The 60,948-nt window shown below is 45.9% G+C and overlaps 2 protein-coding genes and 1 long non-coding RNA gene across 6 annotated transcripts; all 3 read right to left on the reverse strand.

The window, feature by feature from the left end:
- Window positions 1-16,734: 16,734 nt before the first annotated feature.
- LOC311126200 lies at window positions 16,735-23,244 on the reverse strand. Its single transcript, XR_014612967.1, has 3 exons — window positions 17,429-23,244; window positions 17,150-17,215; window positions 16,735-17,027 (listed from the first exon to the last, which is right to left on the reverse strand). It is a non-coding gene; the product is annotated as an uncharacterized lncRNA (long non-coding RNA).
- Window positions 23,245-23,750: 506 nt separating this feature from the next.
- On the reverse strand, window positions 23,751-30,614 carry LOC311126171 (biotinidase-like). Of its 4 annotated transcripts, none has more exons than XM_084158489.1 (8): window positions 30,356-30,614; window positions 29,826-29,975; window positions 29,564-29,730; window positions 29,026-29,203; window positions 28,180-28,929; window positions 26,456-27,946; window positions 25,283-25,464; window positions 23,751-25,137 (listed from the first exon to the last, which is right to left on the reverse strand). In XM_084158489.1, exons 1-6 carry the CDS (start codon window positions 30,596-30,598, stop codon window positions 27,680-27,682), a joined length of 1,755 nt encoding a protein of 584 aa, XP_084014615.1. In that variant the 5' UTR covers window positions 30,599-30,614; the 3' UTR covers window positions 23,751-25,137; window positions 25,283-25,464; window positions 26,456-27,679. The 4 variants fall into 4 exon arrangements, with proteins under 4 accessions (XP_084014615.1, XP_084014614.1, XP_084014616.1 ...); XM_084158488.1 differs by having other exon boundaries at window positions 25,550-27,946; XM_084158490.1 differs by having other exon boundaries at window positions 25,283-27,946; window positions 28,180-28,926.
- A 3,130-nt stretch (window positions 30,615-33,744) lies between these two features.
- Window positions 33,745-58,400, reverse strand: LOC311116613 (SH3 domain-binding protein 5-like). Its single transcript, XM_084157434.1, has 9 exons — window positions 58,059-58,400; window positions 57,501-57,563; window positions 46,259-46,387; window positions 39,044-39,208; window positions 36,498-36,628; window positions 35,861-35,903; window positions 35,545-35,761; window positions 35,048-35,461; window positions 33,745-34,875 (listed from the first exon to the last, which is right to left on the reverse strand). The coding sequence occupies exons 1-9, from the start codon at window positions 58,137-58,139 to the stop codon at window positions 34,694-34,696; spliced, it is 1,425 nt and encodes a 474-aa protein (XP_084013560.1). The 5' UTR covers window positions 58,140-58,400; the 3' UTR covers window positions 33,745-34,693.
- Between the last annotated feature and the right edge of the window lie 2,548 nt (window positions 58,401-60,948).

Genomic DNA, 60,948 nt, shown 5'->3' on the forward strand with positions numbered 1-60,948 from the left:
TGCTGATTTTGTATGTTTGCCCACTGACAAAGACACGATCAGTCTATAATTTTAATGGTAGGTTTATTTGAACAGTGAGAGACAGAATAACAACAAAAAAATCCAGAAAAACGTATGTCAAAAATGTTATAAATTGATTTGCATTTTAATGAGGGAAATAAGTATTTGACCCCTCAGTAAAACATGACTTAGTACTTGGTGTCAAAACCCTTGTTGGCAATCACAGAGGTCAGACGTTTCTTGTAGTTGGCCACCAGGTTTGCACACATCTCAGGAGGGATTTTGTCCCACTCCTCTTTGCAGATCTTCTCCAAGTCATTAAGGTTTCGAGGCTGACGTTTGGCAACTCGAACCTTCAGCTTCCTCCACATATTTTCTATGGGATTAAGGTCTGGAGACTGGCTAGGCCACTCCAGGACCTTAATGTGCCTCTTCTTGAGCGACTCCTTTGTTGCCTTGGCCGTGTGTTTTGGGTCATTGTCATGCTGGAATACCCATCCACGACCCATTTTCAATGCCCTGGATGAGGGAAGGAGGTTCTCACCCAATATTTGACGGTACATGGCCCCGTCCATCGTCCCTTTGATGCGGTGAAGTTGTCCTGTCCCCTTAGCAGAAAAACACCCCCCGAAGCATAATGTTTCCACCTCCATGTTTGACGGTGGGGATGGTGTTCTTGGGGTCATAGGCAGCATTCCTCCTCCTCCAAACACGGCAAGTTGAGTTGATGCCAAAGAGCTCGATTTTGGTCTCATCTGAACACAAAACTTTCACCCAGTTCTCCTCTGAATCATTCAGATGTTCATTGGCAAACTTCAGAGGGGCCTGTATATGTGCTTTCTTGAGCAGGGGGACCTTGCGGGTGCCACAGGATTTCAGTCCTTCACGTCGTAGTGTGTTACCAATTGTTTTCTTGGTGACTATGGTCCCAGCTGCCTTGAGATCATTGACGAGATCCTCCCGTGTAGTTCTGGTCTGACTCCTCACCGTTCTCATGATCATTGCAACTCCACGAGGTGAGATCTTGCATGGAGCCCAAGGCCGTAGAGAAATTGACAGTTATTTTGTGTTTCTTCCATTTGCGAAAAATCACACCAACTGTTGTCACCTTCTCACCAAGCTGCTTGGCGATGGTCTTGTAGCCCAATCCAGTCTTGTGTAGGTCTACAATCTTGTCCCTGACATCCTCGGAGAGCTCTTTGGTCTTGGCCATGGTGGAGAGTTTGGAATCTGATTGATTGATTGCTTCTGTGGGCAGGTGTCTTTTATACATGTTACAAACTGAGATTAGGAGCACTCCCTTTAAGAGTGTGCTCCTATTCCCAGCTCGTTACCTGTATAAAAGACACCTGGGAGCCAGAAATCTTTCTGATTGAGAGGGGGTCAAATACTTATTTCCCTCATTAAAATGCAAATCAATTTATAACATTTTTGACATGCGTTCTTCTGGATTTTGTTGTTGTTATTCTGTCTATCACTGTTCAAATAAACCTACCATTAAAATTATAGACTGATCATTTCATTGTCAGTGGGCAATCGTACAAAATCAGCAGGGGATCAAATACTTTTTTCCCTCACTGTATGCACTCACTAACTGTAAGTCGCTCTGGATAAGAGCGTCTGCAAAATGATGTAAATCAAGTAAATCAATGTCCAGGCCCGTCTGAAGTTTGCTAGAGTGCATTTGGATGATCCAGAAGAGGATTGGGAGAATGTCATATGGTCAGATGAAACCAAAATATAACTTTTTGGTAAAAACTCAACTTGTCGTATTTGGAGGACAAAGAATGCTGAGTTGCATCCAAAGAACACCATACCTACTGTGAAGCATGGGGGTGGAAACATCATGCTTTGGGGCTGTTTTTCTGCAAAGGGACCAGGACGACTGATCCGTGTAAAGGAAAGAATGAATGGGGCCATGTATCGTGAGATTTTGAGTGAAAACCTCCTTCCATCAGCAAGGGCATTGAAGATGAAACGTGGCTGGGTCTTTCAGCATGACAATGATCCCAAACACACCGCCCGGGCAACGAAGGAGTGGCTTCGTAAGAAGCATTTCAAGGTCCTGGAGTGGCCTAGCCAGTCTCCAGATCTCAACCCCATAGAACATCTTTGGAGGGAGTTGAAAGTCCGTGTTGCCCAGCGACAGCCCCAAAACATCACTGCTCTAGAGGAGATCTGCATGGAGGAATGGGCCAAAATACCAGCAACAGTGTGTGAAAACCTTGTGAAGACTTACAGAAAACGTTTGACCTGTGTCATTGCCAACAAAGGGTATATAACAAAGTATTGAGAAACTTTTGTTATTGACCAAATACTTATTTTCCACCATAATTTGCTAATAAATTCATTAAAAATCCTACAATGTGATTTTCTGGATTTTCTTTCTCATTTTGTCTGTCATAGTTGACGTGTACCTATGATGAAAATTACAGGCCTCTCTCATCTTTTTAAGTGGGAGAAGTTGCACAATTGGTGGCTGACTAAATACTTTTTTCCCCCACTGTATCTATTTATTATGGCCATCGAGATGTTAGCTATTAAAATCAGATACAACAATAAAATCTAAGGATTAGAAATCCAGGGCTTAAAAACAAAAGTGTCATTGTACGCTGATGATTCATGTTTTCTTTTAAATCCACAACTTGAATCCCTCCACAGCCTCATAGAGGATCTAGATACATTTTCTAACCTCTCTGGATTACAACCAAATTATGATAAATGTACTATATTACGTATTGGATCACAAAAAAATTTAACATGTACATTATCATGTAGTTTACCAATAAAGTGTATTCCCACGCTTAATAAAGAGACGTGATCGTATACTAATAATAAATAATAATTGATTGGATATATATAGCACTTTTCTACCAACTGAGGTACTCAAAGCGCTTTACATAGTAGGGGGAAATTCACCTCATCCACCATCAATGTGTAGCACCCATCTCAGTGATGCACGGCGACCATTTTTGTGCTATAACTCTCACCACACATCAGCTATCAGATGGAGAGGTGAGGAGTGATATATGCCAATTAGGAATGAGGGGGATGATTAGGTGGCCATGATGGAATGTGGCCAGGTTGGGAATTTAGCCATGACACCGGGGTGAACACCCCTACTCTTACAATAAGCACCATGGGATTTTGAATGACCACAGAGAGTCAGGACACCCGTTTTAACGTCCCATCCAAATGACAGCACCCTACGCAGGACAATGTTCCCACATGTAATTAAGGTTTGAAATGATTATGTTTTAGTCAAATATTATATCTGTTTAGGCTTCATCCGCTCAAGAAAAAATTGGCCCACGGCTGAGTCTAGTTGATGATCCCTACTATAGTGCGTTACACACACACACACACAGTGTCAGAGAAATCAAACATCTCAGACGTGTTTTATTCTAACAGATACATAGTGTAGGACAGAGACAGAGAGCATAAATATAGAATATCTCTCTACCTGTACTCTCCCCATACACCATACAGGAGCAATACACCAACACTACAACTGCACTGAAACAGACTCTACACACTGTCTCCCTACCTACCACGCATAGACACACACACAAACGCACACAACACAGAGTAAATGCAAACAATCCCAGTCAGTCTCTGTGAGGGAGAAAACTGCAGTAACATGCTGTTCCTCTGACACACACACGTGCTGAGACCACAGCAACCTCTGCCCCTCACACACGCTGTGGGATGAGGGGAGCTCATGTAATTTCAGATTTTCCCCTGGAGTGAAAAAACACATTGTAATGTTACTGAAGTCCAGACTGAAGTTCATAGAAAGGCTCAGAGTTAGAGTTCAGGCTTAAAGGTCATGAGTCAAGGGTCAAGGTTAAGGCGCTGTTTGTCAGGAGGATGGTGGGGGTGGGGATTTGGGTTGTGGGGGCGGACCTGGAGGTCGTCTTGGGTTCGTCGTTCCCAGGATGCATTGGGTGTGTTATCGTCAGGGTCAGCTTACTCAGACATGCCTCCAACTTCTGCTTTGCGCTCTCTGCTCTGTCCCCTACACACTCACTCACTCACACACTCTCACACTGATTTTGTACGTTTGCCCACTGACAAAGACATGATCAGTCTATAATTTTAATGGTAGGTTTATTTGAACAGTGAGAGACAGAATAACAACAACAAAAATCCAGAAAAACGCATGTCAAAAATGTTATAAATTGATTTACATTTTAATGAGGGAAATAAGTATTTGACCCCCTCTCAATCAGAAAGATTTCTGGCTCCCAGGTGTCTTTTATACAGGTAACGAGCTGAGATTAGGAGCACACTCTTAAAGGGAGTGCTCCTAATCTCAGTTTTTTACCTGTATAAAATACACCTCTCCACAGAAGCAATCAATCAATCAGATTCCAAACTCTCCACCATGGCCAAGACCAAAGAGCTCTCCAAGGATGTCAGGGACAAGATTGTAGACCTACACAAGGCTGGAATGGGCTACAAGACCATCGCCAAGCAGCTTGGTGAGAAGGTGACAACAGTTGGTGCGATTATTCGCAAATGGAAGAAACACAAAAGAACTGTCAATCTCCCTCGGCCTGGGGCTCCATGCAAGTTCTCACCTCGTGGAGTTGCAATGAACATGAGAACGGTGAGGAATCAGCCCAGAACTACACGGAAGGATCTTGTCAATGATTTCAAGGCAGCTGGGACCATAGTCACCAAGAAAACAATTGGTAACGCACTACGCCGTGAAGGACTGAAATCCTGCAGCGCCCGCAAGGTCCCCCTGCTCAAGAAAGCACATATACAGGCTCATCTGAAGTTTGCCAATGAACATCTGAATGATTCAGAGGAGAACTGGGTGAAAGTGTTGTGGTCAGATGAGACCAAAATCAAGCTCTTTGCCATCAACTCAACTTGCCGTGTTTAGAGGAGGAGGAATGCTGCCTATGACCCCAAGAACACCATCCCCACCGTCAAACACAGAGGTGGAAACATTATGCTTTGGGGGTGTTTTTCTGCTAAGGGGACAGGACAACTTCACCGCATCAAAGTGACGATGGACGGGGCCATGTACCGTCAAATCTTGGGTGAGAACCTCCTTCCGTCAGCCAGGGCATTGAAAATGGGTCGTGAATGGGTATTCCAGCATGACAATGACCCAAAACACACGGCCAAGGCAACAAAGGAGTGGCTCAAGAATAAGCACATTAAGGTCCTGGAGTGGCCTAGCCAGTCTCCAGACCTTAATCCCATAGAAAATCTGTGGAGGGAGCTGAAGGTTCGAGTTGCCAAACATCAGCATCGAAACCTTAATGACTTGGAGAAGATCTGCAAAGAGGAGTGGGACAAAATCCCTCCTGAGATGTGTGCAAACCTGGTGGCCAACTACAAGAAACGTCTGACCTCTGTGATTGCCAACAAGGGTTTTGCACCAAGTACTAAGTCATGTTTTGCAGAGGGGTCAAATACTTATTTCCCTCATTAAAATGCAAATCAATTTATAACATTTTTGACATGCATTTTTCTGGATTTTTCTGTTGTTATTCTGTCTCTCACTGTTCAAATACACCTACCATTAAATGTATAGACTGATCATGTCTTTGTCAGTGTGCAAACGTACAAAATCAGCAGGGGATCAAATACTTTTTTCCCTCACTGTATGTCTTACTATACTTGTGAGGACTTTTTGGGGAGCAACAATTTGGGGACCCAGTATTTGTGTCCCGGACCTGGGACCCCAGCCCAAAATGGCCGCCCACCCGCGTTTAAATTAGCCCTATGTCCCTGGGCCGGGACACCCGTACGTACGCACCCAATTGAGGGTCTCTGGAATCTTAGCGCACCTCAGCGCCCTTCGCTTTCAACATGGCTCGCTGAGTCAACAGGTAGCGTGCTCCCCTTGTCAACCACAAAGGCCGGTTCAGGCCCTGCTTAGGACGGCCCAGTATTTTTATCCCAAATGGCCGCCTGGGCCCGAACTGGAATGCCCTTCCCAGCCCAGCCCAAAAAGGTTGCTGAAGGGATGGCTGTCTTTATGGGGTGAGAACCGGGCGTGTGAAGGACCCAGAACCCTTGAAATTCCTAATATCTGCACATGGGCAACATAACCTGACCCTCCCCGGGGTCTAGGCCATGGTTCTCTAGTTTTTAAAGTGCGCCTGTACTTGTCTAGTCAACCTGTAACAGAGTGGGTCTACTACGGGAGAGGCGGCAATATCGACATAAGCCCTGGCACCAGCAGGGTTTCGGTGCTGCCCCATCATCTGGGGTCAAATCCAAATGTAGGCGGTGTGCTGCGCCTATGTCAGATGGTGTGTTGTGTTGTGTTCTGGCGCTTAAAAGAGAAGTCGGACTAAGGGTTTGAGGGTTGGCTTTATTGACAGCTCTTGATCACAGGTCAAAAGGAAAAGGGACATCAAGGCTGGACGTCGTACAGATGGAAACAGCTCTGCCATACATTCTCAATGTATGATATAATAAATAACCATAAGATATAACATTACAATTTAAAAATAGACTTTAAGATCAATAGCAAATAGAATAAGGCACCAATGTTGAAATATGAATAGACCAAATAGATGAATGAATAGGAATTAGTGATATAAAATGACTTTCAATGTGACAAAAACATTTCACCATATAATAGAATACAGAACCAACAACAAAGCCCCTCAATACAATATGATTAAAAACTGGATTTTGTGTTTACTTGTGTTATCTTTGACTAATATTTAAATTTGTTTGAAATCATAGAAACAAATATGAACCATGTTCTCAATTAATATCATCAATATCAAAATCCTATGTTAAAAAGCATGTTCAAAGAAAAAGCCTTGAATGAGCCAAATGACTATTGAATCTAACACAGAACTGATTCATGAATTGACAAAAACCCAAACGCTTATTTCATACAGAATCTCCATACCTGGATCACAGGGCAAAAGGAAAGGGGTGATCAGGGCTGGATGTCGTACAGGCTATATATTTGCTGTGCCTCCCCTGTCAGAAGATGAAAACAAAACTGAACCTGAACCAACGGTAGCTAGCCACCGAACACTGAACACGAGCGAGGCGCTAACGTTAGCCTGCTAGCTGGCAAGCTAACTTCATCATATTATCTCAGGAAGACAAACTTCTAACATGAAATCCTGACAACACACAAAGACATCATTTATACAGTATGTGACTAATATTGTTACGAATAAAGTACAACGTTTTCAGAGGTTACAATGGCCATTTAGTGAGTTTTATACATTTAAAAAAGGGAGGGCGGGAGAGAACACAGTCTACCTCGTTCAGATGGAAACAGCTCTGAACGAGCTCGCACACGCAGCGCTGATGTCACACATAGAGCCCAACAAAATACCAGTACGAGATTCAACCAAAAACAAACACAGTACAGGACTGGACTAAGCACGCACCCCCGAGGGGCCTCCGTGTTAAGGGTCAGCGTGACGGATGTGTTGTTGCCTACCTTCACCACCTGGGGGGGGGGGCGGTATAGTATCTGAAGATTATGCCTTTGTTAAATGTTTTTCATGAAGAAATGGAATGTTGTTTGTGTTAGTAGCAAGAGGGAATGTTTTGGGTGTGACGCCAAATACAACAGACCGGAAGTGTCTTGTAGACAGGGGAGACTGGGGATTGGCCAGAAGAGGGAGCTTCATTGTTTATAAATAGGGGGGTTAAACGAAGAAGAAGACAGAACGAGCAGCCATGCGGAGGCGTCGTTCCCCGGGTGTCATGTCACCTGTCATTTATGCTGTAACCTTGTGATTTTAATAAAAGCCTCTAACACGATGCAGCATAGACGGACTCTTTGTTGACAGCAATAATGGCCACCATTCACCCGATACGACATAATGGCGCCCAACGTGGGGCTGGGTTTGCGTCTCTTCCTTGTTTCAGTCAACCGCCAGGCTAACTCGCTTTGAAGCATGGCCAAAAAAAGGGTGAGTGTTTCTTACCGCTTCGGAGTTTGTTAGATTGGATACGACTTGTGTACACTGGAGAGATGTACCAAATGACCTTGCCTCGGGTGGCGTTATTGTGGTCGACTAGAGTCTGCTAAAATTTATTCCATTGGAAATGGCAGATAATTGGGAGTTTTTAGAGCATTAAACGGTAGGATTTAAGTATTGAAGTGTACGATTAAGGCAGATATGCGCATTCTTTAGGGCACTGTACCGCTTTAAGACCCCGGGTGGGCCATTTTAGATGTTGGGCCGACAAATCCGTTCACACGATAGAATGGGTGGACGGTGGGTTTTTTCTTTTTAAAGAGAGCTCGGATTAAGGAGGTTTATCTGATTGTGATTATGATTTGACTTTCGTCCGACGGGGTGTTTGATTGGGTTTGATTTCTCGGTGTAATGCTCATTAGTCCCGGTAGCAAAAACGGTAGGATAAATATGTTAAAATTGATAGGACAGTGCAGGGTATGTTTCTGTGTAGTAGGCCGCAGTTAGCTAGAGGCTAAGGCTAATGTCAATGCTAAATGGGAGTGTGTTTCATGCTACATGGTACATCGTGGCTAAGGCTAATGCTAAATGCTAATTGTGTGGTGTGCTACATGCTAATGTATCCTTAGAGACTCCATTGCGATGGATTAAAGTCTCTTAAATTTGTCTCTGTGTGTAAGTCAGGTTATATGTTTTGTGAGCGCTGTTAAATGTTGTTTGACTATAAGGGGGAAACGGGAGTTACAGCTGGGCTGTTATTCTGTCTGTTTGGGGAGAGAGAGTAGAGAATCTTCCTTCCACGGTGAAAAGGTATTTTTGAATGGATGTGCGCATGTGCTTGATTTTACGGGGCTAAAACTACGACATGAGGTCGCGCTGAGCCTACAAACCAAAATGGTGGGTTAAGGTCATAGGTCCCATTTGGCGTTACCCTGCAAGGGGGAAAATAGACAGACAGAGGAGAAATTTTAACACGAATATTCTAGTTGTTACATCGGCGATGGTTAAAGATGAAACTTGTTTTGTGATCTATTGAATGTATACATTAAATATATGTTGGCGAAGTATAATGAATTAAATTAAAGACGGATTAAAATAAAAATGTTTTTTGAGCGATCTATTTAGTTCTGAGTTTAGTCTTAGAGTGAATAATGTAGAACGAACTAATATTGAATGGTTGGAAATACTCAGTGATTGCATTAACTGCTGAAATCTTGTCTGTTTCTATGTTTTTTTTGAAATATGAGAGGAACATGGAACGAGAGGAGAGAGAGAGAAGGGGCTGACGTGTGCGTCACGTGACAAGGTGTGACGAGGCAGAGGATCAGATATCAGGCTAGTTCACAAAATATGTGATGGTATGACGATTTCACATAGGCTTGGCAAATGATTCATTAAACATTGCATTTTTGAGGCTCTGTGCCTCACTGGGGTTTGATGGGAGTTGTGTTGGGAATCAAGGATTGACATTATTCTGTAAATTTAAGATAATTTGATGCTGATAGAGCAAGGGGTTATGGGAATTGGAGTATTGAAGGGTTAGAGGCTTTGTTTTTGGGGGATTGCTTTGAAGTTGACTAACTTCATTTACTTGCATTTGATGGGTTGTGGTAATATAGCCACCACTAATGGATAAGTTGGTGACATAGGATATAGGAATAAAAATTGGTTTTAATTATTCAGGATTTTTAATTGATTTTTTTTTGGAGTTGTTAGTTTTATATTAATAATTAGAGGGGGGGAAGCCTTAGGCTATACAGTCTAAAATAAGATAATTCATAATAAAGGAATATAAAAGAGTAGTTACAATGGGGAGAAAGGACAGCAAGGCTAGATGAAGGTGATTACACCGATTGATATAGGAAAAATAGTAATCCTTTAACTAAAGTAGTGTTAGAAAGTAGGGTTAGGAGAAACTAATGGCAGTACACCTGTCTCACATACGGATTCAGCAAAAAGTACAGCTTAGGGATGTTTATCCTCAGCTTTCAGTGATCATCTAGGAGGGTGATTGTTGCATCAGAGATGAAGATGAATAATAGATAGAGGACAAGCAGAAACGACGATGAAGATGAATCCAAAACTCCAGAAGGAAGAAAATTAGATGTCTGGAAGAGAAGAGTGAGGTTAAAGAAGACGAGGATGATGAAGATGAGAGTGATGATGAAGAGGTCATGCATGGGTGGATATGACTCTGTGATCAGAAGGAAGTTGGCAAGAGGAAAAAGAAGGATACACGAGATTTGATCTCTGATGGAAGTTGAAGATGAAGAAAGCGATGAAGATTTGGAGATTAAAGGTGCTTTATGTTCGAGAGGATTTTATCCTACAATGACTAGCAAAGAAGAAATAGAGATATAGACCGATGCTTATCATGCCTGGATAAAGCAAATAGTTTAGAAGTAACACAGCTGAAGATACAGAAGAGGAGAAACTGCTGAGAGGATCCCAAGAATTGGAGAAGAAGAAAGAACAGGACGAAGAAACTCTGAAAACTCAATCATACAACGGGTGGAGAAGATAAGTTTTGGTTATGAAGAATCAGAGTGAACCAAATCAACAATCACTGTTACAGCTTTAACTGAACAATATCAAATGCAATTGTACCAGCCAAGGGGGTACCAGTTGATTCATATCCAAAGCCAGTTTCTGGACAGACACAGAATTGACGAGAAGAAATAGAAGGAGGAGGAAGATTTCAGCTACACTTTCAGCAACTTTCAGAAGACTGTTATAATTGTGGGCAGATTGGGTACTTTACCTGTGATGAAAATGAGTCGGGAGAAAACAACAGAGGAAGATAAAGGAGCAAGTGAAGATCACCTGTTAGTGTCTAGAAGATCCGGAAGGGGGGTGCATTGCTGAGAGCATCGATTAGAGAAGAAGAGAAAATAGCTAACAGTTGAAACAACCGACCATTAGAAGTGATAGTGAATAGTGGAAAAACTTATCTGGGTTCAGCCTAAAGAGGTTAAACATCTCACTAATTGATAACGAATTAGGATACGGATTTGAGGTAGTAAAACAGTTAATTACTCTTAAGGTACTAATATTAGAAGATACTGTTATTGCAGTGTTGGGAAGAGATGCATTGTTTAAATTGAATTGTACAATAAGATGTACACTAGACGACTGTCTATTAGACAATCTGTCTGAAAAGTTAAAAGGGGTGACTGTTTATTCTGGGTGACATTCTTACACTAAGAGATTTCAGGCTAGGCTAAAATGTGTTTAGTTTGCCAAGTCTGTGTGTAATGAGTCAGAAGCAGGTGGGGAACTTTCCCAATCACATATTCAAAAAATTTGGTGGTAAGAGATTTTGTGAATAAATCAGGGGGAAAAGTTTTAAATGTTATGAGAGAAAAGATTGGATTAAAATAAGTTAGGAGTAGATTAGTCTTGAAGGAACTCTGAGACAGTAAGCTAAGTTTCAAAGTTAGTAGTAAGAGAGGGAACAATGGTGAATGACACTGTAGAGTAGGAAGATCAAGGTAATTATAGGTGTATTTTGTGTAATCAAAAATTTAAAGTCATGGATTAGAGAAAGGACTGAGATTTGGGGAAAAAGTGACACTAGTGGTGATAGATGGAAGTACAAGCAGAGACAACTTTTCTTTGGGGAAAACTAGGAGTAACTAAGGACATTAACACTTCAGTCTGTTATAACAACAGTGGGAAGCAATTTAACTCTTTCAACATTGACAGTTGGTAAAGCCATAAATATATCGCATTCGATTATAAGGGAACCAATACAGCACCAATGTTAGGGAAAAATACTTATTAGGGTTAGGATGGGGACGTTCCTCCCATATGGAGAGATAATTATGGAGAATAAGTATTGTTATCAGGACCAGGAGTAGAAGCTGTTGCACCTAGTCAAAGGAGGGATAGTTTGTACAACGATATGAAGTGGAAGAGGTTAGGAGTGACTGTTCACTTATTTGGCGTAATGTTACAGAGAAAGGTCAGGGAGAATATGTGTATTTATCTAGTACAAGCATTAAAATTTGTTCCGGTTAAGAATTATTGGTTAAAAGGCTATGTAATTCGTAAAGTGATGCCTATAATGGAAGATTTGAAATCTGTTGAAGCTTCCGCAGTCACCGAAGGAGTTCAGGAAGAGTAGATTACAGTAGTCACTCCAACAGTAGATAATACACATAGGATATCGGTAGCTTTGTCACTAGAAGTAATTAGGGTTGATACAGCAATTAAGTCAACTACTTTAATGGTAACTCTGGAAGGGATTAATGATACGATGGCACCAGCAAATGTAGGGAGTATGACATCGACGACCACTTTTCTGAAATTAAATGGGGAATTTTAGACTCATGGGTTATGTTACGGATGGAGAGTGCTGTCAATGATAGTACGAATAGGGTTAAAATAGGAGAGCAGATAGTAGTAGAGAGAATATAGATTCATCATGGAGGACAGGATGAGGTCTTTGATTTTAATGACAGACAAGGAGAGGTATCTGATCAGTACCGCTCGTTCTTCTGTTGTGGAAATTAGAGATAGATTAACTCATTCTGTAAGATCAGTGAGGAATCTTGAGGGTCCATGTCTGTTGAGAATTCCAGCACCAAACATGTTAGACGGTCGCGCAGCCTCTATCAGGTATGGGTCAGTCTTATGCTTTGTCATGACTGTGGTATCAGCAACAGTCATTGACAGATAAAATAATGTCGTTGTCAGAACAGTGGTTTAAGCCTAGGTTTAAGTGTTCTTGGTTAAATGAATTACCCTATGGGAATTTTTAAATGGGAAAGGAAAATCAGGTAACAACGGAACCCTGAAGTATTCAGGTGAAACATTGAGGGCTAAAAGTTGTTTTTGTTCTAATAAAACATATGAGGTAAAGGGTATGTTTATGGGAATATCAGATTGTGATGATTGTATGATGACTTTGGATAAGCATGAACATAAGGTTAGAGATGACAAATATGATGTCATTTTTGTGGACCAGTTAGTGGGAACAGCAGGACTTTGATGGTTGAAGGATTAGTTTTGCCTGACAATGTGATTATGGGGAATTTTAGAGATATTTAGAGGGTTTGGGGTGATAAAGCATATATATTCTTACATTATGGATGGACAGGATTTGGTTACATGTCAACGTTGAAGCTTCCATATGAGACTTTTACTATTAAAAGAGGAGTAGCACCGAACACAGATCAATTTGAAACTAGAGTTCAAAATAGGATGAAAAGGGACATGTCATAGGCTTCAAGCCTATCATTGAAGGATAAGTCTAAGGGAGAAGGGGGGACTTTATTCATGGTATGGTGTAACATTTGGGAAGATCATATTGATAAATATTAGTTATACTTTGAGTCCAGATAGTTCAGATAATATCACTGGGGTTATAGATGCATTGAAGGAAATAAGGGATGCATTTGGAAGACTTGGTTGCAAGATCAGTTAGGCCCAGTAGGAGCAGTGATGGGTCAGATTTTAGTTTCAGCTTTGATAATACTGTGATGTTTGTAATTTGTTACTGATCTTTGAGAAAGTTATGATATTGAGATAGGTTGGAGAGTGATGCCTGGAGACAACACTCAGATGCCGGTGTTGACTGTTCCTGATCTGGATAAAGATGGACAAGTGGAACTGATGGATAAATATCATTTTGATTATTTGATGATTTTTCAAAAAAAAAATCAATATTGGGGTGATGTTGGTATGATTTATGAATCAAAGGGGGGAATAGGTTTATGTGATTCATGCATCATTTATATATCATTGTTATATTCTTAGTTGATATTGATGTTTAATTTGAAAGTGTTTGTTTTGCAAAAGATACTGTTTGGTCGTTTCTTTTTCTTCCAGAAGCATTTGGGGGAACATGTGGAGATTGAAATACTCAAACAAAGACAATATGAAGGGACAATATGACTGGAGGAGATGAAACAAGGAGGGTGTGGCCGATTCCATCATCAACAATCCATTGGAAGAGGAGACTACAGGAAGATGAAGTGTAGTGGACTACATTCCAGTGTCTGCAATGAAATATAGACATGTGTAATACATAATTGTGTAATAGCCTCAGGGATTAATTTTTGTAGAATGATGTTTGATGTTATTGAATACATGTGAGGATCTTAGATGTTTTTGTTTATTTCGTGAATGTTTAGGGACAGAGAGGCTAGGAAGGGAGAGTTTCATTGTACGGTCCAATGGGTTGACCAGCCTTACAATGGATATTTATTGGATAGGATTTTGTTTGCAGGGGCTTACATGTGTATTTAATTGCATCATACTTTCAAGTGCATTTACATGGTTAATGAGGTTATCTGGAGTACCGAATGGTGGTTGCCTGGGGCAGAGGGACCGTGAGAGAATTTTACTGTCTTGATTGATGGATGGATATCTGAAAAGATGGCTGCCGGACAGTTTTTCGCTCTTACACTCCATAGAGATTTGTTCATAAAGATAGTAATGTATTCACACTTCATAAACAGTTATTTCATAGAAAGGTATTTACACTCTAGAGGAGAATGTTTTTGGTTTAATGTTAAAGATACTCAATAAGATAAATTGTTACTAGTCATAATCCTATTCTGTTTGTTTTCGAGACGTTTAGTTCGTCTCGAAGGGGGGAATATAGTATCTGAAGATTATGCCTTTGTTAAATGTTTTTCATGAAGAAATGGAATGTTGTTTGTGTTAGTAGCAAGACGAAATGTTTTGGGTGTGACGCCAAATACAACAGACCGGAAGTGTCTTGTAGACAGGGGAGACTGGGGATTGGCCAGAAGAGGGAGCTTCATTGTTTATAAATAGGGGGGTTAAACGAAGAAGAAGACAGAACGAGCAGCCATGCGGAGGCGTCGTTCCCCGGGTGTCATGTCACCTGTCATTTATGCTGTAACCTCGTGATTTTAATAAAAGCCTCTAACACGATGCAGCATAGACGGACTCTTTGTTGACAGCAATAATGGCCACCATTCACCCGATACGACAGCGGCCTGTCAGGAAGTCTAGGATCCAGTTGCAGAGGGAGGTGTTCAGTCCCAGGGACCTTAGCTTAGTGATGAGCTTGGAGGGCATTATGGTGTTTAACGCTGACCTGTAGTCTATGAACAGCATTCTCACATAGGTATTCCTTTTGTCCAGGTGGGAAAGGGCAGTGTGGAGTGCAATAAAGATTGCATCATCTGTGGATCGGTTTGGGCGGAATGCCAATTGGAGTGGGTCCAGGGTTTCTGGGATGATGGTGTTGTGAGCCATGACCAGTCTTTCAAAGCATTTCATGGCTACAGATGTGAGTGCTATAGAGCGGTAGTCATTTAGACAGGTTACCTTTGTGTTCTTGGGCACAGGGACTATGGTGGTCTGCTTGAAACATGTAGGTATTAAAGACTGGGTCAAGGAGAGGATGAAAATGTCAGTGAAGACACTTGCCAGCTGGTCAGCGGATGGTCTGAGTACACGTCCTGGTAATTAATCTGGCCCTGTGGCCTTGTGAATTTGAACCTGTTTAAAGGTCTTACTAACATTGGCTACTGAAAGCGTGATCGCACAGTCATCCGGAACAGTTGGTGCTCTCACGCATGGTTCAGTGTTGCCTCGAAGTGATCATAGAAGGCATTTCGCTCGTCTGGTAGACTTGCGTCACTGGGCAGCTCTCGGCTGGGTTTCCCTTTGTAATCAGGGATAGTTTGCATGCCCTGCCACATCCGACGAGCGTCAGAGCCAGCGTAGTAGGATTCGATCTTAGTCCTGTATTGACGTTTTGCCTGTTTGATGGTTCGTCGGCGGGCGTGGTGGAATTTCTTATAAGCGTCCGGATTAGTGTCCCACTCCTTGAACACGGCAGCTGTAGCCTTTAGCTCAGTGAGGATATTGCCTGTAATCCATGGCTTCTGGTTGGTATATGTACGTACTGTCACTGTGGGGACATTGTCGTCAATGCACTTATTAATGAAGCTGGTGACTGATGTGGTAAACTCCTCAATGCCATCGGAGGAATCCTGGAACATATTCCAGGCTGTGCTAGTGAAACAGTCCTGTAGCTTAGCATCCGCTTCATTGGACCATTACCGTATTGGTACTGGTACTGGTACTTGCTGTTTGAGTTTTTGCTTGTAAGGGCGAGGGAGAGCTTTGTACGCATCTCTGTGTGGGGAGTTGGCGTGGAACCCTGTATTATCGGCATATTCAACAGCGTTTAAGAAATATATTACCTTCAACAGTGTTATCTTGTGATCAAGCCATCAATGTTATGTGATTATTGGTGTCGTAAAAATGTTAGCTAACGGGTTAGCAATTAGCAATTAGCAATTTCAGTGGAAATACTACTATTATCAGCTTTTTGATAAGCGGTTTAGCAAAAAAATACATTATCGGCATACGGCCTCCAGTTATTGGCCACCTTACTATTTTGTTCAATTACAAGATATATCCGTTTAATTTTGTTCAAAAAAAGAGACACCAACCACGTACCCGAAGTGTTTACTAGATAGTTGACTAGTTGGCTAGCCTTCCGGTAAAAAATAATGACTTGCCTGTCAACTTTTCATTGCGTAGCCCGGTGCGCCCTCCTGTGGACTCTTAAAAAATTGTTCTTCACCAGCATATTCAGTGTTGTAACCAAATAATGTCTCATCATTTGTTTTACAGATTAATCTTATGTTTTGAGAAAGTAGATAACAGTTGAATACTAAAATATGAGTATTAATAATTTCCATCAAATAAAACTTTAATTTCAGTAATGTGCATTGACATAAACAATGAAAACACCGTTGGAGTTTGTGTTGCAGAGATGCACTTGGAAAGTAAAGGAAGAAATACACAAGATGGGTTCAATAAATATATATATTATATTTTAGACATTTTTTTTTTGTACAAATAAATAATTTCATATGAACACAAACAAAACAAACAATTAAATCTCGACCTCCATCCCTATATTGTCACAAAAATCACAATAAAAATCCAGCTCCACCGCTACCTCTTGATCCCACTGCACACACCTTAAGTGGAACCAGTGCCGGCAGAAGTCACAGCACACCCATGGCACCTCGGATCTACACTCCTGAGGGGAGCTTGCAGGCGGATCATGCTCCCCGCAGCGAGCACAGCAGGTGGTGTCTTCTTTTATAAAAAAATACAATAATAGTAAAAATAGATTAATATGGTTTTGCAAAATGTAGAAGTTCTTCAACAACAATAGTAATTGATACAACTGAGAGAGAGAAAAACTGATTATGAAGTACCTGAGAGTGGTGCCATGGGTGGCGTGACAGATGTGACCGGTGGAGCTTTTCTCTTCCTTTTCTGTGCTGCAGTTTGAGAAAAAGTAGTGTTAGACTGAGCATGTTTCATCAAAACCCTTTTCAACTTTTTTACATCAATACCTCTGGAGGAAGCTGCATAGGTTTTGGAGGAGGTGGAGATGACTTGAGGGCTGGTGCTATGGACTGTAGATATGTATTTACATTGCTGTTTTATAAAACAGATAACAGTAATTATTTTGTAATTTAACATGTGTTTACCTGTGGAGGTGGCTGTATTCAAATTGCAGGGGGCAGGGACACCAGACGAGGCTGCTATGGTGGTGTGACCAGGGGAGACGGAGGAGGCAGTTGGTCCAGAGGAGGCCGTGTTGGTGGTGACAGACGGGGGGGGGGGGGGGTGTGCATCGTGGTGGTGGTGGACAAAACCGCCGACGATGGCTTGGAGGAGCTGGTGTTTGTAATGGTAGGGTTGAGGGGCCGACGATGGTGTGGCCGAGAGAGTAGGCACGTAGCCTTCTTCTGCAGCTGGGGACTCCGGCGGCTCCTACAGGTGTTGCACACTGGGAGGCACTGGCAGTGGTGATGCAGCTGTCAGGAGCTGTTCCAGAAGGGGGTCCAGCAGAGGCAATGGCGTCAATGGTCACATCCATGGCAGCCCTCTCCTGTGCCCTCTGTGTTCTGAGGGCTGCCCAACCTTCTTTCTCCTCTGCCTCGGCCCTCTCCTTCTCACCCCTCTCCTGCCACTGGCGCGTGTATTCCTGTCACGGGAATTTTGTTGAAGTCAACTACTTCTTAAATCTGTGAATAATTCCCAAAAGGTTGTAAATCTCTTAGTTTAAATAAATTAAACAAAGACTCAATCGTGCAATGGTCAGCATATTTATTCATGAGAGCGCTCTGAAACAAAATGGACGTACAATATTTTATATGCACACGTCAGAGGAAAAATCCCACCCCTCTTTAGGCGGGCTGTAGTTTTCCACTGGAAAACTGCTCTCCTGACCATCAGGTCACACACACACACACACACATACACACACACACACACACGCACTCGTCCAAGCCTAACGGTTCTCTCCTCCCTAAATTGGGAGGCCTCTTTATCTTGGTTTCTCAGTTGTCTGTAGACAGTTCTCCTTGTCCTTTGTTGTCTGGTCTAACTCCTATTCAAATTGCTAAATAGTAACACAATGTCATAATCTTTACTGGTCCTACACACATTATTAGATTATAGTCTCAGGATTCTAACACATTTCATAAAGTGGAGTGTAATAACTAGTCATTACCAAATTATTCTATCAATCCACCCTTTGACTAAATATTACACACATACTCCCAAATTATATCTTGTTATAAAAATGAATCACACACATTGAAGCATATAAGTTTGATTTGCATATAAAATGAATCACTAGTACAAAACACACTATAATAACACAATTTGCCTGGCATTCTACCAAATTTTACTTTCCATAACCATAACACTTCTTGTTTAGATTTTCACTATAACTTTCATTGAAAAGATAGTATACTTAAACATAAAAATTTTTCTCATTTAATACAGATTCATCAGGATTGAAATGTTCTGCATCTTCCACTAGAGCAGGAGGATATAGGTCTTCGTTCCATCGGTCTGAGTTTGGGACGGGTCCACACCTCACCATCTGCAGGGATACTGCCTTTTCCAAAGACCTTAACACAAGACCTCGCACACATGGGATTAAACAGCATCCACATAACACCAAACTGAACATTCCCACCAGAACTGCCCCCACCACTGTTGCCACAATCTGTTTCCATTTTCCAAACATATTATCAAACCAACCAGTTAATGAGTTGTCAATGCCAGAGTTCTCAGCCAGTTCCTTTGCCAGTGTGGTGAGTCCCTGGAGGGCCTTAGTCACTGACCCATCAGGTGCTGTATTATTGGGGTTGAAAGTACAGCACATAGATCCAAACAAAACACAAACCCTGCCCCGTTCAGCCAAAAGCATATCCAAAGCTATCCTATTCTGCCATGCCATTAAACTAGTTGCCGCTGTCTGCTCATCCAATCCCTTTATTGCATCACGAGTGTGATTAACAAACCTCTGTTGGTTATAGTAGATGTAGTTTATCCAATCCACATTCTTATTAATTGTTGACCACCAGAAAATACTTGATTCAAAACCAGCTGCAATCTGATTCCTAGCTTTGAATTCTTCTGGAACCCCTCGAGGTACTCCTATCCCATCGATATACACCCTCTCATCAAAGGATCCTGGGAGGAGGTCTCGCCTTCTACGTGACAACCCACCAGTTTTTTACATGTTGGATCGTTTGATGAGAGTGAAAGGCATTACCAGCTGGGCCAACGCACAGGTTCCGGTCCAATTCGCATGTAGATTAGGCCATAATCTGTTACCACCACACAACCACCAGATGTCAGCACGGGCCTGATTTTGGTTCCTAAAATCCTCTGGCTGCAACAAAGAGGAGAGATTGGTCATGGTCTCTTTAGTTGTGACATTCTCAATGTGGGAGCAGGAGCTAAGATGCCCTACCCTACTTATCTGGGGTTATCCTAATCGTGATCAACACTATTGGTAGGCATTGTACCCAATTTCTTCCCTTCACTCCGTGATAACTCTATAAAATCAATTTCCAATTGCTGGACTGGATAGTTTGCCAGGGGATATTCCCCCTGGGGTGCTTTCTCTACCTTGGTGATTATTCTGTGCACAGATGACACATCTGGAACAAAACATATTTTTTTTGTAATTCGTTATACCCTAGGCCACAAAGTGTTTCCTAAGTGTCTCCTAACCTGTCCCTGCTCTACCAAAGTTTAAAAGTGTTTCCTAACCTGTTCCTGCTCTACCAAAGTAACCTGTTCCTGCTCTACCAAAGTTGTTCCTAACCTGCTCTACCATCCCCCCTATTGACACATTACTTTACCCATGTGTCAATATTTCCGCATATCAAAACAGTGACTTTAATCATTTTAATAATTTATCCTTATGCCAGACATTATCTCGTAGGATTGCCCCTTTCTTTACAGTATGAAAATGTATGTACTCACCAACTGCAAGTCGCTCCGGATAAGAGCACCTGCCAAATGGACAAAATGCAAAATGTAATCAAGAACATAGGAAATATCTGTTTCCCCGTATATTGTTCCTGTCACCCTTCTTAATGTCATATTTCACTCATTTGCCAATATAATCCCTTACTTCGTATAAGTAAGCAGTGATATTTTATTCCAGGCATCTATTTTAAAAAATGTTTGATACGTTGTCTCCTACTGTCCCTTAACATATACTGTAGGAGATTTCCCTCCATCCTGGGAAAAAACGAAAAACGAAAAACTCCCCCCTCAGAACTCATCGGATAACTCAATTTTTCATTAAATTCACTAAACCTATAAATAACAAACCCATAACCACCTTCCGGTAATCTACTGATTTAAACCGGTTGCATTAATTTATTAAAATATAAACCAATTGTTTAATAAATCCAGAACCTTCAAAAAAAATGTACTACGCTATCAGCCTAATAGTAAAAACGATCTCCCATTGTTCAACTTGAACTGTCTGCATAACTCACTGTTGTATAAACAAACTATTCAGACTTCCGCTTCACATTATCCTCTGCTTCGTTTACTAAATCCTGGCATTAGTAAATTCTATCCACACACCACCAAAAACGAATAGCTAATTTGCGTACACATAACTAGAAAGCATGAATTGAATACCATTCTTGCTTAAACAATGCAATTCAGCATTTCTCATCACCCAATTTCTATTACTTTTTTCACACAGGAAATCCTCTACCATCTCTACCCTCATTTAAATGGCTCTCCAATTCAATTTCCGACGATACCTATCCGTGGATGTACTGTGCTGATCTCCATTCACAATGTTGACCCAATCAGTGATCCTCTTACCCTTAGATACCCACTGGCCCATTTCTTTCCAGTCCTCTGCTGGCTCCTTTGCTAGAGACACATGTGGGCTCCATCTCTCCCTGAACAGTCTCTGACTTTGGGGCCCTAGTTCCACTTCCACTGCTGCGTGGGTGCTAAGTCAATAGTAGCCAATTCAAACACCTCACAACTTGGATCAGTGGGCTCCTCAGTCTCTTCCTCACTAGAATCTACTCCCAGCAGAACTGACAAAAAAAACAAAAACAGACTGTGATTTCCAGGACACTGCCCCTTTGTTTCTGGCTCACTATCTCCCCGAGAGTTGGCATGACTGAACTCCCTTTAGGTCTCTCTTAATGAGTGTTGCTGTGCCCCAGCCAATCAGGGTCTTTTTAATGGTTCTGCTTATCTCTGGTCTCATTCCACTGAGGAACGCTATCTTTAGTTGCTGATGGTAGGGCGTATCACTCCCCTGTCTCTGGTCTGGCTCGGGTATGCCACTGTTTGCGTTAAACACATCTTTAAGCCTCTCTAAGTACTGGCTGACTGTCTCACTATCCTCTTGTTTACACTCATGTACTTTAGAGAAGTCTGCATGACGATGGTAATGTTCTCTGAGGCTATTACACAATTCAGTTATTTTCCCAACATACTCTCCGTGATCGGCCCATGGCAAAAGTGCCCTCTGGGCATCCCCTGAAACCCATTGCCCTCTAACGGCAGCCCAAACCTTACTATTCCTGTTTTGGGGTGGGTCATTCCTTCTACCGCTCGGGCCACGTTCCTCTGTGTTCATGGCCTGTATACATCTAAGGTTGCTGGGGCCCCTTCATTCCCTGCCAATAGATTAGGTAAGGCTACAGTGGGTACTGGCCCCCTCCTACTCTCTCATCTCCTGACTCATACTGACTCCCTCCTGAGCTCAGCTCCTAACTGGACTTTTGTTGTGGGGTTCAAGTCTCCTCAGGGACCTGGGTCTTCCACCCTTCGGTCCCTTGACCCCCCTATTGTACCCTAGTACTCTAGTTACTTTCTTAGCCTTCTCTTTCCGTCTCTCTCTCTCTCTTTCTAATTTCTGCAATGACCAATTGGGTTGCTGCTGATGTTCCAAAAATGTCCTTAGAACCTCAACTGTACTATCTTCCTTTGCCTTAACTCCAAAACGGCAGCCTGCTGTGGCACCGTTCCCCTCACCACCACTACTTCATTGTCTGGATTTTCCCTCCAGGCCTGATCTGCCTTAGACCTTCCTTTCTGACTTTCTTTTTCTGTCTCTCATCCTCCTCTCTCTTTTGAGGCTCCGAGAGCCACACCTTGGCTGTATCTAGCCCTTCCACTCGCTCTCTCTCTCTTCTCCCTTTACACACCTTATGCATCTGTTTAAGCATGGATTCGAGTTTATCTGTGTCCAGACGTCCCTCAAAACCATACCTGTTCACATAATGGAGGTTTCTCCTATCCCTGGACTTCATAAATCTTGTAATAATTCACTCAATAATTATTCTCCTTTGGACTTATTATTAGGTGCGACTTTTGAGCAAAAATTATGATCAACTTTTGTAATTAACCATTTAAATTATTCAACCCGTGTTTGAATAGAGTGTTTTAAGACCCCAGTTTCATGAAACGGATGGGACAACCATTCTTTCTCACGCGACCTATTTTAGTCCCTTTCTTTGGAATTTATTCTTAGATGTGACTTTTGAGCAAATATTAAGTCTCACAGAAGATTATTGGTTAACACTATTGGTAACTTGGAGATTGTACTTAGACAAATTACGGCACCAGTTTCATGACTTGGAGTTTGTACTAAGACAAATTACGGCTCCAGTTTCATGGAACGGATAGAGTTACTGCTAATCTACAGTTGTTTATGACTTAAAATATTTTATTTCTCACACATACTATTTTAAATTCCCTTTACTTTATATTTATTGGCGATCCCAGACCGTCTCACTATCACACTCTCCTCCCTTGAAGTTTCACCCCCATTTATCAATTTATCTAGAAAACTTGCGCGTGGTTTTCTCTAGATAAACGTCTAAAAAACGCTAAAGTTGACTCCCTTCTTGTATACTTTTGACAATCCTTGATTGTCTCAACACAAGGCTAGTTTATGTTTGGTAATGGCCTCTCTACCCGGAGTCTATTTCGGACCCCCCCCCCCCCCCCCCCCTTTTTTTTTTTGATCTTACACCTTTGGGTTTTCTCTAGATAAATGTCTAAAAACGGGCTACCGGGATGTCGATCCCTTTGTGGATTATTGACGGAACCTCACTACAGCAAATTTAAACTCCATAAATCCTTACTGCAGGTTACAGTTCAATTCCCCCAAAATCCAATGAATAAAGATTACTCACCTTATTTTTGCAGCTCAATTTTGGTTGGATATCGTCACCGTTTCTGTCGTTTCCAGGTTGTCACCGGCCTGTATTTGAACCTCCAATTTCGGAGGACAGGTCTTTGTCTATACGGATGTATCATTCGCCAGTGCACGGTTTTTGGTGTCCCCCGGAACGACAGAGGACGGGTATTGACATCCGGCTCGAAAGGACCAAGCTGTCACGAGAATTTTGTTATCTCAATGGTTGAAGTCAACTACTTCTTAAATCTGTGAATAATTCCCAAAAGGTTGTAAATCTCTTAGTTTAAATAAATTAAACTAAGACTCAATCCTGCAATAGTCAGCATTTTTATTCATGAGAGCGCTCTGAAACAAAATGGTCGTACAATATTTTTATACACACACGTCAGAGGAACAATCCCACCCCTCTTTAGGCGGGCTGTAGTTTTCCACTGGAAAACTGCTCTCCTGACCATCAGGTCACACACACACACACATACACACAAACACACATGCACTCTTCCAAGCCTAACGGTTTCTCTCCTCCCTAAATTGGGAGGCCTCTTTATCTTGGTTTCTCAGTTGTCTGTAGACAGTTCTCCTTGTCCTTTGTTGTCTGGTCTAACTCCTATTCAAATTGCTAAATAGTAACACAATGTCATAATATTTACTGGTCCTACACACATTATTAGATTATAGTCTCAGGATTCTAAAACATTTCATAAAGTGGAGTGTAATAATTAGTCATTACCAAATTATTCTATAAATTCCTCCCCGGTGAGGCATGTGGCGACCACAGGGAGTCTTCTGTATCGATCTAGCTGATACTTAAGGACAGTAAGGATGTGCCCCAGGTCCTTCGCTATCAGCCCCCTCTCTATTAGGGGGTGCTCTTCTAGAGCTAGGGCTGGGACTGGAGCAGGGGCTTGGACTGGAGCAGGGGCTGAGGGTCCTCCTGTGGTCACTGGGGAGGAGGTGCTGATGGACGGCACAGTGCTGCTGGTTCCAGGAGAGGCGGTGGTGGGACCCGGAAGGGACCGAGACGGCATTAAACGGGACCATGTGGGAAGAGGCCACACTTCTTAAACCCTTCCACCACATAGCGCATGTCCTTGCGGAATACTCTGGCAAATTCTTTAAAGGGCCAAAGTATGCCACGTCCCGCGGCTGCAGGACATGGGTGCAGTGTGGTGGAAGACAAAGAAGTATAACCCCTTCCCTTAGTGCCGCCGCGAGCACCTCTGGGTCCATGTGGCTCTTCGAAGAGGAGAAAGAGAGGGCGCTCCTTCGCTGCATGCTTAATGAAGTGCTAAAACCACTTGCTGAACAGGTCCCTGTCAATGTAACCACTGTTTGACCGTCCATACAAGGCTTGGGGGGGGGGGGGGGGCTCCCAGTGTGTAGTGGCCACCGCGAAACACTTGGGGTAGATGATAAATGGGGGGACATCCTCCCCAGCTGCGTTGAAGCAGGCCAGCTCCTTGGTCCCCAGACTCATCACAGTTATAGATTTGTCTGGGTTTCTCCCTCAACCCACTCTCCTCCAAGTGCTTCTCATAAGAAGTGAAGAAGGTGTCCATCATCGGACGTGTGGCACACTCAGCTCTCCCCCTGTCCAGGGTGTCCGGCCTCCTCATGCTCAGGTTCTTGTGCCTCCTCCTGAACATTTCCCACCACCTCTTCCCCAGTGGTTGGATTGTTTCCCCTGGGTGCCGAAACCTACAATAGAAGACAATATGTTATTGTCCATCCAGGATGAAAATGTTTGTTTTGGGATCACCTTACACATCCACATTTACATCACACACATTGAGAACAGTCAGTACAGCATTCTACATACATAAACACATAGAACACCAAATACCTGCGTATTTTGTTGACGTATTTCATCAGCCTCTGTCTAGTAAAGGGGAACCCATGGCTGGCGCAGTAGATACAGTACTGCACCAGATAATCTTCAAGCAATGTGGGTGGTCCACTGCGACAACCATGGGTCACCCGGCCGCTCAGCCTGTCCACCAGGGTCTGCCGAGGTACACCATGCACCTTGGTAGATAAGAAAATAAAACTGTTACTAGCAGATAAAATTCACATACATGTGGTAATCTCCTAAAAACCAAAGATGCCTAACCTTGGCAGCCTGGCGGATAGCCATCCCTGCCCTGCAGTCCTCCATGGCATGGAACATGTCCACCTCACTCCACTGCTTCCTCTTCAATCAATCAATCAATTTTATTTTATATAGCCCTTCTTACATCAGCTAATATCTCGAAGTGCTGTACAGAAACCCAGCCTAAAACCCCAAACAGCTAGTAATGCAGGTGTAGACTTTCTCCATGCTGTGGTGGTAAATACATGTAGCTAAATAACTTGGCATACTATATACATTTTAGAAAGATAACTCAATCTGAATATGTATAAACATTTACATTTCAAAGCTAAGGCATTGAAAAGTGATGAACGTTTTCACAATAACTGAAAGTGTACCCACGTTTTTTGTTTAATGTTATCTGTAATGAAATTTAGTGTCCCAATTAGTTGAATATTGATGCATACATTGTAACAGACTAAATACTGCCTATATGTAGCTGTTGTAAAATTAAACATAGCCAAAGTGTCAAAAAGTTAATGGTTCAAAGTTCAAAATTAAATTTTGCAGATTGTGTAAAACGCCCCCGTCAAAGGACTCCAATTCTGAAAAGGTCAAGCTTGACAACATTCAGCTGTTTTCGTGATATGTATTATCTAATGCTTACAATTTATTTCCTTTTTGCTTACTTAGCAGTTCTATCAACATTTAGCAACTAAGCTAGCAACATTAGAAAATCTGTTAGCTATATTTCAGAGGTAAAAAGTTGGATATTAAATTAGGTGTGGTCTGTCGCGCAGTCGAATTTTACAATATACAGCATGTCCCACAAAATGTGTATGTATATAACTTTTTTGAAAACTCTAAAAACCTAACTTAACTTACAAAAATTGCAATGAAAATCGGTGGTCAGCTAGCTAGAAGGGTGTCTTTAGTCGCAAAACTTACCGTTATTTTCCAGTCCGTTTAAATGTTGAACTCGAGGTGATTTAGTCCTCCAACCGCTAGAGAATGTCCGAAGTTAGGGGGTGTCCGATGTTGGGAGAAAATTAGCTAAGGTGATCTAGAGGTTTTTTTCCTCTAGTTGCACAGGTGACATGCTGGTAGAAATGAGGTAGAACGGATTTCAGTCTTCCTGCATTAAAATCACCGGCCACTAGGAGCGCCTATGTGTCCTGTTGTATTCAACTATATTATAGGGAAACCCCCTAGAGTAGATTGATGCACTGGTGCGTAATAAAAAATCCCCATCAAAATCCGTCAGTTTAAACTAGAGATCTTTTTTTGCATGGGCTGAGTCTCAATCCTCCACATCCACATATGGCGGCCTTCGGCATCTGAGGTGGAAGGTGGCGGAGCTACTCAGTGTTTTTCAGACCATGAGACATCCTGAAAATCGGTCGTCCAAACGGTTTGGCGTAAAAAACTATTACCACTCTATGGAAAGGGTAGACTTTAAAAAAAAAAAAATATTTAACCCCTTTTTTGGGTAGGCACAAAACTACCTCCATACTTCCATTCATTTTTTTAAACCGGTACCGGTTACCTACAGACAAGTTCAGAGAACACCTGTGTTTTATTCTAGGACCCCCACAAGTGTCACGGGACTTGTCTGTAGGTAACCGGTACCGGTTTTAAAAAATGAATGGAAGTATGGAGGTAGTTTTGTGCCTACCCAAAAAAGGGGTTAAATATGTTTGTTTTTTTAATTAAATTAAATAACAATAAATATATATATAGCTTTCTTATATCACCTAGATATTGGACAGACTTCAAAACCTTATTCCTTATGATTTATTTTTTACTGTCTTTTTTTTGCCATTCATGAATGTTATTCAATGTGTTTCTATGGGCTATATTAGTAAAGGCCAAATTCAATATTTTATCAAATAATATTTTCTATATTAATTTTTTTAATCTAAAGGGGTCCTAAAATTCAAAATAAAAAAACTGGACCTAGCTTCCCCCCACCCCCCCCCCCCCCCCCCCCCCCCCCTCCCCCCCCCCCCCCCCCCCCCCCCCCCCCCATTCGGCTTGGACTTACAGAGGTTATAGGGAACAGTGATGATGTAGTGCACTTTAAAGGGAGAAGGGTGTCATTTTAAATGACAGAAACTTATTTTCTTTATTTTCTCTCTCTCTCTCTCTCTCTCTCTCTCTCTCTCTCACACCCTAGTCCTGGTCGTATACCCTGCCGTAGAGACATGCGGTCACCAGCCCGACGGTCATCCCTGAGTGTTCCATGGCCACTCGACCATCTGTGGTCTTCTCGATCAGGTCGGGTCGATCTACAACCATGCCGCTACCTAGCATAGACGGGTAAACGTAACGCGTTCCGAACTTCCCCTCCAACCGGAAGTCCACTCTAGACTCTGCCTCCTCCACTCCTTTTCCACAGGAGCTGACCTCCGACCCCGAGCAGCGGACCAACGCACACACCTGGAGGGTGAGGGGTTAATCATTAATCATTAATGCCATGAGACGACTAGGTGAAAAATCTGTTTCAATTCCAGTCAATTCAGAAAGTAAACCAAATTCAGAATTTTCCTCATTAAGAAGCATTGAAGAAAATTGGAATTGGAATTTCAGTGTACTTCCTGACTGGAATTTAAATGGAATTGACCCTAACCCTGGTTGTAATGCATGCATGTAATGTAAATGTTTCTCCCTACCTGCAAGGCGAAGCGTCCATAAACCGTATGATTGCCAGCGAACGCCCCTAGAGCATAGAGCTCCGTATTGCCACCCTGTGGGGACCGTCGGTACTGCAGGTGGCAGCATAGGGGACCGTCACACACAGTCAGCTGACCCTCTGAACCACGCAGCAGGACGAAGGAGAACGGGTCACACATCATAGAGGAGATTAAGTGAGAGGTGGAAGGGGAGGGATTGGGAGAGAGGGTAGGAAGAGAGGCAGAGAGAGGTTCACCCTCACCCTCTGCTCCTGTCTCCCCCTGCCCCTGCCCCTTTGCCTCACCCTCTCCTCCTGTCTCCCCCTGCCCCTTTGCCTCACCCTCTTCTCCTGTCTCCCCCTGCCCCTTTGCCTCACCCTCTTCTCCTATCTGCCCCTTTGCCTCACCCTCTTCTCCTATCTGCCCCTTTGCCTCACCCTCTCCTCCTGTCTCCCCCTGCCCCTTTGCCTGCTTCTGTGTTGCCAGCCAGTCACTGTCCAGTACAGGTATCCTCAACACCAGCAGCTTCCCATCCTCTGGCTCCCCAGGGGGGTGGAAGGCGTGGTGGTAGATGGAAGTACTAGGGGTGAAGATGCCGCTGCCCGTCATGGCCTTGCTGTCATGCCTGAGGTTAGCCGCCAGCAGAGTGACGTTAGCTCCCAGACTGACCGCTCTCTGGAACTGAACCGCTGTTAGTAGAGGAAGCGTATTTATCCAGGCTGTGGGGTAGACCATCTGTCTGATACCCTCCTGGGGGGGAGGGGGGAGAGAGAGAGACATGAACAGACTTTTGATGAATTAATTTGGATCCATAATGAAACATTGTGGGAAAAGGTGTGTGTGTACCTGCTCCAGTAGCCTGACAGTAGGGTCGTGAAACAGGATGTCGAAGCAGGTGAACACCCCAAACCGTCCGGCGAACGGCGTGTCAAAGGTCACCACCTCTAGTCTGGGCGGGGTATTGAATTCCTTCTCGAAGAACAGGTTTTGTTTGTGGTAGCGAGCCGCCAGGGAACCATCAGACCTGCAGTGAATGGGAAAAGAAAATGAATGTTCATCTATATAACCCAAATCCTTTTGTAAAAGTAATACAATTATTAATTAAACGTTTAAATTTTTCAAGACTTATAGAGAATGGTTGATGGCTGATGGTTGGGTGTGCTTTGGATTAAAGTATCTTCTTAACAATAAAGGAAAAACATCATTCCAAGTCACTCCTGTATAACTCTAAAAAGCTTTTGGAAATCAATACAAATGCAATATCATGTAATTGCCCTATTCCAAGAGAAGTTCGGAATACCTGAAGCTCTCCCTGTATAATGCATTCTTTTCTCACAGGATCAAGAAACGTGTTTAAAACAGAAACAGCACAGGTACTACCAACCTGAAGACTACATTAGTGTTGAACTGCCAGCGCCCATCGGGGGGGCAGGGGGGGTGAGAGGGGTCAAGGTGGGGGTGAGAGGTCAGAGGGCAGGGCTGGAGGTCAGGCATGTTGGCCACCAGGTAGAGTTGGTGACGTCGAGCCATGCAGCTCAAACTCTGGAGGACCTGAGAGAGAACAGGGCAGAACACACACATTAACACAGACATTTGATGACATTAGATATGGATCCACAGTGGTAAGTAAAGGTGTGTGTTTATACCTCAGTGTGATTGTGTCTGTCAGGCTGTGTACAGGGGTTCCAGTCCTCAGTCAGTGGGTCAGGGATGGTCTCTAGGTAACCAGAGATGGACAGACGACTGAAGTTGAACCCATGGATACCGTCCTCTGGAAATACTATGATCTGAGCCCCCTGGAAGAGAGTCGGAGAGAGTATCTATGTTTGCTTTGGCAATGTATAACACTTTCCATGACAATAAAGCCTTTTGAATTAGAAAGAGAGAGAGAGAGAGAGACAGAGTGATAGATAGAGAGGGATGTGGAGGTTGTTTCTCTGTGCGTGTTGTGATGAAACAGTAACAGGCAATAGAAAGGGGTAAGAGAGCTGTAAAGCTATTAACTCCAGCACTTCAGATTAAGGTGTATCCTCCTTGTCAAAGGCAAGTCTAACCCAGTCTTGGAGAGCTTATCTGCAGGGTGTGCGGGCTTAGTTCCAGCCCTGCACTAACACATCTAGTTCTGTTAATTGAGAGAGAAGACCATCTCCCAGTCCCTCCCACAGGTGTACCTTACCTGTTCCGCCGCCCGTGCGGCCTGCTCCTCATAGACCTTCAGGTTCCTCATCATGTGCTTGAGCGCTGCGTCCCGAGACAGAGGCACGTGCGGCTCCGGGTTCAGAATCACCCGGTGCTCATAGACCGCGGCCACGTAGGATGGGTCGGGAGTCCCCTCTGTCTTGTCCCCAGCCCGGGTTAACGTTACCGGGGACAGATAGAGAACATACACCACCACTGCCAGGAGGACACGGAGGGACATGGTGGAATGACCAGTGCCCGGGAACTTCTGACTTCTTATAGACCGATGTGTACAACGAGTTCAATGGTCACTCAGTCCAAAGTTCTCAACATTCGTTGAACAAATACTACCTTGAGGCTGGTAATCTCTCATCGGTAGGGTTACAGCAGTACACTCACATCTGACACACAGAATAACACATGCATATTCACTCACGCACGCACACAAACTCAGGGTCACAGCTGGCATAACGCACACACAGGCTAATGGCCACACACCCACGCAGTACATATACACAACCACATAATTACAGTGCCTTGCAAAAGTATTCATCCCCTTGGCGTTTTTCCTATTTTGTTGCATTACAACCAGTAATTTAAATGGATTTTTATTTGGATTTCATGTAATGGACATACACAAAATAGTCCAAATTGGTGAAGTGAAATGAAAAAAATAACTTGAAAAAATATGAATAACGGAAAAGTGGTGCGTGCATATGTATTCACCCCTTTTGCTATGAAGCCCCATTAATCAGAGAGGCAACAAAGAGACCAAAGATAACCCTGAAGGAGCTGCAAAGCTCCACAGCGGAGATTGGAGTATCTGTCCATAGGACCACTTTAAGCTGTACACTCCACAGAGCTGGGCTTTACGGAAGTGTGGCCAGAAAAAAACCATTGCTTAAAGAAAAAAATAAGCAAACACGTTTGGTGTTCGCCAAAAGCCACGTGGGAGACTCCCCAAACATATGGAAGAAGGTACTCTGGTCAGATGAGACTAAAATTGAGCTTTTTGGCCATCAAGGAAAACGCTATGTCTGGCGCAAACCCAACACCTATCATCACCCCGAGAACACCATCATGCTGTGGGGATGTTTTTCATCGGCAGGGACAGGGAAACTGGTCAGAATTGAAGGAATGATGGATGGCGCTAAATACAGGGAAATTCTTGAGGGAAACCTGTTTCTGTCTTCCAGAGATTTGAGACTGGGACGGAGGTTCACCTTCCAGCAGGACAATGACCCCAAGCATACTGCTAAGGGGAAACATTTAAATGTCTTGGAATGGCCTAGTCAAAGCCCAGACCTCAATCCAATTGAGAATCTGTGGTATGACTTAAAGATTGCTGTACACCAGCGGAAGCCATCCAACTTTAAGGAGCTGGAGCAGTTTTGCCTTGAAGAATGGACAAAAATCCCAGTGGCTAGATGTGCCAAGTTTATAGAGACATACCTCAAGAGACTTGCAGCTGTAATTGCTGCAAAAGTTTGCTCTACAAAGTATTGACTTTGGGGGGGGGGGGGGGGTGAATAGTTATGCATGCTCAAGTTCAGTTTTTTTTGTCTTATTTCTTGTTTGTTTCACCCCAAAAAATATTTTGCATCTTCAAAGTGGTAGGCATGTTGTGTAAATCAAATGATACAAACCCCAAAAAAATCTATTTTAATTCCAGGTTGTAAGGCAACAAAATAAGAAAAATGCCAAGGGGGGTGAATACTTTCGCAAGCCACTGTACATGTGCACATTCACACGCACACACAAACATTACTTATTGGGAAGTCCTTATAAGGTCTGCCAGAGCCTAAATACACACAAGCTTGGGCCCAGATATTACATAGACAGACACACTTACAAAAATACAACAGCAAAAGTACAGAGTGGTTGGATAGTTGATGGGAAAGAAAGGAATTGAGAAGTGTTGATTAAATGGATGGAACTATGACTGTATTCATGAAATAAAAGAACATGCAGCGAGTGTTGTTGAAAATGAATAAACTGTGACTGGGTTGATGAAATAAACATGTTATGGAAAATACTATGAGAGCTAAAAACAAATATGATGAAGTTGGGGTATGTAAGGAGTAGAGGAGTTTAGTAGGGGTATTGATGTTCATGATCAGTTGGGGATAGGATGAATGAGCTGTTATTAAAGACTGATTTTTATAATTGTTGTATTATTACAGTAGTGTGATTACATTTTTTTTCACCTTTAGAAACCTTTAGAAACTATTGTATTGTTTTAAAAGGTAAGACTTGTTATTTTTCTTGTTATTAACAGTGTTTGTCATAAAATGATATAATAGACTTAGGGTAGCCCTAGGGGGGTTTAGGTGAAAGCCCTGAGGGTATCTTGAATTTACATTTATTATGCTTGCATTCATTTTTGTAATGAACTAGGACTTGTATGACTCTTTGATGACTCCGGGTTTGGAACATCAAAGCAAAATTTATTCAAGTGCATGTTGTTGTTTTAAGGTTTCTAATTAATTTGATTGAGGATTTTGAGAATATGGTTAATTAATCAGAATTTCTGGAATAAAGGGACCTACGACCAGGCTATAGTACTAGTGCATTGGTAGGAGTCTGTGAAGGATTTAATCTAGGCCTTGCCAGACAGGAGAGATTATCCTTAAAGCGTCTACGGCGGAAGCTCTGACCTGAACAGCGGGAAGCGTTAGGTTGAGAAGGAGTGAGGCAGCATAGACACTAGGCTCTGGGGATTGCCCGCTAAGGCCCTTATCGCCTAGGCTGAGATACAGTCCCTAGCTGTGGCTAGCCTGTTGATAAGGTTGTGCAGCCTCTGTCAGGCCTTTTTAGGACTGGGACAAGGAATAACTGACTGCTTTGGGATAGGCAGATCCATGTTGGATTCCGGCCCAGAAAAGGAGTGCACACACAGACAGAGAGAGAGAGAGATGGTTTATAATAATAATAATAATATGCCATTTAGCAGACGCTTTTATCCAAAGCGACTTACAGTCATGCGTGCATACATTTGTATGGGTGGTCCCGGGGATCGAACCCACTACCTTGGCGTTACAAGCGCCGTGCTCTACCAGCTGAGCTACAGAGGACCACCAGGTTTATTGTGTATGCCAGGTCAAATCACACATCAGTGATTATGACGTATTTTCAAAAGTGTGAGACACAGCACCCTGTCTGTGTGTGTGTGTGTGTGCTGAACTCATTCTGTCAGCAGGGAGTCTCAGAGCTCTAACTCAAGTCATGAGATAACACTGCAACAGCTGAGAGAGCAGCAGGAAGAAAACACTCTTGCCAGCTTTTGTGTGTGTGTGTGTCAGGTAGTGTTTGTTTACATTCATTAGCATTGAGGGAGTGACACAATGGTGACTTTGTGTTGGGGGGGGGGGGGGGGGCTGCCTGGTGTCAGGTTCCTGTTTGTGAGGCCACAGTGCGTCAGTGTCTAAGAAATCAAACATCTCAGACGTGTTTTATTCTAGCAGATACATAGTGTAGGACAGAGACAGAGAGCATAAATATAGAATATCTCTCTACCAGAGTCAGGCTGTACTCTCCCCATACACCATACAGGAGCAATACACCAACACTACAACTGCACTGAAACAGACTCTACACACTGTCGCCCTACCTACCACGCACAGATACACACAAACGCACACAACACATAGTAAATGCAAACAATCCCAGTCAGTCTCTGTGAGGGAGAAAAACAGCAGTAACATGCTGTTCCTCTAACACACACACGTGCTGAGACCACAGCAACCTCTGCCCCTCACACACGCTGTGGGATGAGGGGAGCTCATAAGTCCAGGGCTCAGTGCCATGATGTCACAGTCTGTCTCTGGGGAATCCCCAGATTCAACAGATATTTACATCTCTCTCTCTAGGGTCATTCCAACATGTCACAATAGTGGAAACTCCCCCAGCTTACACCAATCCATAGCTTTTAAATCCATGAGAGGGAGTGTGCAAGTGCACCCTTTGTGGAGAATTGGGATGCAGCCAAAGTGATGTCTCTTTCACACCGTTCCTTCGTTCTGAGTATTTTAAGGTGTAGACAATAGACTCGCCTGGCTATGATCCCTCACAATCCCAAAGTTTATTTCCACTTTCAGGTTATTTCAGATCATTTCTGGGCAAGATCCAAAATGGCACGCTATTGCCACCATTCCTTATTTCCTATGTATTGAATAGGGTATGATTTCAGATTTGTCCCTGGAGTGAACAAAACCACATTGTAATGTTACTAAAGTCCAGACTGAAGTTCATAGAAAGGCTCAGAGTTAGAGTTCAGGCTTAAAGGTCATGAGTCAAGGGCCAAGGGTAAGAGGTGAGAGGTGAAGCCGTCTGTCCATTAGGCACTGTTGGTCAGGAGGATGGTGGGGGTGGGGATATAGGTTGTGGGGGCGAAGCTGGAAGTCGTCTTGGGGTCATCCTTGGGGTCATCGTTCCCAGGATGCAGTGGGTGTATTATTGTCAGGGTCAGCTTACTCAGACCTGCCTCCAACTTCTGCTCCGCGCCCTCTGCTCTGTCCCCTACACACACACACACACACACACAAACGCATACAGAAAAGCAGAGTTAAAGGTGAATAAACTTGTTTTCTAACATACAATCCTATAAACAGTAGCCCAACAATAATCCAAGCAATTATCACATTTATAGACACAAAGTCCCCGGAACACACACAGACACACATACACACACCTCTTTCCTGGTCGCAGTCTGGGTCTGGGGAGGAGGCTCCACTGCACTGGGAGCGGGGGCCGAGGAGAGGAGAGTCATGCCCGGAACCACACCTCGACTCTGGGCTTAGCCAGCCGCCAGGACTGGGTCCCTCCATGGCACTGGGACAGGACGAGGACATGAGGGAGGGGGGGGAGGAGAGGTAGGCAGAGGGGGTGGAGAATGAGGAGGAGGGGTAGGGGCAGGGCAGGTCCAGAGGGGTGGAGGGGTAGGGAGGGAGAGAAGAGGAGGGGGAGGAAGAGGAGGGGGAGGAAGAGGAGGGATGATGGGAGGAAGAGGGCATGTCGAGGGGAGCGGAAGTGGAAGTGGAGTAAGTTTCTGTGTCTTCCTCTGATCCACCATTGTTACCGCCTTCATCAAACGTCACAGATGCCACTGGAAAACACACACACACACAAATTAACATACACACAAAGATATACACATTACGTGTGTGCACGTATGTGTGTATCACTCACTGGACAGTCCGTCTGACTCCATCTTGAAGTTGGTGATGTCCTCATTCCCCCCCACCCCCTCAGCCCCCACACCCCTCCCTCTGGTTCCCATGGTGATGGAGTGTCGCCGGGCGTGGATCTCCTCAGAGATGGTCTCTAGGTTACGCAGCACTGTGCGGTAGTCTGCCTTGGCAACGGTCAGCTTCGCCTGAAACTCGTCTACGTGTTGTCTTAATTGCTGAGAGAGAGAAGAAAGTAGGGACATTACACACACAACGTGTTACAACACACGAACAAGTTATTGTGTATCTATGGCAACAATAAACACTGTACATACCTCAAGTTGTAAGTAGTATTTTGCCTTCAGTTCAAAATATGGCCTGCAGGTGGCGAGAGAAAGCGGGGGAGAGAGAGAGGGCGAGAGAGAGAGATTTGAGTCAGTAGTTCTGTCAGTGCCTGTATAGTCGTCATAGCAACCATGAACTTCTGGAAAAATAACACTCCACCTCCAAGAGCTGCTACATTCCACAGGCCCTCAAAGGGAAACACACACACACACACACTACCCCCAAACTCACACACACAAACATATACAATCACACATACACGCACACACTTCGCCCAAACTCACACACACACACTACCCCCAAACTCACACACATATAGAGTATAAACACACACACACACACTACCCCCAAAATCTCACACACACACATATACAATCACATACACAAACACACACAAACCCACACTACGCCCAAACTCATACACACATACACACCACGGCACACATCTGGACGACATCACATTCAGCAACGAGAGGCCCAAGATAGGGGCGGCTGAGTGCGTGTATCGTTCCTTTCTCTTCTCAGCAGAGTCAGTCACAGTAACAGGACCAAAACACGCACACACACACACACCTAACACACACACACACCACACACATACACAGCCTTAAACGTACACACACACACCTGGACTTGTTGATGGTGCGTTTTAGTTTCTTCTCCAGCTGTCTCATATGACTGATGCAGGCGTTGTAGTGGTTCGCCGTCTTTCTGTGCTCTAATTCGCTACGAGTCCTCGCCGTCTCCGCCTCCATTACCTGCAACAGCAAATAGGGTGGCAGAGTCAGTCTTTGGTGTGTGTGCTTTGATCTATTCCACCAAGATCAAGCTACTACTAATAATAGAAACGCGCATGCCCCGCCCACCTGAGGATCTGTCTTTTTCAGCCATTTATTTGCTGTGTTTGAGGGGTGCAAAATCTACTTGTCACTTAAATCTCACTGGATTGATTGCTTTCATTTTACTCCTGTGACTCTTTTATACTCTTGTTTGTGCCGGTCGTGTTTTCCCGTTAATGTTACGACCACGGAAATGTTTGTAATGACCTGTCAAACACACCCCGGTAATGGCTGACATGCTCCATGGGATACATTGTCTTTCAGTTGCATCTATAAGTACGTTAACGCTTTGTCAGGGATTAAACCCATTGTCTCGACACATCACAAGAAAGAGAAGAAAGATAACTTTATTTTGATGGGTGTTTTGGTGGAATTGGAAGAAGTAATAATTTAATAGAGTTGAAATGTTTACAAATTAGATGTGCTGAAATGAAAGCAACTTCCTAAAATGAACACTCGGATTATAGTGATATTATGTCTGATCTCGCAAACAATGTAAAGTATGTTTAGATACAGTTGAAGTCGGAAGTTTACATACACCTTAGCCAAATACATTTAAACTCTGTTTTTCACAATTCCTGACATTTAATCCTAGAAAAAATTCCCTGTCTTAGGTCAGTTAGGATCACCACTTTATTTTCAGAATGTGAAATGTCAGAATAATAGTAGAGAGAATGATTTATTTCAGCTTTTATTTCTTTCATCACAATCCCAGTGGGTCAGAAGTTTACATACACTCAATTAGTATTTGGTAGCATTGCCTTTAAATTGTTTAACTTGGGTCAAACGTTTCGGGTGAATTTTGGCCCATTCCTCCTGACAGAGCTGGTGTAACTGAGTCAGGTTTGTAGGCCTCCTTGCTCGCACACGCCTTTTCAGTTCTGCCCACACATTTTCTAGGATTGAGGTCAAGGCTTTGTGATGGCCACTTCAATACCTTGACTTTGTTGTCCTTAAGCCATTTTGCCACAACTTTGGAAGTATGTTTGGGGTCATTGTCCATTTGGAAGACCCATTTGCGACCAAGCTTTAACTTCCTGACTGATGTCTTGCGATGTTGCTTCAATATATCCACATAATTTTCCTTCCTCATGATGCCATCTATTTTGTGAAGTGCACCAGTCCGTCCTGCAGCAAAGCACCCCCACAGCCTGATGCTGCCACCCCTGTGCTTCACGGTTGGGATGGTGTTCTTCAGCTTTCTAGCGACCCCCTTTGTCCTCCAAACTTAACGATGGTCATTATGGCCAAACAGTTCTATTTTTGTTTAATCAGACCAGAGGACATTTCTCCAAAAAGTACGATCTTTGTACCCATGTGCAGTTGCAAACCGTAGTCTGGCTTTTTTATGGCGGTTTTGGAGCAGTGGCTTCTTCCTTGCTGAGTGGCCTTTCAGGTTATGTCGATATAGGACTTGTTTTACTGTGGATATAGATACTTTTGTACCTGTTTCCTCCAGCATCTTCACAAGGTCCTTTGTTGTTGTTCTGGAATTGATTTGCACTTTTCGCACCAAAGTATGTTCATCTCTAGGAGACAGAACGCGTCTCCTTCCTGAGCGGTATGACGGCTGCGTGGTCCCATGGTGTTTATACTTGCATACTATTGTTTGTACAGATGAACATGGTATCTTCAGGCATTTGGAAATTGCTCCCAAGGATGAACAAGACTTGTGGAGGTCTAAAAACATTTCTCTGAGGTCTTGGCTGATTTCTTTTGATTTTCCCATGATGTCAAGCAAAGAGGCACTGAGTTTGAAGGTAGGCCTTGAAATACATCCACAGGTACACCTCCAATTGACTCAAATTATGTCAATTAGCCTGTCAGAAGCTTCTAAAGCCATGACATAATTTCCTGGAATTTTCCAAGCTGTTTAAAGACACAGTGAACTTAGTGTATGTAAACTTCTGACCCACTGGAATTGTACCATTAGAAAAATGGTATTTGAGTGCATTAAACATTTCTTACATGTGACAATAAATGTAATACCTGAATTCCCACCAATATCCCTGAACTCCATTCATTATTTGTCTGTGCCAGTAAAATGTTTTATGTGCTATAATTCCGTCAATATCTGATCTGATCTGATCTAAAAGTTTGGAATATCTTCATCCATTGTCCAACTGTTGCATTTATTAGACTTGTTTTTAAAACCTTTTAACAATTGTGATGACTGTTGCTACTACAAATGCCTAATCAAGCTAAGCAAGCTAACAAACCCAGTCGTTCACAGTCTGCACACAATGTGGCTTTCCAGGACCAAGTGTTGCCCACCCCTGTAGTAAGATATTGTTTTGATTTAGTTATAAGTTCTAGGTGTAATCCCATCAGTACCCTGTTGGTGGCGTGGTTGAGCATCTCCTGCCAGGCTGAATCAAACTGTCTGCTGTCCTCCTCCAGGAGTCTCTCCTCTGCCAGGGCGATGGTCTCTTTAGCCGCCCGCAGGATCTCCACCGCCTTCTGGAACTCTCCCGTCGCCCTCTGGGCCTCCAGCTGGGCCTGGGGAGGGAATTAATGCTTTAATGTACTTTAATTAATACCTGAATGCTTTATTTAAAGGGAAATTTACTTTGCGCGATCCCTCTTGCAAAAAAGGTTTCTAACCTTCTGGTTATTATTCCTGGTTAAATAAAAAACAGGCAGGGGGGGGAGGAGAGGGGATGAGGGTGGAGAGGAGAGGGGATGAGGGTGGAGGAAGGACAGGGAGAGGACAGGGAGAGGGGAAGAATGGGATGAAAGCAGAGGAGAGGACAGTGAGGGGGGGGGGGGGGAGGAAAGCAGAGGAGCGGACAGGGGAGGGGGGGAGGATGGGATGAAAGCAGAGGAGAGGACAGGGAGGGGGGAGGAAAGCAGAGGAGAGGACAGGGGAGGGGGGGAGGATGAGAGGAAAGCAGAGGAGAGGACAGGGGAGGGGGGGAGGATGGGAGGAAAGCAGAGGAGAGGACGGGGGGGGGTGGGAGGAAAGCAGAGGAGAGGACAGGGAGGGGGGAGGATGGGAGGAAAGCAGAGGAGAGGACAGGGAGGGGGGAGGATGGGAGGAAAGCAGAGGAGAGGACAGGGGGGGGATGGGAGGAAAGAAGAGGAGAGGACAGGGAGGGGGGGAGGATGGGAGGAAAGCAGAGGAGAGGACGGGGGGAGGATGGGAGGAAAGCAGAGGAGAGGACAGGGAGGGGAGGAGGATGGGAGGAAAGCAGAGGAGAGGACAGGGAGGGGGGGAGGATGGGAGGAAAGCAGAGGAGAGGACAGGGAGGATGGGAGGATGGGAGGAAAGCAGAGGGGGGAGGATGGGAGGAAAGCAGAGGAGAGGACAGGGAGGGGGGGAGGATGGGAGGAAAGCAGAGGAGAGGACAGGGAGGGGGAGGATGGGAGGAAAGCAGAGGAGAGGACAGGGAGGGGGGGAGGATGGGAGGAAAGCAGAGGAGAGGACAGGGGAGGGGGAGGATGGGAGGAAAGCAGAGGAGAGGACAGGGAGGGGGGAGGATGGGAGGAAAGCAGAGGAGAGGACAGGAGGGGGAGGATGGGAGGAAAGCAGAGGAGAGGACAGGGGGGGGGGGGGGGGGGGATGGGAGGAAAGCAGAGGAGAGGACGGGGGGGGGTGGGAAGAAAGCAGAGGACAGGGGAGGGGGGAGGATGGGAGGAAAGCAGAGGAGAGGACAGGGGGGGGTGGGAGGAAAGCAGAGGAGAGGACAGGGGATTGGGGGAGGATGGGAGGAAAGCAGAGGAGAGGACAGGGGGGGGGGGGAGAATGGGAGGAAAGCAGAGGAGAGGACAGGGAGGGGCGGAGGATGGGAGGAAAGCAGAGGAGAGGACAGGGGAGGGGGGGAGGATGGGAGGAAAGCAGAGGAGAGGACAGGGGAGGGGGAGGATGGGAGGAAAGCAGAGGAGAGGACAGGGAGGGGCGGAGGATGGGAGGAAAGCAGAGGAGAGGACAGGGGAGGGGGGGAGGATGGGAGGAAAGCAGAGGAGAGGACAGGGGAGGGGGAGGATGGGAGGAAAGCAGAGGAGAGGACAGGGGAGGGGGAGGATGGGAGGAAAGCAGAGGAGAGGACAGGGGAGGGGGGGAGGATGGGAGGAAAGCAGAGGAGAGGACGGGGGGGGGGTGGGAGGAAAGCAGAGGAGAGGACAGGGGAGGGGGGGAGGATGGGAGGAAAGCAGAGGAGAGGACAGGGAGGGGGGAGGATGGGAGGAAAGCAGAGGAGAGGACAGGGAGGGGGGGAGGATGGGAGGAAAGCAGAGGAGAGGACAGGGGAGGGGGAGGATGGGAGGAAAGCAGAGGAGAGGACAGGGGAGGGGGAGGATGGGAGGAAAGCAGAGGAGAGGACAGGGGAGGGGGGGAGGATGGGAGGAAAGCAGAGGAGAGGACGGGGGGGGGGTGGGAAGAAAAGCAGAGGAGAGGACAGGGGAGGGGGGAGGATGGGAGGAAAGCAGAGGAGAGGACAGGGGAGGGGGGGAGGATGGGAGGAAAGCAGAGGAGAGGACAGGGAGGGGGAGGATGGGAGGAAAGCAGAGGAGAGGACAGGGAGGGGGGGAGGATGGGAGGAAAGCAGAGGAGAGGACAGGGGAGGGGGGGAGGATGGGAGGAAAGCAGAGGAGAGGACAGGGGAGGGGGGAGGATGGGAGGAAAGCAGAGGAGAGGACAGGGGGGGGAGGATGGGAGGAAAGCAGAGGAGAGGACAGGGGAGGGGGAGGATGGGAGGAAAGCAGAGGAGAGGACAGGGAGGGGGGAGGATGGGAGGAAAGCAGAGGAGAGGACAGGGGAGGGGGAGGATGGGAGGAAAGCAGAGGAGAGGACAGGGAGGGGGGAGGATGGGAGGAAAGCAGAGGAGAGGACAGGGAGGGGGGGAGGATGGGAGGAAAGCAGAGGAGAGGACAGGGGAGGGGGAGGATGGGAGGAAAGCAGAGGAGAGGACAGGGGAGGGGGGGAGGATGGGAGGAAAGCAGAGGAGAGGACAGGGGAGGGGGGAGGATGGGAGGAAAGCAGAGGAGAGGACAGGGGGGGGAGGATGGGAGGAAAGCAGAGGAGAGGACAGGGGAGGGGGAGGATGGGAGGAAAGCAGAGGAGAGGACAGGGAGGGGGGAGGATGGGAGGAAAGCAGAGGAGAGGACAGGGAGGGGGGGAGGATGGGAGGAAAGCAGAGGAGAGGACAGGGGAGGGGGAGGATGGGAGGAAAGCAGAGGAGAGGACAGGGGAGGGGGGAGGATGGGAGGAAAGCAGAGGAGAGGACAGGGGAGGGAGGGGGATGTGGAAGTAGAAGAAGAAAAAGACAGAGACTTTGAGTTCTTTTAATCATGTTCTGGATTCTCCAAAGTGAGCTGCTTCACTACACAGCTACTGTTGAAATAGGAATAGCTACTGTATATAATTTAGGTCTATACAAACAAACACACACACACACACACACACACACACACAAACACACACTGAGCAGAGCAGCTTCTCATGATTGCTTAAAGTCCTTTATCTCTTTCTGAACACAAGACGTTAGAGAGAGAGAGAGAGAGAGAGAGAGAGAGAGAGAGAGAGAGAGAGAGAGAGAGAGTATGATGCTCAAGTTCAAATACAAACTAATTTACATCACAAAGACCTGGTTTAATCACCCTCCATTCCTCTCTTTCTCTCCATCCCCGTTTCTCTCAATATCCCTCCATATCTCCATCCTATTTTTCCATCCCTCTCTTTGTGTGTATATGTGTATGTTTCTCTCTGACAGCAGATTTTTAAAGAGCACCACAGACCCCTGCCCACCATCAGCTCCCTTTGCCAGTACATAACAACAGCAGACTGTCATAGAGGCCAGGGACCAACCTAGGGACCAAACCACCTAGAACACACACACATGCATGCATACTGTATCAAACAGGCAAACAGTCTTTGTTGGTGCAGGGTGCTGTTGAATTCTCAGTGGTGTCTCAAATGTCTTTGGATGGTGCTGACCAGGGGCGCAACTTTTACTGGGGATGGGGGGGTACATGTCCCCCCCACATTCTGAAATTGCATTTTGTCCCCCCAGTTTTATAATTAGAATGTGATACAAAACAAGGCAATGGTGTGCTTTAGGACCATGCGGATGGCTCCGAGCGGTTGGGTAGGCTGTTTGGAGTGTGTGGATAAAAAAATTATAATAAAAAATAAAATAGAAATGTCCCCCCCACTTCTAAAACCAAAGTTGCGCCCCTTGTGCTGACTGTCTCATATTCACTGTCTCATTTACATTCAACGGTCTGCTTCAGAGTCAGACACTCATATGTGTCTAGACCCACTCATATACTCCACCTCAAGCAGGCTGAGGCCCTAGTAAAGTGTTCTTGAAATAGACATACTATAGGAGTGAGGTGTGTGAGTGAGTGTGTGAGCAGTTCTACAGTGTGAGAGTGCTAGGGTCTAAAGAGAGATTTCAGAGGTCAGGGGTTAAAGGTCAGAGGTTATCCAAATAGATAGGGGGGGGGGGGGCCTTAACTTAAGACCCCCGTACCCCATCCAGCACTACCCAGCAGACCCCCTCCGCCCCTACTCCCTACCCCTCCCCCATCCAGCACTACCCAGCAGACCCCCTCCGCCCCTCCTCCCTACCCCTCCCCCATCCAGCACTACCCAGCAGACCCCCTCCGCCCCTACTCCCTACCCCTCCCCCATCCAGCACTACCCAGCAGACCCCCTCCGCCCCTACTCCCTACCCCTCCCCCATCCAGCACTACCCAGCAGACCCCCTCCGCCCCTACTCCCTACCCCTCCCCCATCCAGCACTACCCAGCAGACCCCCTCCGCCCCTATTCCCGACCCCTCCCCCATCCAGCACTACCCAGCAGACCCCCTCCTCCCCTACTCCCTACCCCTCCCCCATCCAGCACTACCCAGCAGACCCCCTCCGCCCCTACTCCCTACCCCTCCCCCATCCAGCACTACCCAGCAGACCCCCTCCGCCCCTACTCCCTACCCCTCCCCCATCCAGCACTACCCAGCAGACCCCCTCCGCCCCTACTCCCTACCCCTCCCCCATCCAGCACTACCCAGCAGACCCCCTCCTCCCCTACTCCCTACCCCTCCCCCATCCAGCACTACCCAGCAGACCCCCTCCGCCCCTACTCCCTACCCCTCCCCAGCACTCTAATACATGTTTTAACTCCCTCACACTGGGGTTAACAAGTTTAGCTTGAGCTCTCCCACTCTGGCAGGGAAGAAGATTTGAGATGGAGGGATGAAAGGAGGGAGGGAAGATGGGAGGGAGGGAGATGTTTTTCTCCTCTCATAATTGACAAACAAGAAGACTCCATACTTTCATTTTCTCTCTCTCTATCCTCTTTCTTTCCATCTCCCTCTCTCTCTCTCCCCCCCTCCCCCTTCTCTCTCTCCTGGACTGCTTTATTGTCTCAACTAAAGACACCAGACACACAGTCGTATATTTAACAAAGACAAACCTTCAAACATCACAAATTATGGACTCCCTAATATGTTTATGCATGCTTGTGTGTGTGTTGGGTAAAGCACAAGCAAAACATTCTCTCTCTGAACCACTGAAACTTTGTTAAGACAAATCCCACAAGCACGTATCTCCCAGCACAGGCACAGGAAGGGGTCAGGAACTCCTGCCTCTTTTGCTCTTACCTCAGGAAGTGTGTGTGTGTGTTAAATTGCATCCTTAGTTATTTATTCTGCCTACATACAGTATGCCTGCATGTCTCTCTCTAAGACACACAAACACATCCCTTGTGATACATATCACCTCACGCCCATCATACTCTCACTCCCCTTCCATAATCAGACAAACACATACATAGCACTTCACCACAACACACAGATAACTGTTTGCTGGTTGTAGCCTCTCTCTCTCTCTCTCTCTCTCTCTCTCTCTCTGTCTCTTCCTTACCCTGAGACAGGCTGTTGGGCTTCACTAGTGTGTGAGAGAGAGCAAAAGACAGACAAAGAGAGAGACAGCTTCCTGAAAAAGAGCTACGGTCCTTAAACCTCCTGAACCTTCCACTCCTCTCCTCTCCTCTCCTCTCAGTCTCCGCATCGGAATGTCAGAGGAGAGACAGTAGGGGGCTGGCATGGAGGGCTGGGAAGTGGAGGGGGTACTGCAGGGTGGTGGAGTGCGCTGGGGGGAAGCTGGGGGTAGTGAAGGATAATACATGCCACTTAGCAGACACTTTTCTCCAAAGCCACTTTCAGTTCAATGAGTCCTAACATATTTTAGTTTGTATGTGATGTGATCCCTGTGGGAGTTGAACCCACAACCTTGGTTTTGTAAGCCCCACGCATATACCAACTAAGCTAAACAGAACCAGGATGAGATGGGGGGAGGGAGAGAGAGAAGGCTGTTGGATCAGGCTCCTCCATAAAGGAGGTCACATATGAAATATTCAGACATTAATCATAACTAAACAATGGAAGGTTTTATCCCTAAGGCTCACTGGGGGCTATAGCTAGATAGGGCTGTGGCCTATTTATGTCACTCTCCTCTTTCATACACACACAGCCACACAAATACACAGCCACACACACAGCAAGTCAGTGCATATGGGTGTTTGTGAGCTCGTTCAGACCCTGCGTTGTGTCCCACCATATCTGTAAACTCTCAGTAATCCTGCCACTCAGCTGAAGCTGTCATCTACACATGCTGTACCTCTACATTGACCAGGCTGATGGAGACAAAGTGAACCTAGAACAGACACACACACACACTCTGTCCGCTTGTACCCCCAGCCCAACCCTTTCCCTTCAAAGCACAGACAGGTCAGCTAATTTTTCAGTTGGCACACACACACCAATCATTTGTTGAATGACTGAAACGCTGCTCTCTCATAGGCTGTTGCCAGCTGTGAGGAACCGAGCCCCCTGGGGGGTCTGAATATCTGCCACGAGCCAATCAGAGTAGCTATAGGAGGTAGGCGCGACAGGAGGGGAAGAGGACCTGTCCCAAAATACCCACAATACCCCTGGCTGGCCTCCTCTCCTGGTCTCCACACACACACACACACACACACACACACACACACACACACAAACACACACACACACACACACACACACTAACATACACACACACACACACACACACACACACACACACACACACACACACACACACCCACTGATTAGAGAGGATAAATAAATAAAGGATTAAACACCTCCACCTGAGAGACTCATCTATCTATCCCCCCTATTGACAACCAGCTGACAGAGTGTGTGTGTGTGTGGTGTGTGTGTGTGTGTGTGTGTAGCAGTGTGTGATCAGTGAGTCGCAGTGTGTGATCAGTCTGAGTTAGAGAGCGAGTGTGATAGAGTTATAAATAGATACAACGTGACTGCTAGTCTGGCTTTGAACTCCTTGAGTGTGTGTGTTCTCTTTAAAACGTTCCTATCATGTACCCTGTTGAAACCCTGCCTGTCTGGCTACCTGCCTGTCTGTCTGGGGAGCTGTACTTCAGAAGACCACCGGCTCTACTCCAGGTCTAATCTAATGTTTGAATGTGTTTGTGTCTGTGTGTGTGTGTGTGTTGTGTGTGTGTGTGTGTGTGTGTGTGTGTGTGTGTGTGTGTGTGTGTGTGTACCTGTCTGGCCACTCTCCTGGCCTCCCAGTAAGGTTTGGAGTCCTCTACAGCTCTGCCGATCCTCTTCACCTGCTCATCCAGCTTCACTGTGGCTTCTACCAGCACCGCACGGAACCTCTGGCGACAGTCCTACACACACACACACACACACACACACACACACACACACACACACACACACACACACACACACACACACACACACACACACACACACACACACACACACACACACACACACACACACACACACACACACACAGCAGTTAGTAAAGCACCAACAAATCTCCATATTCAAAGACCTTCCCTCAGGGATCCTATACTGTATGTATGACAATTTGTCCTGTTCTATTCTATTGTCACCACTGCATGTTAGCTCCACAGACTGTCACGCGTGCTGTAGGTGGGTGTAGGTGGAATCAAACGCAGGACACCGAAGTATAGTCCAACAGACTTTAGTAATCTCCAACAAGGAAATAAGCCAACTCTTGCCCGAAGGCGAAAATACGCACGAAGGCGAAACAAAACGAAAGCGCACAAAACAGGTGCGTAATACTCCAACGCAGTGGAGGGAAGCTCAACCGAGCGAAATACAAAATGAAGCCCTACACACGACTGACCAAAATCAATAACACACAACACTAGACAAACACAACGAGAAACTTATAGGACACTAATTACGCTAAACGAGAACAGGTGTGACAACAAACAGACAAAAGCAAACGAACATGAAACATACAACGGTGGCAGCTAGTATTCCGGAGACAACGAACGCCGAAGCCTGCCCGAACAAGGGAGAGAGGCAGCCTCGGCCGAAACCGTGACAGTACCCCCCCCTTGACGCGCGGCTCCAGACGTGCGCCGACTCCGGCCTCGGGGACGACCCGGAGGACGCGGAGCAGGGTGCGTCGGATGCCCACGATGGAATTCCGTCAGGAGAGACGGGTCCAAAATGTCTCTCCTCGGCACCCAGCACCGCTCCTCCGGACCGTACCCCTCCCACTCCACTAGATACTGGAGACCCCCCATCCGACGTCTCGAATCCAAGATGGACCTCACGGAGTACGCCGGTGCCCCCTCGATGTCCAATGGGGGCGGAGGAGTCTCCCTGATCTCACTTTCTTGGAGTGGGCCAGCTACCACCGGCCTGAGAAGGGACACATGGAACGAGGGGTTAATACTTTTATATTCAACAGGTAGTTGTAATTTATAACACACCTCGTTCAACCTTCCCAGGACTTTAAATGGCCCTACAAACCGCCGACCCAGTTTCCGACAGGGCAGGCGGAGGGGCAGGTTTCTGGTAGAGAGCCAGACTCGATCACCAGGTGCGTACACCGGTCCCTCACTGCGGTGGAGATCGGCGCTCGCCTTATGACGTCGGAGGGCCCGCTGCAGGTGGACGTGTGCAGCGTTCCAGGTCTCCTCCGAGCGCCGCGCCCACTCATCCACCGCAGGAGCCTCGATCTGGCTCTGCTGCCAAGGTGCCAGAACCGGCTGGTAACCTAACACACATTGGAAAGGGGTTAGGTTAGTGGAGGAATGGCGTAGGGAATTCTGGGCCATTTCGGCCCAGGGAACGTACCTTGCCCACTCCTCCGGCCGGTCCTGGCAGTATGTTCTAAGAAACCTACCCACATCCTGGTTCACACGTTCCACCTGCCCATTACTCTCCGGGTGGTAACCCGAGGTGAGGCTCACCGAGACCCCCAACCGCTCCATAAAGGCCCTCCAGACTCTGGAGGTAAATTGGGGACCCCGATCAGACACAATATCCTCGGGTACCCCGTAGTGCCGGAACACATGGGTGAATAGGGCTTCGGCAGTTTGCAGGGCGGTAGGAAGGCCCGGCATGGGGAGCAAACGACAGGCCTTAGAAAACCGGTCCACAACGACCAGTATAGTGGTATTCCCCTGTGAAGGAGGAAGGTCAGTAAGGAAATCCACCGAGAGGTGGGACCATGGTCGTTGTGGAACGGGCAGGGGTAGTAACTTACCCCTAGGCAGATGTCTAGGCGCCTTACACTGGGCGGGGAGGAGGAGGAAACATAAACCCTCACATCCCTTGCCGAGCAGGAGGAAACATAAACCCTCACATCCCTTGCCAACGTGGGCCACCAGTACTTGGCACTAAGACAGTGCACTGTCCGGCCGATACCCGGGTGTCCACAGGAGGGTGACGTGTGAGCCCAATAGATCAATCGATCCCGAACCTCGAGCGGAATGTACTTCCGACCCTCCGGGCACTGTGGTGGACTAGGATCGGTGCGTAACGCCCGCTCGAGCTCAGCATCGACCTCCCACACTACCGGTGCCACCAGACACGACTCCGGCAGTATGGGAGTGGGCTCCACGGACCTCTCCTCCGTGTCATACCGCCGAGACAGCGCATCTGCCTTACCGTTCTGTGACCCAGGGATGTACGTGATCTTAAATGTAAACCGGGTCAAAAACATATTCCATCTAGCCTGCCGAGGGTTTAGCCTCCTCGCTGCCCGGATGTACTCCAGGTTACGGTGGTCCGTCAAAATGAGGAAAGGGTGTTGAGCCCCCTCAAGCCAGTGCCTCCACACCTTTAGGGCCTGTACCACGGCTAACAGCTCCCTGTCCCCTACGTCATAGTTTCGCTCCACCGGACTGAGCTTCTTGGAATAGAAGGCACAGGGGCGGAGTTTAGGTGGCGCGCCTGACCGTTGTGAAAGCACGGCTCCAATACCGGCCTCAGACGCGTCCACCTCTACCTGAAATGGTAAAGAGGGATCCGGATGCGCCAGCACTGGAGCCGAGGTAAACAGGTCCTTCAGCCTCCCAAATGCCCTGTCCGCCTCGGCAGACCACTGCAGACGCACCGGGCCCCCCTTCAAGAGAGACGTGATGGGAGCTGCCACCTGTCCAAAACCCCGGATAAACCTCCGGTAGTAATTCGCAAACCCCAAAAACTGCTGCACCTCCTTCACAGTGGTTGGTGTTTGCCAATTACGCACGGCTGACACCCGGTCTACCTCCATCCTCACCCCTGACGCAGACAACTGATACCCCAAAAAGGAGACCGACTCCTGGAAAAACAGACACTTCTCTGCCTTAACATACAGGTCGTGCTCCACCAGCCTCCGCAACACTCTGCGCACCAGGGCCACATGCTCGACACGGGTAGGCGAGTACACGAGAATGTCATCTATGTACACCACGACCCCCTGCCCCTGCATGTCCCTGAAGATCTCATCCACGAATGATTGGAAAACTGACGGAGCGTTCATCAACCCGTATGGCATGACAAGATACTCGTAATGGCCCGAGGTGGTACTAAAGGCTGTCTTCCATTCATCGCCCTCCCTGATGCGCACCAAGTTGTACGCGCTCCTGAGATCTAATTTAGTGAAGAAACGCGCCCCATGCAAGGACTCAGTCATGGTCGCAATCAGCGGGAGTGGATAACTGTACTTCACCGTGATCTGATTGAGACCACGGTAATCGATGCACGGGCGTAAACCCCCATCCTTCTTCTTCACAAAAAAGAAACTCGAGGACGCAGGGGAAGTGGAAGGCCGTATGTATCCTTGTCTCAGAGATTCGTCTATGTAAGTTTCCATAGCTTTCTTCTCCTCCTGAGACAGAGGATACACATGGCTCCGTGGGAGCGCAGCTCCTGCCTGGAGGTCTATCGCACAATCTCCCTGCATATGGGGCGGCAACCGCGTCGCCCTCGACTTGCTAAACGCGATGGCCAAAACCCCATACTCGGGGGGAACGTGCAATGCGGGCACCTGGTTTGGACTCTCCACCGAGGTAGCCCCTACGGAAACGCCCAAACATCGACCCACACACTGGGCAGACCACTCCATCAGAGCCCTCTCCTGCCACGAAATAAATGGGTTATGGGTACTCAACCAGGGCATGCCCAGCACCACCGGATACGCAGGAGAGTCAATCAGAAATAGCTGAATCATCTCCTGATGACCCCCCTGCGCACACATCCTAAGTGGCGCAGTGACCTCCCTGATCAAGCCCGCACCCAACGGACGGCTATCTAGGGCATGAACGGGGAAAGGGACATCAACAGGAAGAAGGGGAATCCCTAAGGCTAAACAAAACTTCTTATCAACAAAATTCCCAGCCGCGCCTGAATCTACCAGCGCCTTATGCTGGGAATGAGGTGCTACCTGTGGAAAACTCACAGGTATACAAAAATGTGCAACAGAGAGCTCTGGGTGAGTGGGGCGCCTACTCACCTGGAAGGAATCCCCAGTGCGGGACCTGTCGTCCTCTCCCCTAGGAGGCCATCCCCAGCACCTAGCCGCGGTGTGTCCTCCCCGACCACAGTTGGTGCAGGGGATGGACCCCCTAGTAAGCCGACCCCTCCTCTCTCTAGCGCCAGCGCCCCCGAGCTCCATGGGACACGGCTCGGAGGCGCTGGAGGGTGAAATGGACGGACCCCCCTCGGGACGTCCGCGGGTAGCTAGTAGGTTATCCAGCCTGATGGACATGTCGACCAACTGGTCGAACGAGAGGCTGGTGTCCCTACAAGCCAGCTCCCGACGGACGTCCTCTCGTAGACTACATCTGTAGTGATCGACGAGAGCCCGATCATTCCACCCTGCATCTGCCGCTAGAGTACGGAATTCGAGGGCGAACTCTTGGGCACTCCTCCTCCCCTGCCGGAGGAAGACCAGACGCTCCCCCGCCGCTTTCCCCTCCGGGGGATGGTCAAACACCGCCCTGAAGCGGCGGGAGAACTCGTCGAACGTGATGGTGTCCGCGTCGATCCTCCTCCACTCCGCGTTGGCCCATTCCAATGCCTTCCCGGAAAGGCAGGAGATCAGGGCGGACACGCTCTCATGTCCCGAGGGCGCCGGGTGCACGGTGGCCAGGTACAGCTCCACCTGGAGAAGGAATCCCTGACACCCGGCCGCGGTTCCATCGTAGGCCCTCGGGAGCGAGAGTCGGACTCCTCGGGATTCCGGTGCGGGAATGGGCGGACTGGCCGATGGTGCTGGCAGGGAGGGTGGTGGTGGAGGCGTTCCCCAGCCTCGGATGGTGGTGATCACCTCCTGCAGTGCGGTCCCCATCTGCAGGATCTGGTCCCGTTGTTCCCGAACCTGGTCCTCCAGCGTCGTCTGGGCTGCTGCGGCTCCTGCTGATTCCATTTCGGGTGTGTTATTCTGTCACGCGTGCTGTAGGTGGGTGTAGGTGGAATCAAACGCAGGACACTGAAGTATAGTCCAACAGACTTTAGTAATCTCCAACAAGGAAATAAGCCAACTCTTGCCCGAAGGCGAAAATACGCACGAAGGCGAAACAAAACGAAAGCGCACAAAACAGGTGCGTAATACTCCAACGCAGTGGAGGGAAGCTCAACCGAGCGAAATACAAAATGAAGCCCTACACACGACTGACCAAAATCAATAACACACAACACTAGACAAACACAACAAGAAACTTATAGGACACTAATTACGCTAAACGAGAACAGGTGTGACAACAAACAGACAAAAGCAAACGAACATGAAACATACAACGGTGGCAGCTAGTATTCCGGAGACAACGAACGCCGAAGCCTGCCCGAACAAGGGAGAGAGGCAGCCTCGGCCGAAACCGTGACACAGACAGCTGGTGCTACTTTCTACACAGAGAGTATCTATATAACACTGTGTCAGTGTCTCTGTGTTGTGTTGTTTTGGAAAGTGTTTTCTCAGTTTCCCCCTCCCCTCCTCCTCCTTTCCTCCTCTTCTCCATCCCAAATCAGAGAACTGAGATAAAGTCTGTCTCAACCCATAAGCTCAAGAAACGATCCTGGCCCAACAACACTGTGCTTCCTAACAGAATTACAAATGTATTTATAATAGCTAATGGTCAGAGAGAGAGAGAGAGAGAGAGAGAGAGAGAGAGAGAGAGAGAGAGAGAGAGAGAGAGAGAGAGAGAGAGAGAGAGAGAGAGAGAGAGAGAGAGAGAGAGAGAGAGAGAGAGAGAGAGAGAGAGAGAGAGAGAGAGAGAGAGAGAGAGAGAGAGAGGAGAGAGAGAGAGAGAGAGAGAGAGAGAGAGAGTAGTGTTGAAACCTACCAAAAACAATTAGGAAACAACAAATTAAATCCATTCTAGACAACTTCCTGGACAAAACGTTCCACTGTAATAGTGAAGGTGTAAACTTGGCAGTAGAAAACCTAAACTGTATATTTGACCTCTCAGCTTCCCTATCAAATCTAAAAATCTCTAACAGAAAACCAAAAAAAAGTAATAACAGTGATAAATGGTTTGATGAAGAATGCAAAAACCTAAGAAAGAAATTGAGAAACCTATCCAACCAAAAACATAGAGACCCAGAAAACTTGAGCCTACGCCTTCACTATGGTGAATCACTAAAACAATACAGAAATACACTACGGAAAAAGAAGGAACAGCATGTCAGAAATCAGCTCAATGTAATTGAAGAATCCATAGACTCTAACCACTTCTGGGAAAATTGGAAAACACTAAACAAACAACAACACGAAGAGCTATCTATCCAAAACGGAGATGTATGGGTAAACCACTTCTCCAATCTTTTTGGCCCTATAACAGAGAACAAACAGCAAAAAAATATACATGATCAAATGCTAATCTTAGAATCAACTATTAAAGACTACCAGAACCCACTGGATTCTCCAATTACATTGAATGAACTACAGGACAAAATACAAACCCTCCAACCCAAAAAGTCCTGTGGTGTTGATGGTATCCTCAATGAAATGATAAAATATACAGACCACAAATTTCAATTAGCTATACTTAAACTCTTTAACATCATCCTTAGCTCTGGCATCTTCCCCAATATTTGGAACCAAGGACTGATCACCCCAATCCACAAAAGTGGAGACAAATTTGACCCCAATAACTACCGTGGGATATGCGTCAACAGCAACCTTGGGAAAATCCTCTGCATTATCATTAACAGCAGACTAGTTCATTTCCTCAGTGAAAACAATGTACTGAGCAAATGTCAAATTGGCTTTTTACCAAATTACCGTACGACAGACCACGTATTCACCCTGCACACCCTAATTGACAAACAAACAAACCAAAACAAAGGCAAAGTCTTCTCATGCTTTGTTGATTTCAAAAAAGCTTTTGACTCAATTTGGCATGAGGGTCTGCTATACAAATTGATGGAAAGTGGGGTTGGGGGAAAAACATACGACATTATAAAATCCATGTACACAAACAACAAGTGTGCGGTTAAAATTGGCAAAAAACACACACATTTCTTTCCACAGGGCCGTGGGGTGAGACAGGGATGCAGTTTAAGCCCCACCCTCTTCAACATATATATCAACGAATTGGCGAGGGCACTAGAACAGTCTGCAGCACCCGGCCTCACCCTACTAGAATCTGAAGTCAAATGTCTTCTGTTTGCTGATGATCTGGTGCTTCTGTCACCAACCAAGGAGGGCCTACAGCAGCACCTAGATCTTCTGCACAGATTCTGTCAGACCTGGGCCCTGACAGTAAATCTCAGTAAGACAAAAATAATGGTGTTCCAAAAAAGGTCCAGTTGCCAGGACCACAAATACAAATTCCATCTAGACACCGTTGCCCTAGAGCACACAAAAAACTATACATACCTCGGCCTAAACATCAGCGCCACAGGTAACTTCCACAAAGCTGTGAACGATCTGAGAGACAAGGCAAGAAGGGCCTTCTATGCCATCAAAAGGAACATAAAATTTGACATACCAATTAGGATCTGGCTAAAAATACTTGAATCAGTTATAGAACCCATTGCCCTTTATGGTTCTGAGGTCTGGGGTCCGCTCACCAACCAATAATTCACAAAATGGGACAAACACCAAATTGAGACTCTGCATGCAGAATTCTGCAAAAACATCCTCCGTGTACAACGTAAAACACCAAATAATGTATGCAGAGCAGAATTAGGCCAATACCCGCTAATTATCAAAATCCAGAAAAGAGCCGTTAAATTCTATAACCACTTAAAAGGAAGCGATTCCCAAACCTTCCATAACAAAGCCATCACCTACAGAGAGATGAACTTGGAGAAGAGTCCCCTAAGTAAGCTTGTCCTGGGGCTCTGTTCACAAACACAAGCAGACCCCACACAGCCCCAGGACAACAACAACAACAACACAACTAGACCCAACCAAATCATGAGAAAACAAAAAGAGAATTACTTGACACATTGGAAAGAACAACAACAAAAAATAAACTGAGCAATCTAGAATGCTATTTGGCCCTAAACAGAGAGTACACAGTGGCAGAATACCTGACCACTGTGACTGACCCAAACTTAAGGAAAGCTTTGACTATGTACAGACTCAGTGAGCATAGCCTTGCTATTGAGAAATGCCGCCGTAGGCAGACCTGGCTCTCAAGAGAAGACAGGCTATGTGCACACTGCCCACAAAATGAGGTGGAAACTGAGCTGCACTTCCTAACCTCCTGCCAAATGTATGACCATATTAGAGACACATATTTCCCTCAGATTACAGCGATCCACAAAGAATTCGAAAACAAACCCAATTTTGATAAACTCCCTTATCTACTGGTGTCACAGAGACCACCGAGGCTGCTCCTCCTCCTTGCTCGGGCAGGCTTCGGCGTTCGTCGTACCCGGAGTACTAGCTACTACCGCTTGATGTTTTCGATGTTTGTTTGGTTATGTCTAGTTGGTGCACCTGTCTCGTATTCTGTCTTGATTATGTCTCCTATAAGTTCCCCTGTGTTAGGTTTGCATTTTGTGTGTTATTGTCCGCCTGTCTTGTATGTTTAGGTTCTGTGTCTTTGGCTTTTGTGGGATTTACGCACTCGCGTATTTGTTACACCTCTTGTGTTTTAGAGGCTGTTATTTTGTGTGTACCTTAAGAGGTATTGAGTAAAGTCGTCTTGACTATTCCTCTGTGTCCTGCGCTTGACTCCACCACCGCATCCACATCAGAACCTTGACAACTGGGTGAAAAACCACAGTGTGCCATCACTCCTGCAAGATTTGTGACCTGTTGCCACAAGAAAAGGGCAACCAGTGAAGAACAAACACCATTGTAAATACAACCCATATTTATGTTTATTTATTTTCCCATTTGTACTTTAACTATTTGCACATTGTTACAACACTGTATATATACATAATATGACATTTGAAATGTCTTTATTCTTTTGAAACTTCTGAGTGTAATGTTTACTGTTAATATTTATTGTTTATTTCACTTTTGTTTACTATCTACTTCACTTGCTTTGGCAATGTTAACATACGTTTCCCATGACAATAAAGCCCTTAAATTGAAATTGAATTGAGAGCGAGAGAGAGAGTAGTCCCAGGGTTTAATGGTCAGAGAGAGGCCCCTCAGACTAGTCTACCCTACAGGGTCTCTAGAGGGGGTCAGGCCAGTCTACCCTACAGGGTCTCTAGAGGGGGTCAGGTCAGTCTACTCTACAGGGTCTTTAGAGGGGGTCAGGCCAGTCTACCCTACAGGGTCTCTAGCGTGGGTCACCTTTGTTTATAACGTAAACAACTTGACATACCTAACATACCTCACCTTCAGACATTCTCTTTCGCTGGACTAGATTCCTAGAAATATACAACACACTGTGTGTATAACACATGCATTACATGTGGATGTGTATAATACATGTGTGTTCTTCCTGAAACACAAGGAATATACTGACATTTCCACTAAGTACTCAATGTTTTTAGTAAACTCGCTCTCTCCCCCCCTCCCTCTCGCTCTCTCTCTCCCCCCTCTCTCTCTCTCTCTCTCTCTCTCTCTCTCTCTCTCTCCCTCTCTCTCTCTCTCTCTCTCTCTCTCCCTCCCTCCCTCCCTCCCTCCCTCTGTTGTTGTTTTAACCTCTCTGGACTCAAAGGGAAGAGTTTGGAGGAGAGCGTATTTCTAATGAAAACCAGAAGAGAAAAGGAGATGGTTTAGAGGAAATGAAGAAGTCATACTTGGAACAGACTGCTAAAGGCTCAAATACAGGACAGAGTTGCGTCCCTCCAAACCAGGAACAAGCTCCTCTTCTATCCAAAGATAGAGTAGGGAGTAGGGATTAGGGAGTAGGGATGAGTAGGGAGTAGGGACGAGTAGGGAGTAGGGAGTAGGGACGAGTAGGGAGTAGGGACGAGTAGGGAGTAGGGACGAGTAGGGACGAGTAGGGAGTAGGGAGTAGGGATGAGTAGGGAGTAGGGACGAGTAGGGAGTAGGGAGTAGGGACGAGTAGGGAGTAGGGACGAGTAGGGAGTAGGGGGTAGGGAGTAGGGGGTAGGGAGTAGGGAGTAGGGACGTGTAGGGGGTAGGGAGTAGGGAGTAGGGACGAGTAGGGAGTAGGGAGTAGGGACGAGTAGGGAGTAGGGAGTAGGGAGTAGGGACGAGTAGGGAGTAGGGATGAGTAGGGAGTAGGGACGAGTAGGGAGTAGGGAGTAGGGACGAGTAGGGAGTAGGGACGAGTAGGGACGAGTAGGGAGTAGGGAGTAGGGAGTAGGGGTGAGTAGGGAGTAGGGACGAGTAGGGAGTAGAGAGTAGGGAATAGGGACGAGTAGGGAGTAGGGACGAGTAGGGAGTAGGGAGTAGGGAATAGGGACGAGTAGGGAGTAGGGACGAGTAGGGAGTAGGGACGAGTAGGGAGTAGGGAGTAGGGACGAGTAGGGAGTAGGGACAAGTAGGGAGTAGGGATGAGTAGGGAGTAGGGACGAGTAGGGAGTAGGGAGTAGGGACGAGTAGGGAGTAGGGACGAGTAGGGAGTAGGGAGTAGGGATGAGTAGGGAGTAGGGACGAGTAGGGAGTAGAGAGTAGGGAATAGGGACGAGTAGGGAGTAGGGACGAGTAGGGAGTAGGGAGTAGGGAATAGGGACGAGTAGGGAGTAGGGACGAGTAGGGAGTAGGGAGTAGGGACGAGTAGGGAGTAGGGAGTAGGGACAAGTAGGGAGTAGGGACGAGTAGGGAGGGGCAGCTGGGAATGTGCTGTGAGAGTTTTTCTGACCAGGAATTCCATCCAGGAAAACTGTGACACACATCACACAGGGACTGTGTAGGATCTCAGTTTGAGCCTGAGTTTGCTACAGTAGGAAAATAATCCTGCCGCAATAGGAAATGTGAATGATTATGTGGATTATAATTAATATACATTTTTGTAGGGGTTGATTCAGTTTTCGTAAGGGAAAATCAAGTCTGAAATTTCAAAGTGGAAATTACAAACTTCAGAAGCCTTTTAAAATCCCAAATACACCACAAGTTTACCATTTCCTGCATTCCTGGCCTACCTCCAGCTCAGTCTCCCAGCGGTTGATGTTATCTGTAGACTGGTTCAACTTCTCCAACTCCCCCTGTTTACACACAACACACAGGAGACAGGGAGGAGGGAAGGAGGAGGGAGGAGAGGAGGAGGAGAGAATGGAGAGAAGGAGGGAGAGAATAAAGAGAAGGTATAGGGAGGAAAGAGAAAGAGAGAGCAAGAATGCAGAGATTGGGAAGAGAAAGGATAGAGAAAAGGAGATGTGCGTAAATAGAGAGAAGGAGAGAGAAGAAGGAGAAAGGAATGAGGAGAATAGATTTGGAGAGAGGGCAAAAAATATGGAGGTATGAAAAGAAAAGGAGGGCAGCGTTAACTCAAATCTGTCCTGATCTCAGCCAGGCCCTGACACATCTGGAGATGGTTAAACGTGTGTGTGTGCGTCAGAACCACTGGAATTTACTCAAAAAAGCAGTGAAACCTCAAGTCCCATTGTCATTCTGACTTTGCATTCTGACATGCATAATAACGTAATAACATCATTATATATATCTAGCTACAATAATAACAGTTTGGCTAATCACTGTACCTGGATCCTCGGGTCCACCTCTTCCACCTCGTGAGATTCACACTCTTCCTCTGATCTGTTTCCATTTTCCAACTTCTCCATATTTCTTAGTATTTTGGGGGTTCTCAGAACCAGGGTCCTCGGTGCTACACAAAATGCGAACCCCGCCAAGATGAGACTTCAGCGGCTAGTTTAGTTCAGGCGGTCCGTCGTCTCTGACTACACCCGTAGAAGACTCAACAGTATAATAGAATCCACACCAGGTTCGCAAATACTCTAATATACTGCAGTTAGATAGAAAATTGTAGAGGCAGGAAAACATGTCTGTTTGTGGCTCATCACTGAAATGAATCCCACAGACACCACAGTCGGTTCTGCTGAAAGCGACCTTCCCCGAAAGACAGTGACCGTATGAGTGAGAGGGTTTCCACTAGTTACCACAGCCAAAAAGTCATAATTGGCTATATCGTAAAAATTCATAACAACTAAAATGTGCTTTTTGGTCTTCATTTAATTTTAAGCATAAGGTTAGCAGTGTGGTTAATGTTAGGGTTAGGTTTAAAATCACATTTTAAGAAGATACATTTTAGAAATAGGCGGGGTTTATGACTGTGGTTGTGGTTTTCTAGTGACGACCGCTTTAGAGAGAGGCGAGAGAGGTAAACTCCTATATCTATTGGGTGAAATACCACAGTGTGCAATCACAGCAGCAATATTTGTGACCTGTTGCCACAAGAAAAGGGCAACCAGTGAACAACAAACACCATTGTAAATACAACCTATATTTATGTTTATTTATTTTCCCTTTTGTACTTTAACTATTTGCACATCATTACAACGCTGTATATAGACATAATTGTACATTTGAAATGTCTTTATAGTGGTCTTTACTGTGGTCCTCTGTAGCTCAGCTGGTAGAGCACGGCGCTTGTAACGCCAAGGTAGTGGGTTCGATCCCGGGGACCACCCATACACAAAAATGTATGCACGCATGACTGTAAGTCGCTTTGGATAAAAGCGTCTGCTAAATGGCATATTATTATTATTATATGATTTATTATTTTGGAACTTTTGTGAGTGTAATGTTTACTGTTAATTTTGTATTGTTTATTTCAATTTTGTTTATTATCTATTTCACTTGCTTTGGCAATGTAAACATATGTTTGCCATCCCAATAAAGCCCCTTAAATTGAATTGAATTGAGAGGGAGCTGTCGCGAGAGATGAGATAAAATGGGAATTGTGGATAGTGCGCCCCCTTCTGACCATTAAGATTAAACGTAGAAGCAGGCGCGAGCCTGCCTGAGTGCGAGAGGACAAAAGAGAGCACAGAGAAGTCGAAAGGACTGCACTGTATGGGGGGTGATATGTGCCAGAATTAAGCCTGGGCAACCGTACCACTGTGTGACTGTTGCCTACCATTGAACGTCAGACTGACATGACATGATACAAACGCTTTACTAACGTCTGCGTGACGCCTGCGTGTAACTAACATGTCGTCATACCAACGAATACATTTACATTTTTGTCATTTAGCAGACGCTCTTATCCAGAGCTACTTACAGTTAGTGAGTGCATAACATTTTTTTTCATACTGAATGAAAGTCATAAGGTGCATAGTTTATATTTATATTAATTAAATCTCAGCCATAAATGTTACAAATTTACAGTTTTTCCCATGCAAGCCGACATTCCGAAGTAGCCACCTTGAGCTATAGTGTAGCCTACAGTTTGTGTATTCCCTGTAATCGCTCGAATTTCAACAAGCATTTTTCTACGGCTGGCCATGCTTTCCACCTGGCTACCGGTCACCAGCTCTGCACCCTCCGCTGCAACTTGCCCATCGACCTTGCCAAGGCTTTCGACTCTGTCAACCACAGCATTCTTATTGGCAGACTAAATAGCCTTGGTTTCTCAAATGACTGCCTCGCCTGGTTCACCAACTACTTCTCAGATAGAGTTCAACGTGTCAAATCGGAGGGCCTGTTGTCTGGACCTATGGCAGTCTCTATGGGAGTGCCACAGGATTCAATTATTGGGCCGACTCTTTTCTCTGTGTATATCGATGATGTCGCTCTTGCTGCTGGTGATTCTCAGATCCACCTCTATGCGGACAACACCATTTTGTATACATCTGGCCCTTCATTGGACACTGTGTTAACAAACCTCCAAACGAGCTTCAATGCCATACAACACTCCTTCCGTAGCCTCCAACTGCTCTTAAACACAAGTAAAACTAAATGCATGCTCTTCAATCGAACGCTGCTGGCACCGCCCACCCGACTAGAATCACTACTCTCGACGGGTCTGACCTAGAGTATGTGGACAACTACAAATACCTAGGTGTCTGGTTAGACTGTAAACTCTCCTTCCAGACTCACATTAAGCATCTCCAATCCAAAGTTAAATCCAGAATCGGCTTCCTATTTCGCAACAAAGCCTCCTTCACTCATGCTGCCAAACATGCCCTCGTAAAACTGACTATCCTACCGATCCTTGACTTCGGCGATGTCATTTACAAAATAGCCTCCAACACTCTACTCAGCAAATTGGATGTAGTCTATCACAGTGCCATCCGTTTTGTCACCAAAGCCCCATATACTACCCACCACTGTGACCTGTATGCTCTTGTTGGCTGGTCCTCACTACATATTTGTCGCCAAACCCTACTGGCTCCAGGCCATCTATAAATCACTGCTAGGCAAATCCCCGCCTTATCTTAGCTCATTGGTCACCATAGCAACACCCACCCGTAGTATGCGCTCCAGCAGGTATATCTCACTGGTCATCCCCAAAGCCAACACCTCCTTTGGCCGCCACTCCTTCCAGTTCTCTGCTGCCAATGACTGGAACGAAGAGTCTCTGAAGCTGGAGACTCTTATCTCCCTCACTAACTTTAAGCATCAGTTGTC

Source organism: Coregonus lavaretus, assembly GCF_964263955.1.
Source record: "Coregonus lavaretus genome assembly, chromosome: 3".
Lineage (NCBI taxonomy): Eukaryota > Metazoa > Chordata > Actinopteri > Salmoniformes > Salmonidae > Coregonus > Coregonus lavaretus.

Bases quoted from the DNA above. Each gene is read 5' to 3' on its own strand.
- LOC311116613 (XM_084157434.1), bottom strand. From the start codon at position 58,139: ATGGAGAAGTTGGAAAATGGAAACAGATCAGAGGAAGAGTGTGAATCT. The intron at 35,904-36,497 runs GTGTGTGTGTGT...CGCCACCTGCAG, and splicing joins CGCACCATCAACAAGTCCAG to GCCATATTTTGAACTGAAGG. The intron at 34,876-35,047 runs GTGTGTGTATGT...GTGTGTGTGTAG, and splicing joins AGACTGCGACCAGGAAAGAG to GGGACAGAGCAGAGGGCGCG.
- LOC311126171 (XM_084158489.1), bottom strand. From the start codon at position 30,598: ATGTCCCTCCGTGTCCTCCTGGCAGTGGTGGTGTATGTTCTCTATCTG. The intron at 29,731-29,825 runs GTATAAACACAC...GTTCTCTCTCAG, and splicing joins ACAGACACAATCACACTGAG to GTCCTCCAGAGTTTGAGCTG. The intron at 27,947-28,179 runs GTAGGGAGAAAC...CTCACCCTCCAG, and splicing joins ATGGACGCTTCGCCTTGCAG to GTGTGTGCGTTGGTCCGCTG.